The 72,089-nt window shown below is 35.8% G+C and overlaps 5 protein-coding genes across 5 annotated transcripts in view; 1 reads left to right on the top strand and 4 right to left on the bottom strand.

Moving 5' to 3' along the window:
- The window catches only part of LOC141721130 (tRNA (guanine(26)-N(2))-dimethyltransferase 2-like), a 7,807-nt gene extending 5,674 nt beyond the window's left edge, over positions 1-2,133 (bottom strand). Inside the window, exons 1-2 of the mRNA XM_074523890.1 lie at positions 1,863-2,133; positions 1-15 (exon numbers count right to left, since the gene is read on the bottom strand). The exon at positions 1-15 is cut by the window's left edge and continues 264 nt beyond it. Of these exons, the coding sequence (XP_074379991.1) occupies positions 1-15; positions 1,863-2,006 (159 nt within the window). The 5' untranslated portion in view covers positions 2,007-2,133. The remainder of the gene's footprint in view (positions 16-1,862) is intronic.
- A 3,397-nt stretch (positions 2,134-5,530) lies between these two features.
- On the bottom strand, positions 5,531-5,980 carry LOC141719774 (uncharacterized). Its single transcript, XM_074522146.1, has one exon. The coding sequence runs from the start codon at positions 5,978-5,980 to the stop codon at positions 5,531-5,533; it is 450 nt and encodes a 149-aa protein (XP_074378247.1).
- Positions 5,981-42,158: 36,178 nt separating this feature from the next.
- Positions 42,159-44,863, bottom strand: LOC141717196 (exocyst complex component EXO70I-like). The gene is made up of 2 exons (XM_074519295.1): positions 43,866-44,863; positions 42,159-43,501 (listed from the first exon to the last, which is right to left on the bottom strand). The coding sequence occupies exons 1-2, from the start codon at positions 44,664-44,666 to the stop codon at positions 42,167-42,169; spliced, it is 2,136 nt and encodes a 711-aa protein (XP_074375396.1). The 5' UTR covers positions 44,667-44,863; the 3' UTR covers positions 42,159-42,166.
- A 1,024-nt stretch (positions 44,864-45,887) lies between these two features.
- Positions 45,888-51,385, top strand: LOC141717195 (nucleobase-ascorbate transporter 6-like). Its single transcript, XM_074519294.1, has 17 exons — positions 45,888-46,125; positions 46,337-46,434; positions 46,536-46,712; positions 46,857-46,957; positions 47,064-47,139; positions 47,281-47,340; positions 47,461-47,645; positions 48,041-48,137; positions 48,286-48,372; positions 48,445-48,503; positions 48,733-48,824; positions 49,214-49,291; positions 49,428-49,588; positions 49,680-50,697; positions 50,779-50,859; positions 50,961-51,036; positions 51,121-51,385. The coding sequence occupies exons 1-14, from the start codon at positions 45,969-45,971 to the stop codon at positions 49,896-49,898; spliced, it is 1,647 nt and encodes a 548-aa protein (XP_074375395.1). The 5' UTR covers positions 45,888-45,968; the 3' UTR covers positions 49,899-50,697; positions 50,779-50,859; positions 50,961-51,036; positions 51,121-51,385.
- Positions 51,386-57,912: 6,527 nt separating this feature from the next.
- Positions 57,913-70,529, bottom strand: LOC141721129 (WD repeat-containing protein PCN-like). Its single transcript, XM_074523889.1, has 11 exons — positions 70,219-70,529; positions 69,979-70,116; positions 69,227-69,545; positions 69,072-69,135; positions 68,761-68,874; positions 68,508-68,670; positions 66,602-66,755; positions 65,896-66,491; positions 60,717-60,898; positions 59,897-60,157; positions 57,913-58,400 (listed from the first exon to the last, which is right to left on the bottom strand). The coding sequence occupies exons 1-11, from the start codon at positions 70,381-70,383 to the stop codon at positions 58,082-58,084; spliced, it is 2,475 nt and encodes an 824-aa protein (XP_074379990.1). The 5' UTR covers positions 70,384-70,529; the 3' UTR covers positions 57,913-58,081.
- Between the last annotated feature and the right edge of the window lie 1,560 nt (positions 70,530-72,089).

Below are 72,089 nucleotides of genomic sequence, written 5' to 3'. Positions count from 1 at the left end.
ATCTCTGTTGTTAACCTATTGTTCAAAAAGTTCAGATCAGAGTCATTTTCCAGTACTACACAAATACCAAAAAGAAAGAATAGAACTTGTATTGTTTGTTTACACATGGTGCTAGGAAATGCAAAAATACAATAACACCTCGAACGCGCCTGCAACACACACTTCATTTATTTTTAAACGGGTCTCTCAAAACACTCACATACAACAGAAAAGGTATGTCAAAACAGAAGACAGTACAATAGCCTTTATTTAAAAGGATGGTAAATTTCCGTATGTCATCTATAAAATCCCGCCTACATATATCAGACTTCCAAGAAAAATTGATAGACGAAGAAGAACCAAAATGATTACTTTAAAAATAATAATCACTATTATTTGACTTCTCCATAATGAAGTTACAGAAAGCTTCATTCCTTACTTTAGGCTATATTAAGTAATTCAAAGTTACATTATTCATTTTCTAAGCTTAGTTAGGAATCAAAATTTGAACCTCATATATTCTCTCAAGCAGAAGCAATAGAACATTGCGACAATTCACTAAGATTTTCCATTTAGTTCAATGGGTTGCTACACTGCAGTGCTCGGCTGCTTACCATACTTGACAACAACAATTCAACTTCGAATTCCTGCTTTACCAACTACTGGTTCGACCATGCACTTAAGACCAGATAAAAGTAGGAAGATTAGGTAACCCATTATCCAAAAACTTTACAAGAGAGGTGATTACATCTAATTCATTACACTTGAAGACTGGAGAACACCCTAAAACTCATTCAACTTGGTGGATGTAGCACATGATTTGTGCCAGAGGAGGACCATTGGTTCAGATTAAATCTGAGAACTGTTATGGTGCCCAGATTTCAAACTCAAGACTTCTTAGTAAAAAAATTCAATTACCAACCATATCAAAGTTACCAACTACTCCAAAAGGACTTGAGAAGTGTATCAAGTTATGTGCATTTAATCATTAATAAAGAGATAACTAGTAGATTATTAGCTGTCAGGAATACGGATGATTTGTTCCATGATTGTGAACTCTTATCCCAAGATGTGGTGCCGCGTAATGACCTTATAATACAAATCTCCATCTTAGGCTAAAGTACTATATAAACGTGTTGCATTATACTCTCTTTCAGAAAAAAAAACATTTGCATATTCAGGATTAAATTCATTAAAGTTTACTCATAACGATTTTAATCAAAAGATCTTAACCCAAATGATAGATTTCTTGGTAAAAAAATAACTGCGCCAAAATTATTAAACAAGTGTTGGATCTTCCTACCAAAACAATACACAACTGGTGGTTTTTTGGTTCAATGGTTATTTTTAACTCCTTCTCATGCCCTCAGAACAAAAATCCCATCTGATAGTAAAAAATATAACTTGCGCCAAAGTTATTAAACAAGTGTTGGATCTTTCCTACAAAACAAGTACACAACTGGTGGTTCTTACGCTTCAATGGTTATCCTCAGAACCTCTCTCTCTCTCCCCCTCTCCCTCCCTCCCTCCCTCAGAGCAACTAGAAAGAGGTTATCTCTCTCTCTCTCTGTCTCCCCCCTCCCTCTCCCTTCCCTCTCCCCTCCCTCTCTCTCTCTCTCTCACTTTCTCTCTCCCTCCCCTACCTCTCTCTCTCACTCTCTCTCTCTAAATATCCTAAAAATTAAAACTTTACACTGATTACAGAAAAACAGATACAAACAATGCCAATTACCTCCTTCCCATACACTAGTATATACATAACAAAACTAAAAAATTAATAAAAATCTCATCTTTATTCCCAATACACACCAACCAATAAAAATCCAATCTTTATCAAAAACCCATCATAAAAAAAACCCAAATCAATCAAACAAAATCAATACCTGGGCTTTATTATAAAACACAGCATTCTTGGTATGCATGAGAATCTCAGCTTCACCTTCTTTGATAATAGTGAAATCATCTATATCAAAAGTGTTGCCTTTGCTTGCTTTTTGCTCTTTTTGCTCTGCTTTTTCACCACCCATGACTGAAAATAAGGTACTTATTTGAAGCTTTTAAGGTAATAGTGGTGGTCTTTGCGGCGGCTGAAGAGAAAAGGGTTTATATTGTTTGCAAGATTTGATGTCAGAGTTTCTGAGAGATTAATTTTATGACATTATTAAGGTTTTGGTTTGTGTTTCGATTTTGTTTATATTATAATATTTAAATCAAATCCTATACAAATTATAATATTTCAATATATATATATATATATATTTCGCAATTGATGATGTTTGAGAAATTGTTAAAAATATTAATTATTCTAAGTTTTTTGTGATTTTATTATTTTGTGAATTTTTTTATAAAAATACGGAATCAACCAAAATTAACCAAAATCAAACAGATATTAAACTAGCTAGCTGAATGGAGTTTTTTTGGTTGAATTTGAGGTTGAGTGTAATTGCAGAAACTCGTCAAATGTTGCATGCAGTTGCATACAGTTAATTACGGTTGCCAAAAACCGTATTTTAACAAAAAAATTAAAAAATAGTATTTTTACAAATAAAAAAATATTTTTGTATTTTTTTAAAAATGACAGTATTTTTGTAAAAAAAAATTTTAACTTGGATATTTTTCAAAAATCCCATGATGTTTATAATTATGAAATTTTAATTTATGAACTTTACATGTAAGATAATATATATTATTATTACGGAAATTAGAAGTAACGCATTAATATTCAGAAATCTTTTTAGGACTCCAACTTCTTATAAGTACCGAATAAATATTGAAGGCAATATCACAAAAATAATGGATGTGTTAATATCGAATATTGTACATGAATTTACGATCAATTCTTTTAAAAAAATATTTAACATTTAATACAAGGGGAGCTGGCATATTAAACCCTTTAATAGCATGTAAATATTGCTTAATAGATTGATAGATACTTATTCGGTTTCAAAATATATGAACATTTTTAGAAAATTACGCATATTAAAAAAGGGAATTTTGATGATAAAATATCGTGTTAATTATTTTATGGATTGAAATTTCTAAATGTTATAATAGAAAATTTTTCTATTAGTGCAGTCTAAAATCATATTTATCGAATGTTTTTCCCCGATCCAACCGCGAGAACTACACAGATGTAAAAATTAAGTCAAAATATAATTGTAGAAAAAATTTCATGCAAATTCAAGTGGTATGGTATTAATTTTTATAATGAACTTATTTTCTTAAATAATGTCAACGGTAGAGAGTGAACAATTTTTTTTATTATAAAGTGATCGATTCAAATAATAAATACATTCGAAAATTTGTATACCTACTTATTTTTACATAATATTTACATTCGTGCGGTTGAAATTTTAATTAAATCTTTTAAATTTTGTGAATTTGAGGCGCACTAATAGAAAACTTCTTTATTGTGAACTTTAAATTCTATTTTTCCATGAATATAATATATGAAATATGGTTGATAAGAAATATAAATCAGTTAGATTTGAAATATAGTTCATTTTGGAAATACAAACTCACTATAACACTCGAGTCCCATATCGAATTGATTCGATACTTCTATTCAGTTTGCAAGGTAAAATACTGCTACTAAGTGCACCAATAAATCATTATCTTTTGGGGCTCATGGTGTTCTTGTTGTTTAGCCAAGCTGGTTGCATTTTGGCAAGCTTTAGCCTATTTTGAACTCGGAATTGTGATTTGACCCGATTTTTTTAAAGAATCTCTAGATTTGATTTGGGATGTCAAATATTGTAACTGACTAGTTGACACTCTAATGTTTGATCCGTCAAGTTGTCGGAGGAGGTGGGACACGAAGACATGTGGTATTATCGCACAATAGACAGATATCCGGATGTGGGAACACGAAACCCGCTGGTATTATCCCACAATGGCTAGAGCAACGATTAAGACATATGTCTATCCGTTCAGGCGTGACGAGTACGTCGGGAGTTTAAGTGTACGAGTTTGTAACACCACGGTCTCACATTGAGTAGATTTAAGACTTATATTCAGTTTATAAGGTCAATTACTACTACTAAGTGCACCAACAATTTATCATTTTTTAGGATTGTGGTGGGCTTATTGTTTACCCAATTTGGATGCATTTGGGCGAATAAGATTCGGCTTATTTCAGACCCGGAATCGGGACTTGACCTAATTTTCGAAAAGGTTCGAGATTTGACTTGGGTCGTCACACTTACATTGAAAGTTGAAGTAGACAATTAATTTGCGACAATTGTTTTTACTAAAGTGGACATTTATTGTGAAACTGATGAAGTATTTAATATTGGTTGTAAAATATAGATGATGTAATCAAAATTTTAAATTTTTTGTCATACGGATGAAATCATTATTTTTCAAAATCAACTCAAAGTAGTGCAGGAAAACAATTTCAATTGAATTTTTCAATATTTTCAATAGTTTAGTGTGATTTTGATTTTTTACAATTAAAAAATTAAAAAAATAGTATATTAGGCAAATTTCAATTTTAAATCAACTTGAAAAACTAAACAATTGTTATAATATAATATCCTGTAATAATTTCATTAATCAAATGATTTGAGTTTGGTTTATAATATGATAAATCTAAAGATTTGATTCAATATCAACATAAAAAATCGATTAAATCACTTCATACTTGACGTTATAACCAAATATCATACATATTGATTGAGAAAAGACATTCTTGTGAATTAAGAGTCAATTGCATTTTGTGTGGCTCAAGTCTTTGATATATGTGTTTTTTATGGCCCAACTGAGTTAATTAGCAGAAGATGGTCTGAAGTATCCAAAAACGTATAAAACGTGTGGTTGCCGTTAAAAAATGATCAACATTGTTAGTAAATTGTTTAAAAGACTAGTGACTAAATTATAATTTATAAATTATACATAATTTTTACAAATCGAAATTAATTATTAGACTTACTCTTACAAACCCTCTAATCGTGACCACACTCACTATTTCTCGTCAAACTTCGAACTAATCGCTCATGGGGAGTCCTTTCGGTAGGTTCTTCACAAAATCAAACATTTAATTATCAAAATCAAATTTGTCAACAACCAATATACAAGTCATGACACATATAATGGAGAATTCTCTTATACCTCTGCACTTATTTAACAGAAAATTGATGTTACCAGATTCTAATGATTAGAATGGAGGTAATATCTAGCTCAGATCAGGAGACAAGCCAGTGAGAAAGAAAGGCCATCTCGAAAAATGTAGTTATGTTTACGATTTACAGATTGTAAGAGATAAGGATAGAGAGATGGAGAGATAAAGAAAAAATATATTCATTAGTTGTCTTATCAATACATTCCCTCGGTTTTTATAACCAATCATTGTCCCATAATTCATAAATAGAAATTTCTAAAATGCTAACAAAAATACAGCATGTGTTGTTTGTGGTGGGTTACTCCTGGTCCCCTCCTTTTCTGACTTCTCCATTGTCATCTTCTGTTGTAAACTCGGCTTCACGTGTCTCATCATGATTAGAGATCTCCTTAATGATTGTATCAATGCTTCCCCTTGAAACGATCCTTGACCCTAAGGATCAAAAATAGGAAACTGCTGCATAATTCGATGAGTATCTACTGAAGAATTCTCCCATTGCACCAGCCATTGGATCACAACTTGATTCCTCTTCTTCATCATTCTTTTATCTAGTACTGCAACAGGTGTTTTTGGAACAATAACTTCATCAGCCCAATGAGGTGGTGTTGCCTTGTCATGTTGATCAGGAATAGGACCATGATGTGATTTTAACATCGAAACATGGAAGGTGGGATGAATTCTTGAAGATGCTGGGAGTCGAAGAGTGTAAGCAACTTTGCCAATTTTCTTGACAATCTGGTATGGCCCAAAGTATTTAGCCACCAGCTTGGGATGATTACGGGTTTTAACGGATTGATGTCGATATGGTTTAAGCTTTAAATACACCCAATCACTCATATTAAACTGCCTTTTCGATCTTTTCATGTTAGCCAATTGAACCATTCTATTATGGGCCTTGAAAAAATTCTACTTGAGTAACGCCATAGTCTTCTCGCGTTGCTGCAGACTCATGTCAACAATGTCAACCATACATGAACCAGGTAGGTAAGGTCTATAAGCAGGCGGTGCTTTCCCATACATAATCTCATAAGGGGTCATCTTAGCAACAATGTGATATGTTGTATCATACCAATACTTTACTAATGAAAGCCATTTAGCCTATTCTTGAGGAGACTCGTGACACATGTATCTAAGATATGACTTCAAACACCTGTTAAGGACCTCTGATTGGCCATCGGTCTGTGGATAGTACGAGGTTGAAAGGTTGTGTTTGACTCTTTATAACTAGATGAATTCAGTCCAGAATTGGCTGATAAACACTTTGTCTCTATCTGAAATTATTGAAGCAGGAAAATCGTGTAATTTGTAGATGTTGTCTAGAAAAGCTTGAACAACCTTTAATGCAGTATACGGATGAGATATAGCAATGAAGTGAGCGTATTTTCTTAGTCGATCAATGACAACCAAAATTACCTCCTTTCCTTATGAGCATGGCAACCCATCTATAAGGTCCATCACAGTGGCATCCTAAACCTTTTTGGGTACTGGAAGAGGCTGAAGAAGACCGATGTATGTTGCATTATCGTATTTGCATCTCTGGCACACCGAATAATGTTTGACATGATTTGTGACTGGTTTCTTAAGACCACACCAATATAATAAAGCTTTAATCTTTTGATAAGTTGCTTCAACCCTTGAGTGTCCTCCCTCATTTTAATTGCGCATCTAGTCCATAATTTTCTGCTTCATCATGTTATTATTCCCAACCACCAATTTCCCTTTTCTTCTCAAGTAGTTACCATCCCGGGAGTATTTAGGATGTGCTGCAGGGTCTGATTACAGTGTCACAAGTATTTGTTGGATGTTGGGATCATCTTTCCACGTGCTCACTATCTCTTCCAGTAAAGTGGAATGAACCTCATTGAAAATCATTGTTAGAATCTGAGAGTTGGGCATTCGTGATAACGCATCTGCCACTTTATTTTCAGTCCCATTGTTGTACTCAATCGTGTAGTTGAATCCAACAAGTTTTGAGAGCCATTTTTGTTGCATTGATGTCACTAATTTGTGATCCAATACGTATTTAAGACTTTGCTGGTCCATTTTAATTATGAAAAGCTGCATAACCAGGTAATGCTGCCATTTTTTCACCGCCAAAACCACAGCCATAAGTTCACGTTCATATGCTGACAACTACATTGTTTTTTTAGAAAAAACTTTACTTATAAATGCAATAGGATGCCCCCTTTGCATTAGCACCGCACCCATGCCTTGACCTGAAGCGTCAGTCTCAATCAAGAAAGGCTCGTTAAAATCTGGAAGTGCCAACACCGACGGGGTAGTCATGACCTGTTTAATTTCTCAAATGGTGCATTGGCTTCGTCATTCCATTCAAACGTATCTTTCCTCGATAATTGAGTCATGTGCCTGCAGATTTTACCATAATCTCTAATGAACCTGCGATAATATCCTTTAAGACTTACGAAACCCCTTAGGTGTTTCAGATTCACAGGTTGAGGCCACCTGATTATGTCTTGGACCTTTTTTGGTTCGGTTTCTCCCCCGTTTTCCTATATAATATGACCCAAATAGTGAATTTGGGTTGTTCCAAATGAGCATTTATTTAGATTGGCATGCAATAAATTGCTTTACATAATTTCCAACACTTCTTGCAAGTTTTCTAAGTGATCATCCCTACTAGGATTGTAAATCAAGATATCGTCAAAGAATACTAAGACACATTTACTCAGTAGTGGTTTAAAAATGGAGTTCATGAGAGACTGAAACGTTGATGATGTGTTTGTAAGACCAAACATGTAATATCTCATTTTTAAAAAATATTATTATTATTATTTGGGATTGTTTATGTGATTTTTATTTGAATTTTAGTGAATTATATGATAATTGAAATTGATGTTGGGATGTTTATATGTGATATTATTTGAATATTTTAATTATTATATGTTCAGAATAAAATATAGATAATTTTGACATTTTTCTGGTAATTTTTGGACTGTTATATGATTTTATAATAATTTATGGATTTATTAATTATTTTCTGAGTAATTATAAAAATATTTTATAAAACTGGGAATCGTCCAACTTCAACCGTTTTTGCATTTTTACAACGCGAAACTCTTCCGAAAACTCCTTTCTAACCTAATATAGTAATTCCAGACATTTTCCGTGTTTTAACTTTTTCGATCCGGAGTACGGTTTGACCCGTGCGCGTCCTGACTTTAAAATTTTCGATACGATAATCATTTCGGTAAATCAATAAAACCCGTATTCTTGAGAGACAGGATATTTACATTATTTTCTCAAAGGATGTTTTATAAGAAGCTCGGTTTTGATAATTATCCAAATGTGATATTAAATTGTATCATTTTTATAGTTGCTTAGTGGCTGAGTAATCTATTTTCAGATCTGATATGATCCAATGAGATACTTGTTACGTGTTTAAGATGCATTTATATGAATCGATCCGTAACTTGGACGTGTGTTTATTTGCGTTATTCGTTTTATCTCATTTTATGTGCAATTGATTGTATTTTATTAGTTTTCGGGGTTTTCTGTTAATTTAGGTATCATTTCTGTTTTTCAAAAATTAACGGACCGGGACCCCACCGGAACGTCAAAGCCCACAAAATTCACGTTTTTATTTTTAGAAAGTTATTCGTATTTCAAATACCTCGTATTTTCGTATTTTTGAATTATTCGCAATTTTTGAGAAATTTCGATACAAATTTTATATTTTATCGCTTTTAAAATTATTCCCCGTAATAATTATTTTTGGGCTTAATTATTTTATCTATGGGAATAAAAATACCCTAAATTAATTTTAGGGTATTAATTTTGCAGAAAATATAAATAGCAGTAGATTTACAGATTTTATTCATTTTTATATATAAAAAAAATCAGAAAAACAAGAAACATGTTCTTAGGGGTAAAATTCAATCAAGAACACAAAACCAGTGATTTTGAGAGTGATTCTGATGCGTTTTTGAAGCTTAAATAACCGATTTGAAGCTCTTGAAGAGCCCGTTCTTTTGATACAACAGTCATCAATAGAGGTGAATTGGTTATTAATTTCGATTTTTCAAAAAAAAATCTTTAAATTCATTTTTGGAGTTTGAATGATTGTTTGATTGTTTAACTGGTGGATTAACATTTCTGGGATTCTAAGAAATGATTTAGTATAATAATATGTTAGATTTGGTTTGGTTTTAAGGAAACCCGAAGTTTTGTTTTCTTGATTTTTGATTGCAAATTTCCGAGTTTATGATGATTGATTGATTGATATAAGGTTATGAACAAATTATAGGAATGATTTGCTTTGATTTGGTACCGAAAAATCGAGTTTTGGTTGCGATTTGGTTGAAGCGCCGTTTTTCGATTTGGTTCGTCGGAGAAGGGTCGATTTTGACCGAAATTAATGGTTGAATTGATATTGGAGGTTGTTATTGCTAGAACTGGGTTGCTGAAAGGATTTAGGATCGATTAGGATTAGAAATCGCAGCGTTTGGGGTGGTTTTGAGCTTAGCTGGAGCGGTTTCCGGTGACCGGAACCGGCAACCGGAAACTGGGTTTCCCAGAAACCGGCGCCGTGTTCTTGGTCTCCGCCGGCAAGCCACCCAACTCCGGCCGCCCTCTGATCCTCCCTGTTCCAGAATAAACTGATAAAAACTATTTCGGCTAGATTTTGTTCTATTTTTAATTCAAAAAAAATTCAATTTCAATTTTCAAAACTATTTCTTTTATTTTTTTTAAATCTTTTACTCATTGTTTTGAATTCTAAAAAAAATATTTATTTTCTTTTATTCTTTTCAAAAATCCATATTTATTTTAATTATTTATAATTTATTTTAATTGATTATTTATAGATTTAATTAGTTGATTAATTCATTTAATCAATTAATTTTATTTATAAATAGTTAAATAAAATACAATTATTTATAATTAATTCAAATAATTCCTAAAAATTGTTTTTAAGCTTTTAAAAAATTATATTTTGGTATTTAAAAATCAATTAATATTATTATTAATTGATTTATTTGATTTATTCCTAATTATTCGTATTTTATTCGTAGAAAATAAACCGTTCGTCTTTTAATACGAAACGAACGCGTATAGACTTAGAAAAATATTCCGCTTTCATTAAAACTACTTTCGAGACCCAAATCCTTTTGTTTCGAAAGGTCGCTTGTTTTACGAACCATTATGAGTCAATTATTGATCGATAAATCATATTTTGACCCGATTTCAGTTTTAAACATACCGAGTCGAATCTTTTGACGAACCGAGTCATATGTGATATGAACTATGTGATACGTGAGTTATATGTATACGTGCTATATGAATTACGTGCGTTCGTGAGTCAAGAGTCTTGTGTTTGACTGTCTTCTTTATGTGCGGGCTATCGTATGGGTAGATATTAGGGTTTTGACTCGCAGTTCGTTGAGTAATTGTTATTCCTAATGGACTAACAATGAGATTTACAGAAGGGGGGTTGAATGTAAATCTCAAAACTTTTTCAAGTTTTGAGCAGTTTTAAAGGCTTTGTGTTCAAGATAAACAAGTGTGTGAATTGCTTTAAGCTAATACAGACATATATATATTCAAGCACTAATGTAAAGAACACAACAGACCTTAAAAACTTTTCTGGTGGATTGTTGTTCCACCAGAGATGGTATTTCAGAACATCTGTGATTCAAGATGTTGATCACAGCTGCGTCCTAGTACAAACTAGATAATTTTTCTCTCAAGATTTTTCTAAACAGCACAGGAGAAATTCTTATCTAATTACTAGCTGCTACTTGGTTTATATATCACCAAGTGTACAAGTGAAGACAAAGATAAAAATACAATAATAATATAAGTTCTCCACTTGTTTCTTCTCCATATCACTCAAGTACTTTGTTGACTATTGCCTCTTTGTACTAGAGTAGAATGACTGCTTTTTCTGATGTTCCCGAAACTAGGCTTCCATATTTCAGTTATCTCTGTCAACCCATGTGCCTCTGTCTGCTGTTACAACTACCACTTATCAACTGCTATTTAACAGAACATCCGTTGAAGCCTTCATCCGTTGATGGCTTTATCCGTTGATGTGTTAGCAGTTGAAGCTCTATCCGTTGAAGCTTTAGAGACATCCGTTGAAGCTTTGTTTCTCATCCGTTGAAGGTTTTTAAGATATCCGTTGATACCACTTCATTTATACAAAATTACAAGGCATGAAATATTTACAATTGGCCTTCCTATTTGCATATCTTCTAGTAGTCAACATGACTTATATTTTCTATCAACTTCTAAGAATTATATCTTAAATACAGAGACTGAAATGTGCTACAACACTAGACTTATTTCTAAGTAAAGCTGCACCATCAAAGGATAGCCAAAGTGGTCTTATCCGTTGAGGCTACAAACACTAAACTTCTACTTAAGTGTTTTGTTAAACATATCATCAAACTAATGCACATATATTCCTAACAATCTCCCCCTATTTATGTCTATAAGAATTGTAGACATAAATTCAGGGTTAACTTGATGATAACAAAACACTTAACAAATATATGAATTGAAACTAAGTAGAAATTTAAAAGTGCTGCTAAAGTGTATGTACTAGGATGTAATTGAAGATTTACAGAATTTCCAAGGGTGCTCCTCTAGTCTGAGCAAATCATCTTTTTCTTCTTTGTTCCCTTGTTTTCTTTCCTAGCCCTTTGTCATTTTCCTCAATTTGGAGTTGGAGTTGTCTGTAGAATTCAGCTTCATCTTCATCACTGATATCCAACTTAGATTGCATTTCCTTGAGAGTTTCATTGCTGGCAATCTTGAGTTGGTCTTCAAGTCTGAAAAATCTTCTGACTCCTTTATCATTTCTAAATTCCATCAACCAATGAGGTGATTTGTGGATTGTAATTCCCCTTTCTTGAATGAGTAAAGTTCTGGGCAAAGCATTGGGCTCCCTCCAAGTTTTCCTTATGTTGGCAATCTTGTTGAGAATTTCAGTCTTGGCAGTCCTGGTAAAGCCAGAATCCTTTTGTATGGCTGAAAAGACTCTGATCAAGGTAGAGTAGCCTTCATTCAGAATCCTGTAGAGAGGCCATATTCTTTCCCCAGCTCCTTTGTATCTGAACACCAATCTCTCTGGTAGCTGTCTGTAGGCAGCTATTCCCCTTACATCCTCCAGCTCATCCAGATAGAGTTCAATGTCCGAAATTTCTTTTATGTCACAGATGTGAACATAATCATCTTTAGAAATGGGTGGCTTAGGCTTAGGTTTTTGTTTTTGAGTGAATTTCTTAGAGGTTAGGGGAGGTGTAGATTTGGATTTTCTTTTCTGTTTCTTTGGTAGTGGAAGAGTGGTTAAAAAGGTAGGTAATTTGATGGTATCCCAATCAATAGGTTCCTCTTTTGGGATGATTAGTTCACCATGGATGTTTATAGTGGGATCAGCAACACAAGGTTCAGGTATGGAAGGTAGTGGTTTAGATATTGATTTGGTTTCTTCAGTGTTATCTTCACTCCTTCTATGTGCCTTGGCCTTTCTTCTGTTTCCCTTCTGTCATTCCTCTCTTTCCTCCATACTCTCACCAAATATACTCCCAAAAACCTCATCTAGGTTTGCAATCTTGTCTTCACCCCTGACTTCAATTCCTTTCTCTCCTTCAACTTGACTTGACTTTAGCTGTTGTTCAAGCTTTGCTTGTGCTCTTTTGTCAGCCTTGAGTTTTTCAGCTTCTTTCTTCAATCTTTTGGTTTCTTCCCTCTTGGCCTTTGGAAATTTGGGATGTCCTTGCATCACACAGATACTCTTTCCCTCTCTAAAGATATGGCCATGTTCATTCTTTCAACTATGTCCTTGGTCTCCTTGTGCTTTATGATATTAGCACCCAAAACTTTGTCTTCATCAGGCTTTGGAAGAGGAAAGTCCACTTCTTTCATCTGAGCAAAGTCTAGGGGGTTCTTTGTGGAGTCCTTGCTGGATCTAGTGTTGGGCTTGAGAACTATAGGTTTTAGATTCTTGAAAGAAGTCTCTCCAATCTTATTCCTCCTTTCTGGCTTGTGCTCCATAATGATTGGTTCAACCTTTGTGCTATGTTTCACATATATTGATTTATCTTGTGTTGAGCCAAACACTTGTTGCACCTTTTCATCAATTCTCCTCCTTTGCTCTTTCATTTGAATTTCAGCTGCTGCTAGCTGGATTAGATCAATTTCATCAGGCTTTCCTTTGATTTGCATAATTGGAGAAGTAGTGATGGCAGGAACTAGCACTTTAGATATCTGGATTTTTGTAGATGGATCTCCTTCCCCTTCCCTTTTTCTCTCCCCCTTTTTGTTATCATCAAGGAGAGGGGTCAAGCCTTGTGCCTTTGCCAGCTGCATAAGTAGACTTGTTTGAGATTGTTGGTTGTGAAGAATGCTGGCCACTGAATTTTCAATAACTTGGACTCTGTCTTCTAACTTAGCCAGCCTCTTTTCAGTATTTGAATCCTTTTTCAATCTCAACAATAATTCCTTCATTGTACCATAGGGCATGACTGAATCCAATTTTTCAGAATTGTAGGATTTCAAGTCAGCAATATCCTTCTTGAGTTCATCCACACTCAGATTCTGTCTTACTTGCTGCAACTTCATGAGATGCAGTGAGTCCAGGTGAGCTATAAGGATTGCCTTGGTACCAGCATGTGAAGTTTTCTGAATGGCCTGTTGGATAGTACTGATTTGTTTGACTAAGGAGACATTGAATTGCCCTGGTGTAGACTCCTTTGTCAAGGCCCATTCAGGTAAATTTGGAATAGAACTAGGGCTTTCATCTCCCCCTAAGTTCACGCTTCCATCAAAAGAAACAGAGTCATCATCATCAGAATTTACTCCAAATTCCTCAGATGACTCACCAGCTGTAGAAGGCATCTTGTTAATAGCAGCTTTATCCCTTTGAAGAGATTCTGTTGTATGTATTAGATGTAGTGTCTTTTCTGCCTCCTCATTGCCCTGAGCAGCCAACAACTGATAGGCTGACACAGGATGAGTAAAAGTGTCAGCATCCAAGGAAATGTTATCAATTACAGCTTTGTAATGTTGCTGAAATTGTCTTTCCTTTTCAGCATCATCCACAATCATTGACTCACTAGCAATGGCTGGATCCACCCTTATATCTGTTGTACCTGCCTTTCTCTCTTTTTCTCTATATTCTTGCATCAGGGGCTCCCCCTGGCTCACACTCCTCACTTCCTCACCTTCACCTACTAAGGTGGTACTCCTCTCACTTACTTTTGCCATGCTGGAAGAAATAACATGCATATTTGAGCTCGCAATCTCTCCTTTTGCCTGGGTACAACCCAGCCTCTCACTCAAATTGTCACTCCCTTCCCTCAGTCCTAAAAGTGATTGTACAGTAGTCATGTCTTCTACACTTGGAATTGTTTCAGTTGTGTGTGTAGAGACCATCAACGGATATGGAATAGCCGTTGAAGGTGACACTGATGGTATCAATGGATAACTGTTGTTAAGCTTATCCGTTGAAGAACAACCACTTGTCAACGGATGAGTGATATCCGTTGAAGAAGGAAAAGAAGTAGAAATTGAAAGTGATATAACTGTTGAATCTGTGTGGATTGATTTGAGTTTTGGTGACACAGATCCTTCAATTACATCTGAAAGAATTTGCGAGTGATCCAACAAATCATCTAAAAGATGATGATCACCTGTATTTGAGTGGGGCTCCTCCCTGAGTTGTAAAGAGGGAGAATCAGGAATTGATGGGAATAACATATCCACATCCAGAGATGGTGATGAAGTGTGTGGTGATTGATGTGTGTTAATTGTGAGAGAATGAGGCTGTGACTCCACATTTGTTGGAGCCACATCAAACTGAGTTTGAGAAGGCATAGATACAGATGGATGTATCTGTACAGTGTGTGCACCCTGTGTAGAAGATTGGGTTCTAGCCCTCTTTCTTCTAATAAAAGCTTTTGTTGGTGAGTGTTTGGCTTCTGTGTCCCTCCCTCGTTTGTTCTGTGTTCCTGGTTGGGAACTATTTTCAATAGTTACATCATTTTGGGAGAATGCAGCTAGGGATGTGCTAGTAACCTTTTCAACCACCACAGCTTTTTGAGAAACTGTGGCTTGGCTAGTGTTAGGAATATATGTGCATTAGTTTGATGATATGTTTAACAAAACACTTAAGTAGAAATTTAGTGTCAGTAGCCTCAACGGATAAGACCACTTTGGCTATCCGTTGATGGTGTAGCTTTACTTAGAAATAAGTCTAGTATTGTAGCATATTTCAGTCTCTGTATTTAAAATGTAATTCTTAGAAGTTGAGAGAAACTATAAGTCATGTTGACTACTAGATGATATGCAGATAGGAAGGCCAATTGTAAATATTTCATGCCTTGTAATTTTGTATAAATGAAGTGGTATCAACGGATGACTTAAAGACCTTCAACGGATGAGAAGCTAAGCTTCAACGGATGTCTCTAAAGCTTCAACGGATAACATCCTTCAACGGATGAGAGCATCAACGGATGAAAGCTTCAACGGATAACATCCTTCAACGGATGAAGTCATCAACGGATGAAAGCTTCAACGGATGTTCTGCTAATTAGCCGTTGATAAGTGGTAGTTGTACCTACAAACAGAGGCACATGGGTTGACAGAGAAAAGTGAGATGTGGTAGCCGAATTTCAGGATCAACAGAAAAAGCAGCCGTTCTTCTTTAGTACAAAGATGCAATAGTCAACAAAGTACTTGAGTGAACAGGAAAAGAAGCAAGTGAAGAACTTATTTTACTATTGTAATTTTATATTGTTTTTCACTTGTACACTTGGTAATATATAAACCAAGAAGAAGCTAGTAATTAGTGTGAGATTTTCCAGAGCTGTTAAGAAATATCTTGAGAGAAAATTCATCTAGTTTGTACTAGGATGCAGCTGTGATCAACATTGTTGAACACAGATTTTCTAATATACCATCTCTGGTGGAACAACAAATCCACCAGAAAAGTTTTTAAAGTTTGTTGTGTTCTTTACATTTTGTGTTTGAATATATATCTGTCTGCATTAGCTCAAAGCAATTCATACACTTGTTCATCTAGAACACACTGCTTTAATAAACTTCTCAAAACCTGAAAAAGTTTTGAGATTTACATTCAACCCCCCTTCTGTAAATCTCATTGTTAGTCCTCTAGGAATAACAATTGGTATCAGAGCAGGCTCTTGACACACAAAGAGTTTAAAGATCTTGGAATCTAACAAAGATGAGTAAGAAGGATATTGGAGTAAAGATCCCAGTTCTTGACAAAGACAGTTATCACCACTGGAAGGTGAAAATGCACCTTCATCTACTCTCCCAAGATGAAGGTTATGTAAACTGCATTGAGAATGGTCCTCACATTCCCCACAAAGTAGCCACAGTTGCTACGGCCACAATTGCTGTTGGTCAATCCATTCCAAAACCTAGAGCAGAATGGACAATGGAAGACACAGAAGAAGTCCACAAGGATAAGAAGGCTATGAACATTTTGTTTAATGGTCTTGACAAGGATATGTTTGATAATGTGATAAATTGTTCAACTGCCAAAGAGGTTTGGGACACAGTTCAGTTGCTGTGTGAAGGTACAGAACAAGTAAAAGAGAACAAAATGCAGCTTCTCATTCAACATTATGAGTACTTTCATTTTGAAGAGAATGAATCTTTAAATGACACATTTAATAGATTCCAAAAGCTGTTGAATGGACTGAAGCTGTATGGTAGAGTGTACCAGGTGAAGGATTCAAATCTTAAATTTTTGAGATCCTTACCAAAGGAATGGAAACCCATGACTGTTTCCTTAAGAAACTCTCAGGATTATAAGGACTTTACTCTTGAAAGATTATATGGAATCTTGAAGACTTATGAATTAGAGTTGGAACAGGATGAGGTATTGGAGAGGGGGAGAAAGAAAGGAGGTTCAGTTGCATTGGTAGCTGAAAATGAGAAAGAATGCAGAAAAGAAACTGTGAGATCTACATCAAGCTCCAAAGATGGTGTAAGAAATCCAGAATCAGACAAGGGTAAAGAGCAAGTTGCTGAAAATGAAGACAACTCCAGTCAAGATGACTCTGATGGTATTGATGAGCATCTTGCATTTCTGTCCAGGAGATTTGCAAAGATGAAGTTCAGGAAAAACACTAGAGCCACTAAACCCTATAAGAACATGGTGGACAAATCCAAGTTCAAGTGTTTTAATTGTGGTATAAGTGGACACTTTGCAAGTGAGTGCAGAAAGCCAACCTCTGAAAAGAAGAAATTTGAACAAGTAGATTACAAAAAGAAATATTTTGATCTACTCAAACAGAAGGAAAGGGCTTTCATCACTCAAGAAAAGGACTGGGCAGCTGATGGAGATGAAGAGGATGAAGATGTGGATTATGTCAACCTTGCTCTCATGGCTGATTCTGAAGAAAACGAAGTTAGTTCATCAAGCAATCAGGTAATCACTACTGATTTAACACAGCTTACTAAAGAAGAGTGCAATGATGCTTTCAATGACATGTCTACTGAATTGTATCATTTGCGTGTGTCTGTTAAATCTCTTGCTAAAGAAAATAGTAGGATCAAAGAGAACAATCTGTTTTTAAGTAATAGAAATACTGTGTTAGAAAATAAGTTGATTGACCTAGAGAAAACCAAATTGCATTGTATATCTGTTGAAAATGAACTAGCTGAATCTGTTAAGAAAGTAGAAATACTTTCCAATCAATTAGAGAAAGAGCAAGAGGTGATTAAAGCCTGGAAAACATCTAGGGATGTAAGTGCTCAAATTGCCAAAGTCCAAGGAATTGAATCATTCTGTGAAACTGCCTGGGATAAAAATAAAAAGAAACTGGAATTAATTGATGGACTGTCAACGGATGTGGAATCAACGGATGATGAAAGTTATCCGTTGAAGGAAGAAAAGGAACATCCGTTGAAGGTTCCTCAATTAAAACAGGCAGATGTTTCTAAAAGAGAAAATCTAAAGAAACTCAACAAAAAGTTTGGTTCAACTTCAAAGAACTTTGTCAAAGAAGGAGCAAGCACATCCAAAGATGTCAGAAAGGTGAATGTAGGGCACATGACCTTAGAACAGTTAAACAATAGGCTCAAGATGGTTGAGGATAAAAAGGAATCCAAAAGGAAATCCAACAGAAATGGGAAGGTAGGAGTTAACAAACATAACAATTACACACCTGACAAGTATGCTCCTAGAAAAAGCTGTGTGCATTGTAGTAGTGTTAATCATCTATCTGCTAACTGTAAATCTATTAAGAAATCTCCCATAACTGTACCCTCTTCCATGCCTAACATGTCTGTATCACCTCTACATGCTATGCCTGTTATGTCTCAAGGGATGGTCTGTGTGATGCTTGTCAGAAAGGCAAACAAAGGAAAGCATCATTTCAGAAGAAGCTTGAAACAACAATTGATGAACCATTACAGCTGCTACATATGGATTTGTTTGGACCAGTCAATGTATTGTCAATAGCAAGAAAAAGATATTGCTTAGTGATTGTAGATGATTTCTCTAAGTTCTCATGGGTCTGTTTTCTTGGATCAAAGGATGAAGCAAGTGAAATCATTATCAATCACATCAGGCAAGTCAACAATCATCCTGACTTGAAGGTTAGAAATATCAGGAGTGACAATGGAACTGAGTTCAAGAATTTGACATTAAGGCTGTTCTGTGAAGAAAATGGAATCATGCATGAGTTCTCAGCTCCAAGAACACCTCAGCAAAATGGGGTTGTTGAAAGAAAGAACAGATCTTTAATTGAAGCTGCCAGAACAATGCTTGAAGAATCAAAGTTACCAACATATTTCTGGGCTGAAGCTGTTAATTGTGCCTGCTTCACTCAGAATATTTCTTTGATCAATCAAGCTAAAGGCATGACTCCTTATCAGTTGTTCAAGAGAAGAAAACCAACTCTAAACTTTCTTCATGTCTTTGGATGTAAATGCTTTATACTGAGGAATCAATCTGACCATAAAGGGAAGTTTGATGCAAAGGCTGATGAAGGAATATTTGTTGGTTATTCAGCTGGAAAATCTTATAGGGTCTACAATCTAAGAACCAACATTGTTATGGAATCTGTGCATGTTGTGTTGATGATAAAAAGATTGATGGACTAACAGATGAGGGACATAATGAGAGACTCAAATTTGACAATATTGAGATATATTGTGATGATAGTGAAGAGGAGACTGATGGAGATGACACTTCAAAAGGGATTCAAAACATGCCCCTGGATAATGCACAAAATACTGCATCCATTGATAGAAGCAATGCAGTATCCGTTGAAAGACATAGTGCACCATCCGTTGAAGTACAAAATGAAGCATCCGTTGATCATAGTTCATCAACGGATAATCGATTTACATCATCAGTTGATAGAACTCCAAGTTCCCTGCAAAGGACCAACAACTCAGGGGGAGTTTCAACTAGTCAACACTCTGTCTCACATCATGACAATACTGAGGCCACCTCATCTAGAGCACATCTTCCACCACAAAGGAAATGGACCAAGAATCATCCCTTTGAACTGATCATTGGTGATGCATCATCTAAAGTGCAAACAAGAAGAGCTACTCAAGATGAATGTCTGTACAGTAGTTTTCTATCTCAGGAGGAACCTAAGAAAGTGGAAGAAGCTCTATTGGATCCAGATTGGATATTAGCTATGCAGGAAGAGCTAAACCAATTTGAGAGAAACCAAGTTTGGAAGCTGGTACCCAAACCAAAGAACAAGAGTCCTATTGACACAAAGTGGGTATTCAGAAACAAGATGGATGAAAATGGCATTATCATAAAGAATAAAGCCAGACTGGTTGCTAAAGGCTATTCTCAGCAAGAGGGAATAGATTTTGATGAAACATATGCTCCTGTTGCAAGACTTGAAGCCATCAGAATATTTCTAGCCCATGCAGCCCATGCCAATTTCAAAGTCTATCAAATGGATGTCAAGAGTGCATTTCTAAATGGGAAATTAGAGGAAGAAGTCTATGTAAGTCAACCTCCAGGATTTGAAGATCCAAATTTTCCAGACTATGTGTATTATCTGTTGAAAGCACTCTATGGACTGAAGCAAGCACCTAGAGCCTGGTATGAAACCTTATCAAAATTTCTTTTGGAGAATCACTTCACTAGAGGTACTGTTGATAAAACTCTCTTCTTTAGGGATGTTAATGGCTCTAGTATACTTGTTCAAATTTATGTAGATGACATAATATTTGGCTCTATAGATGATAAACTTTGCAAAAAGTTTGCTAAGCTAATGCAAAGTAAATATGAAATGAGCCTAATGGGAGAACTAACCTATTTTCTTGGTTTACAAGTTAAACAAGTTAGTGATGGAATTTTCATTAGTCAAACTAAATATATTTATGATCTTTTAAAGAAGTTTGACTTAATGGAATGCTCATCTGCAAAAACTCCCATGGCCACTGCCACCAAACTTGAATTAAATAAGACTGAAAGGTCTGTGGACATTACAAGTTATAGAGGCATGGTTGGTTCACTTTTATATTTAACTGCTAGCAGACCAGATATAATGTTTGCTACATGTCTGTGTGCTAGATTTCAAGCTGATCCTAGGGAGTCTCACTTAATTGCTATCAAGAGAATTTTCAGATATCTCAAGGGTACACCAAATTTAGGAATTTGGTATCCTAGAGAATCTGGCTTTGATCTAATTGGTTATTCAGATGCAGACTATGCAGGTTGCAAAATAGACAGGAAAAGTACAACAGGCTCCTGCCAATTCCTGGGAAACAAGCTTGTATCATGGTTTAGCAAAAAGCAAAATTCAGTCTCTACTTCTACAGCTGAGGCTGAATACATTGCTGCTGGAAGTTGTTGTTCTCAAATGTTATGGATGAGGAATCAACTCCTTGATTATGGACTTCATGTTGATAGAATACCTATCTTTTGTGACAACACAAGTGCCATAGCCATAACAGAGAATCCTGTACAGCACTCAAGGACCAAGCACATTGATATCAAGTACCACTTCATTAGGGAGCATGTCATGAATGGTACAGTGGAACTACATTTTGTTCCAAGTGAACAACAAATTGCTGACATATTTACCAAGCCACTTGATGAATCAACATTCACAAGATTGGTAAGTGAGCTAGGTATGCTTAATTACTCTTAAAATTAATGTCTTCTTTGCAATTTGATGAGAAGCCTGAAATATATTAGTTGCTAGAACAAATTTGACTTTTAAAAAAGGTTTATTCCATCAACGGATGTTCCCTATCCGTTGAAAGTCAAAATTGCTCTATCAACGGATATTCATTATCCGTTGAAAGACAAGTATATCTCTGGAACTTTTATCCGTCAACGGATAAAGCTGAAGTACCTTTCAACGGATGACAATTTACATTATCCGTTGAAATGTCACATCAGACGTTTGAGGTGTTTCACAGCCGTTGATTCTATTTTCTTAACCGTTGATACCATACATACATCTGTATGTATTGGTTTTAAAGGTAGTTATTAGAATACTTACAGTTTATTCTTAAACGGCTGAAATTCACTAACACCTACTTATTGATTAATCCTTTATTTATTTCTTTTTCTTTGAAAGCATATAAGCCCTTCTGATTGTTCATTATTACTTTACGCTTTCTTAGAATTTCAAGCATTTACCATTTTCTCTCTGCAAAACCTTCAAGTTATTCTCTGCAATTTCTACTCACAACAATGGCACCAGTCGTGAAGATTATGTCTCAATCTGGGTTCATCTACGAGAAGAACAATTTCATAGCTCTGGTAGAAAAGAATGAAGCCCACTCAGATTATCACAAAATGATGGACTTCATCAAAAACTGTAAACTTAGCTATGCAATGCTGGAAGCCCCAACGATTTTCTGTGAAGTAGTTGAGGAGATTTGGACAACTGCTGAGTTCAACTCCATGGATATGACTATCTCCTTCACTCTCAAAGGTAAAAATCACTGTATTAACTGTGATGACTTACAAGCATGTTTTAAATTACCTGAGAACAATGCCATGACACCACACACTGATAGTGATGTATCCAGCATGTTAGATTCCATAGGTTACTCTCTTAACTCTGCTAATTTAGGGGGTATTAGACGAAAAGGCCTTAGGAAAGAATGGAGTTTTCTTGGGGATGCCTTCATAAAGGTGTTCTCTGGGAAAATTAGTAATTTTGATGCCATAACTTCATCTCTTGTTAATATGTTCTATATGCTTGTTTCTGATAGGTACTTTAACTTTAGCAACTATGTGATGCTAGAATTAGGTACTAGATTAGGTAACAAAGCTAATAGACCTAATAACATCTATTATGCTAGATTCTTTATGTTATTGGCTAACCATGTTGATGAAGGTTTAGTCATAATCAATGAGAATAATAAACTCAAGTGCTGGGCACAAGAGAAAAGAGTTCTTGCAGACTTGAAGAGAATGGATCTAAACAGCAGTGTGCAATTGGTATATTTACCAATCATGAATGCACCCCAGGTAGGTGAGGTAATTGCTTCTACAACTCCTACTTCTTCCAACCCCTCTATTTCTTTATCTTCTAGTGTGGCCATGAAATCTGTGTCAATGTCCCAACAGATTTCTACCAAGGTCACCAAATCTAAACTTTCAAAATCCAAGACAAAGAAAGCCACCTCTGTTGTCTCTCAAAAGACAACAGTTGTAACAACAACCATTAACCCTGAGGGAAGTGAACAGGGTGTGAGTGGTGAGGGGAGGGGTGAACATCAAAGAAACCCCCAGGATAAGGAAGGAGAGTTGAGTGCTTCCCAAGCTAGCCAAGCCCCAGTTTCTCAAAAAGCTGTGGTGGTTGAAAAGGTTTCTAGCACATCCCTAGTAGCATCCTCCCAAAAGGATGTTACTATTGAAAAGAGTTCCCAACCAGGAACACAGAACAAAAGAGGGAGGGACACTAAAGCCAAACACTCACCTACAAAAGCTTTTATTAGAAGGAAGAAGGCTAGAACCCAATCTTCTACACAGGGTGCACACACTGCACAGATACATCCATCTGTCTCTGTGCCTTCTCAAACTCAGTTTGATGTGACTCCAATAAATGTGGAGTCACAGCCCCATTCTCTCACAATAACTACACATCAATCACCAAATACTTCTTCACCATCTCTGGATGTGGATATGTTATTCCCATCAATTCCTGATTCTCCCTCTTTACAACTCAGGGAGGAGCCCCACTCAAATACAGGTGATCATCATCTTTTAGATGATTTGTTGGATCACCCGCAAATTCTTTCAGATATAATTGAAGGATCTGTATCAACACATATCAAATCAATCTATACAGATTCAACAATTATATCACTTTCAATTTCATCTTCTTTTCCTTCTTCAACGGATATCACTCATCCGTTGACAAGTGGTTGCTCTTCAACGGATAAGCTTAACAGCAGTTATCCGTTGATAACAACAGTTTCAACTTCAACGGATATTCCACATCCGTTGATAGTCTCTACACAAATAACTGAAATGATTCCAAGTGTAGAAGACATGAATACTGTGCAATCACTTTTAGGATTGAGGGCAGGGAGTGAAAATTTGAGTGAGAGGCTGGGTTGCTCCCAGGCAAAAGGAGAGATTGAGAGCACAAAAATGCATGCTATTTCTTCCAGCATGGCAAAAGTCAGTGAGTGGAGTACCACCTTAGAAGGTGAAGGTGAGGGAGTGAGATGTGTGAGCCAGGGGGAGCCCCTGATGCTAAGAACATAGAGAAAAAGAGAGAAAAGCAGGTACAGTTGATACAAGGGTGGAACCAGCCATTGCTCATGAGTCAATGATTGTGGATGATGCTGAAAAGGAAAGACAATTTCAGCAACATTACAAAGCTGTAATTGATAACATTTCCTTGGATGCTGACACTTTTACTCATCCTGTGACAGCCTATCAACTGTTGGCTGCTCAGGGCAATGAGGAGGCAGAGAGGACACTACATCTAGTGCACTCAACAGAATCTCTTCAAAGGGATAAAGCTGCTATTAACAGGATGCCTTCTACAGCTGGTGAGCCATCTGAGGAATTTGGAGTAAATTCTGATGATGATGACTCTATTTCTTCTGATGGAAGCATGAACATAGGGGGAGATGAAGACCCTAATTCCATTCCTAATCTACCTGAATGGGCCTTGACTAAGGAGCATAGAACAGGTGAATTCAATGTCCACTTGGTCAAACAAATCATCACTATTCAACAGGCCATTCAGAACACTTCAAATGCAAATATCAAGGTTATCCTCCAAGCTCACCTGGACTCACTGCATCTCATGAAGTTGCAGAAAGTAAAGCAAGATATGAGTCTAGATGATCTCAGGAAAGATATTGCTGACTTGAAATCCTTCACTTCAGAAAAATTGGATTCAGTCATGCCCTATGGTACTTTGCAGGACTTGGTTTCGAGATTGAAAAAGGAATCAGTTACTGAACAAAGGCTGGCCAAGTTGGAAGACAGAGTTCAAGGAATTGAAGATTCTGTGGCCACCCTTCTTCTCAACCAACAATCTCAAACCAATCTCCTAATGCAGCTGGCAAAAGCACAAGGCTTGACCCCTCTCCTTGATGATAACAAAAAGGGGGAGAATAAAAGGGAAGGGGAAGGAGAGCCCTCTACAAAGATTCAGATATCTAAAGTGCTAGTTCCTGCCATCACTACCTCTCCAATCATTCAAATCAAGGGAAAACCTGATGGAATTGATTTGATTCAGCTAGCAGCAGCTGAAATACAAATGAAAGAACAATGGAGGAGAATTGATGAAAGGTTGCAATTGGTGTTTGGTTCTACACAAAATAAATCAACATCTGTGAAATTTAGCACAAAGATTGAACCAATCAACATGGAGCTCAAGCCAGTAGGGAGAAATAAGGTTGGAGAGACTTCTTTCAAGAATTTAAAACCTATGGTTCTAAAGCCTAACACTAGATCCAGTATGGACTCCACAAAGAATCCCCTAGACTTTGCTCAGATGCAGGAAGTAGACTTTCCTCTTCCAAAACCTGATGGAGACAAAGTTCTAAGTGCAAGCATCATAAAGAAGAAGGAGACCAAGGACAAGGGTGAGAGAATGGACATGGCCTTATCTATAGAGAGGGAAAGAGTATCTGTGTGATGCAAGGACATCCCAAATTTCTAAAGGCCAAAAGGGAAGAAACCAGAAGGTTGAAGAAAGAAGCTGTAAAACTCAAGGCTGACAAAAGAGCACAAGCAAAGCTTGAAAAACAGCTAAAGTCAAGCCAAGTTGAAGAAATGAAAGGAATTGAAGTCAGGGGTGAAGAAAAGATTGCTAACTTAGATGAGGTTCTTGGGAGCATATTTGGTGAAAATATGGAAGAAAGAGAGGAATGGCAGAAGGGAAACAGAAGAAAGGCCAAGGCACACAGAAGGAGTGAAGATAACCCTGAAGATACCAAATCTATATCTAAACCACTACCTTCCATACCTAAACCTTTTGTTGCTGATCCCTCTATAAATATCCATGGTGAACCAATCATTCCAAAAGAGGAACCTATTGATTGGGACAACATCACATTGCCTACCTTTTTAACCACTCTACCACTACCAAAGAAACAGAAAAGAAAATCTAAATCTACACCTCCCCTAACCTCTAAGAAATTCACTCAAAAACAAAAACCTAACCCTAAGCCACCCATTTCTAAAGATGATTATGTTCACATCTGTGACATAAAAGAAGCTTCAGACATTAATCTCTATCTGGATGAGCTGGAGGAAGTAAGGGGAATAGCTGCCTACAGACAGCTACCAGAGAGATTGGTTTTCAGATATAAGGGAGCTGGGGAAAGAACATGGCCTCTCTACAGGATTCTAAATGAAGGCTACTCTACCTTGATCAGAGTCTTTTCAGCCATCAAAAAGGATTCTGGCTTTACCAGAACAGCCAAGACTGAAATTCTCAACAAGATTGCCAACATAAGGAAGACTTGGAGGGAACCAAATGCTTTGCCCAGAACCTTACTCATACAAGAAAGGGGAACTAAAATTCACAAATCACCTCATTGGTTGATGGAATTTAGAGATGACAAAGGAGTCAGAAGATTTTTCAGACTTGAAGACCAACTCAAGATTGCCAGCAATGAAACTCTCAAAGAAATGCAATCTAAGTTGGATATCAGTGATGAAGATGAAGCTGAATTCTTCAGACAACTCCAACTCCAATTTGAGGAAAATGACAAAGGGCTAGGAAAGAAAACCAGGGAACAAAGAAGAAAATAATGATTTGCTCAGGCTAGAGGAGCACCCTTGGAAATACTGTAAATCTTCAATTACCTCCTAGTACATACACTTTTGCAGCACTTTTATATTTCTACTTAGTTTCAATTCAAATATTTGTTAAGTGTTTTGTTATCATCAAGTTAACCCTGAATTTATGCCTACAATTCTTATAGACATAAATAGGGGGAGATTGTTAGGAATATATGTGCATTAGTTTGATGATATGTTTAACAAAATACTTAAGTAGAAATTTAGTGTCAGTAGCCTCAACGGATAAGACCACTTTGGCTATCCGTTGATGGTGTAGCTTTACTTAGAAATAAGTCTAGTATTGTAGCATATTTCAGTCTCTGTATTTAAAATGTAATTCTTAGAAGTTGAGAGAAACTATAAGTCATGTTGACTACTAGATGATATGCAGATAGGAAGGCCAATTGTAAATATTTCATGCCTTGTAATTTTGTATAAATGAAGTGGTATCAACGGATGACTTAAAGACCTTCAACGGATGAGAAGCTAAGCTTCAACGGATGTCTCTAAAGCTTCAACGGATAACATCCTTCAACGGATGAGAGCATCAACGGATAAATGCATCAACGGATGAAAGCTTCAACGGATAACATCCTTCAACGGATGAAGTCATTAGCGGATGAAAGCTTCAACGGATGTTCTGCTAATTAGCCGTTGATAAGTGGTAGTTGTACCTACAGACAGAGGCACATGGGTTGACAGAGAAAACTGAGATGTGGCAGCCGAATTTCAGGATCAACAGAAAAAGCAGCCGTTCTTCTTTAGTACAAAGATGCAATAGTCAACAAAGTACTGGAGTGAACAGGAAAAGAAGCAAGTGAAGAACTTATTTTACTATTGTAATTTTATATTGTTTTTCACTTGTACACTTGGTAATATATAAACCAAGAAGAAGCTAGTAATTAGAGAGAGATTTTCCAGAGCTGTTAAGAAATATCTTGAGAGAAAATTCATCTAGTTTGTACTAGGATGCAGCTGTGATCAACATTGTTGAACACAGATTTTCTAATATACCATCTCTGGTGGAACAACAAATCCACCAGAAAAGTTTTTAAAGTTTGTTGTGTTCTTTACATTTTGTGTTTGAATATATATCTGTCTGCATTAGCTCAAAGCAATTCATACACTTGTTCATCTAGAACACACTGCTTTAATAAACTTCTCAAAACCTGAAAAAGTTTTGAGATTTACATTCAACCCCCCTTCTGTAAATCTCATTGTTAGTCCTCTAGGAATAACAATGAAGCAAGCATAGTATGTACCGATCTTTGCGGATTACTAATTACCAGTTAGTAATCCTACGACCAGGAAATATTTAAGTTCAGAGTTATCATCTTTTAGATCTCATTATTATGATCTCATCATAATCCATAAAAAACTTTACTCTAAACTATGGTATATCTTATTTAAACACTTAAATAGATAAAGCCCGCAATAAGACCAAAACAAGTCTTTTATTAATATAAATGAAATCAAAATAGATCACATAAAAGTTATTCCTAAATCATCATACATGATTGGACTTAGGACACATCTCTTTCAATCTCCCACTTGAACTAAAGCCAATCACTCTGGTATCTAATACCCATATTGTCTTTATGATGATCAAAGTGACTTTGAGAAAGTGGCTTTGTTAAAGGGTATGCTATGTTGTTATCTGTGTCAACTCTCTTGACGTTGACATCTCCTCTTTCAACAATCTCCCTAATTAGATGAAAGTACCGCAGGACATGCTTGGAATTCTTATGAGATCTTGGTTCCTTAGCTTGTGCTATTGTTGCGTTGTTATCACAATACAACACAATAGGCTCCTCAATGCTAGGAACAACTCCCAACTCAGAAACAAATTTCCTCATCCAAATGGCTTCTTTTGCAGCCTCACTTGCAGCTATATATTCTGCTTCCGTTGTGGAGTCAGCCGTTGTAGACTATTTGGAACTCTTCCAACTAATCGCACCACCATTCAGAGTAAACACGTACCCTGACATGGATTTGTTATCATCACTTTCTGATTGAAAACTAGAGTCAGTATAACCCTCTATTTTCAACTCAAATTCACCACCAAAAACAAGAAAAATATCCTTAGTCCTTCGCAAGTACTTAAGGATGTTCTTCACTGCTTTCCAGTGGTCTTCACCTGGATCGGACTGATATCTGCTCGTCACACTTATTGAATAGGCAACATCAGGCCTAGTACATAACATCGCGTACATGATAGATCCTATTGCTGAAGCATAAGGAATCTTACTCATACGCTCTCTTTCCTCAGGTGTCTTAGGAGACATCTTTTCAGAAAGGGACACTCCATGGCTCATCGATATGAGACCTCTTTTAGAGTTTTCCATGCTAAACCTTTTAAGCACTTTCTGGATGTATGTACCCTGGGTAAGACCTATCATTCTTCTAGATCTATCTCTATAGATCTTCATACCGAGAATATAGGATGTTTCTCCCAAGTCCTTCATAGTGAAGTTCTTCGATAGCCACACTTTAACTGATTGCAGCATCGGTATATCATTTCCTATGAGAAGTATGTCATCCACATACAATACAAGAAATATCACCGCGCTCCCACTAACCTTCTTGTAGACACATGGTTCATCTATGTTTTTGATAAAACCAAACTCTTTGGTTATCTCATCAAAACGGATGTTCCATCTACGAGAAGCTTGCTTTAAACCATATATGGTTCGCAACAGCTTACACACTAGGTGTTCATTTCCCTTGGAAAGAAAACCCTCTGGCTGTGTCATATACACTTCCTCTTCAAGTTTCCCATTGAGGAAGGCCATTTTCACGTCCATTTGCCAGATCTCATTGTCGTAGTAAGCAGCAATCGCAAGCAAAATCCGAATTGATTTTAACAGGGCTACAGGTGAAAAAGTTTCATCAAAGTCAATCCCTTGCCTTTGTTTGAACCCTTTTGCACGAGCCTGGCCTTATAGGTCTCTACCTGGCCATCTGCTCCAATCTTTCTTTTGTATACCCATTTGCACTCAATAGGATTCACACCCTCAGGTGCTTCAACCAAAGTCCATACTTGGTTGGTATACATAGATTCCATTTCGGATTTCATGGCACTTTGCCATTTCTCTGAGTCAACACTACTCATAGCCTCATTATAGGTCATAGGGTCGTCATCATCAATGATTGAAAACTCATTGTCATTCTCAATGAAAAGGCCATAATACCTCTCATGTTGGCGAGACACTCTCTATGTCCTATGAATGGGCTGTTCCACAGAAGTTTGTTCAGTCTGAATAGGTGTTTCCACTTAAACCGTAGTAGTTTGTGCTTCTTGAACTTCATCAAGTTCAATCTTGCTCCCACTGTTTCCTTTAAGGATAAACTGCTTTTCCAAGAAGGTAGCATGTCTGGAGACAAACACCCTATGATCGGTGTAAAAGTAATACCCTAAAGTCTCTTTTAGGATATCCCACAAAATTACATTTTACGGATCGAGATTCCAGCTTATCTGGAAAACTTTCTTGACATAAGCTGGACATCCCCAAATCTTAACGTGTTTAAGACTCGGTTTCCTTTCTTTCCATATCTCATATGGAGTTTGAGGAACAGATTTGGAAGACACCTTATTCAGTAAATATGTTGAGCTTTCCAATGCATAACCCCACAGTAATACTGGAAGATTCGCATAGCTCATCATGGACCGAACCATGTCTAACAAAGTTCGATTTCTCCTTTCAGATACCCCATTCAACTGTGGAGTATATGGAGGAGTCCACTGGGAGACTATACCATTTTCTTTGAGATAAGCTAGAAACTCTCCATTCAAGTATTCACCACCTCGATCTGATCGAAGATTTATAATACTATGTTAGGTTTGTTTCTCCACTTCATACTTATATTTTTTGAACTTTTCAAAGGCTTCAGACTTGTGTTTCATCAAATACACATATTTGAATCTAGATCGATCATCTATGAAAGTAATGAAGTATAAATCAGCCCATGGCTTGCGCAGACTTTGGTCCACATACATCTATGTGTACCAATCCTAGCAAATCTGCAGCCCTCTCTCCATGTCCACTAAATGGAGATTTGGTCATTTTACCCAATAGACAAGACTCACATGTAGGATATGATTCAAAATCAAAAGGGTCAAGTAACCCTTCCTTATGCAATGTCCGCAGTCTTTTTTCACTAATATGACCAAGTCTGCAGTGCCACAAGAAAGTGAGATTTTCATCATCCCTTTTTCTTTTATTAGTATGTTAAATTTGTAGTAAATTATGCTCTACGTCACATACATATAGACCATTATTTAAAATACCACTTCCATAAAGAACGTTATCTCTAAGAATTGAACATTTATTATTCTGAATAACAAATGAAAAACCAGCCAAGTCTAACATGGGAATAGAAATAATATTCCTCACAATTGAGGGAACAAAATAACAATTATTTAAAACAATAGTCTTGCCCATAGGCATATGTAAATGAAATGATCCTACAGCTTCAGCAACAACTCTTGCTCCATTTCCCATCCGTAGAATCACCTCCTCTTCTTCAAGAGTCCTACTTCTCCTTAGTCCGTGCAACGAATTTTAAATATGAGAACCACAGGCGGTATCCAATACCCAAGTAGAAATTTGATTTAATGACATATTCAATTCAATCATGAACATACCTGAAACAGAAGCGGTAGTCTCACTACCCTTCTTCTTCTTCAATTCTGCAAGGTAAACCTTGCAGTTCCTCTTCCAGTGCCCCACTTTGTTACAGTGAAAGCAAACGGTCTTTAGCTTTTGGTGGAACCGGCTTTTTCTCACCAACTTTCTTCTTCTTGGTAGGGTTCTTCTTCCTTTTCTTAGGATTGGAACTTTCACCAATTAGAAGAACAGAACTCTTCTTAGGGGGAAATTCGATTGCGCGGTCTTCAACATGTTGTGGAGTTCAGGTAGGCTGACATCCAGCTTATTCATGTGAAAGTTCACAACAAACTGCGAGAACGAACCCGGAAGTGATTGCAAGACCAAGTCTTGGCTCAGCTCCCCATCCATGGAAAAACCAAGTTATCCAAGATGTTTAATCAAATTGATCATCTTAAGTATATGGTCATTCACAGATGATCCCTCAGACATCCTACAACCGAACAACTCCTTCGATATCTCATATCGAACTGTCCTCCCTGCCACATCATACAACTCTTGTAGATGCATAAGGATAGTGTGAGCATCCATATGCTCATGCTGCTTCTGTAGCTCAATGTTCATGGAAGCTAGCATGATGCATTGAGCAATATTTGCATCATCTATCCACTTACGACATACAACATGTTCATCATTATGTGCATTGTTAGCAGGTTCAGTAGGCTTAGGTGAGTCAAGCACATATTCCAGCTTCTCAACCCTGAGAACAATTCTCAAGTTTCGAAGCCAGTCAGGAAATTTAGGACCAGTCAACTTGTGAGCATCTAGTATACTCCAGAGTGATAGTGCAGAAGACATAACGTACATAGTAAATTTGTAAATGATGAACACATAACAATACTTAGCAAATATTCAATTTCATTTCAAAACACTATATGAATCGGGTCTTTATTCATAAGTGGCTCCCACTAGTTTATCTAAATTATATAACCCCCTTAAGTGAAAAATTAAGCATTCATAATGCTAGTGGGAATAGGGATCCTACATTCCATCACACAACCTCGGCTGTAGCATAAAACGTCATGTGATGTTCAATAGGCAGACAACTCTTGTCAGGTACATCTTATGTTATTCCCTATTAAAACTTTAGCCTCTTGAATAGTTGAGTCACGGCTGTAGCACGATAGACTCAATATTCTATGTCAAGTCTAACCCAACATTTCATACAATTAAATCAGTCTCCAACGGCCCACGGCTGCAGCACGTAACGACCTTTAGATTCTAATTCAATGTACACATATCTATGTAATAGACAAGTATTTCTTGTTTCGAAATCAAAGCCCTCGGCTGTAGCATGAAACGATAATGATTTAAAAATAAGAACTACTTTCTACCATGTTGGAAGGCTTTGACCGACACAAACCCGTTGTGTCATTGGCCAATTACTATCTGATAATATTTAATTTTAGAGGGATTATATTATGTTACAATCATAATCATATTATAAAGAGATTTTTCCTTTTAAATTAAATAATTCAAATCAATAATCGATAATCAGATGATTCCCAGATCGGGGGGAGCATTATCAAGAGGCGCCACTTAATACTCCTTTCTTACAGATAAAAATCTGCTTTTGACAGAATCATCCTTTCTCTCAATATTGAAAATTCATATTTAATTACGTGTTTCATAAACACAAGAATCTCATGATTGTATTCATAATATTATTGTTAAGCCAAGAAACAATTCCTATTCTAGATTTTCTAGAGCACGCCTTATATTGATTTAAGTTCACCTAAATCTATCATCGCATGGTAAACATAGGCATATATCTCATATATAAAAATAAATAAACAAGTAAGCATGCAAGCAATATCATGTCACACATTGATATAATGATGTATGAATTTATTATAGCATTTAAAAGCAATTAAAATAATTAAAACATGCTTTAAAACACTTTCGGGAATATAAACAGTTCAAATCCATATTAACGCATAAAAAGATGATAACTCTGAAATTAAATATTTCCTGGTCGTAGGATTACTAACTGGTAATTAGTAATCCGCAAAGATCGGTACATACTATGCTTGCTTCATTATGAAGGATGTCTGTTCTCATAGACATTTGTGTGGTGACACTATAGCTAGTATGTAGGTGCTTATTATAGAATAAGTTCACTGAACATGACTCACACAGCTGAACAACTGATGGAGTTCACTCACATGTCAGCAGATGTTCACATAGTGATAGTTGTACAAGTATCCTTAGACTTGAGGTCATCATAGTCATCTTGTGTACACTGAACTATACTTTGGTTTAGTTCTTAGTCTCCGGGGACAATAATAAGGGCTCTACTGGGTGTAGGAATTTGTACACGAAGATAGTGTATGATCAATAAAGGATCTACCCCTTCCAGTGAAAGGAAGAGAATGTTCAATGTTGATCCACTTATGCTAGTTCAGGAATCTCTGGCCAGAGTGAATGAAATTAGAAAGGAGTTTCTAATTCATATTAGAACTAAGCATAGTAAATGGGAAAGCATATGATTAAATAAGATAGGCTTGACACGAGTTCCATGCATTGTATTTAAATCATGACAATGCAGGGTAGAAGGAATTAATTGTACGGTAACTATTCACTGAATAGGTTCTTGGTATTCTAAGCAGTGAATTCGTATTATCCGGATAGTCGCGATATGCTGAGAAGTATCCCTCACGATGTAGAATAAACATGATTAATTTATTAATTAATCATATTTAATAAATTAGAGAATTTATATAAATAATGATAAAATAGTTTTATTATTTATTTCTACTACCGGCTTAATATTGAACATACAGGGTTACACCATAAAAGAGAATAATTTAATGGTGGAGGAATTAATTAATAATGGCTGGTACTTATTTATTTGTGAAATAAATAATTAATTAGCAAATTTCATAATTGATTAAATGAGATTTAATTAATTATAAATTAATTAAGAAAAATTCTTAATATTATTAATTAAGAATTTAATTTTGGAAATTAAATCAAGTGAGAGAATTATTTTTCTAAAGTGTTTAGAAAAGGGGTTAATGATTAAAAGGTATTTTAATTATTAGTTAATTGGTTAATAAGAATAATCAATTAAAGGGTTAATAATAATAATATTTTATTGGAAAATTTTCAGCTGAAAATTTTGCCTATAAATATACTATTATAAACCCTATTTGCCAAAAAAAACCCAAATAATAAACCCTAATTCTAAAGTAGAAAAAAAAGGAGGCAACTAATTCTCTCAACCTCTTCCTCCCTCCATTATTTTGATCTCTTGGTGGATACCGGTGGAGTGCTTCACAATTGAGGAGCAGCTGATAGGGATCTCCATTCATCGTTCTTGGATCGCTATTAAGGTTAGTAATCGATCCCTCGATTTATTCGCGATTTTTATGCGTTAATATGGATTTGAACTGTTTATATTCCTGAAAGTGTTTTAAAGCATGTTTTAATTATTTTAATTGCTTTTAAATGCTATAATAAATTCATAAATCATTATATCAATGTGTGACATGATATTGCTTGCATGCTTACTTGTTTATTTATTTTTATATATGAGATATATTCTTATGTTTACCATGCAATGATAGATTTAGGTGAACTTAAATCAATATAAGGCGTGCTCTAGAAAATCTGAAATAGGAATCGTTTCTTGCCTTAACAATAATATTATGAATACAATCATGAGATTCTTGTGTTTATGAAACACGTAATTAAATATGAATTTTCAATATTGAGAGAAAGGATGATTCTGTCAAAAGCAGATTTCTATCTGTAAGAAAGGGGTTAAGTGACGTCTCTTGATAATGCTCCCCCCGATCTGGGAATCATCTGATTATCGATTATTGATTTGAAATATTTAATTTAAAAGGAATAATCTCTTTATAATATGATTATGATTGTAACATAATATAATCCCTCTAAAATTAAATAATATCAAGTAGTAATTGGCCAATGACACAACGGGCTTGTGTCGGTCAAAGCCTTCCAACATGGTAGAAAATAGTTCTTATTTTTAAATCATTGTCGTTTCGTGCTACAGCCGAGGGCTTTGATTTCGAAACAAGAAATACTTGTCTATTACATAGAGATGTGTACATTGAATTAGAATCTAAAGGTCGTTACGTGCTGCAGTCGTGGGCCGTTGGAGACTGATTCAATTGTACGAAATGTTGGGTTAGACTTGACTTAGAATATTGAGTCTGTCGTGCTACAGCCGTGACTCAATTATTTAAGAGGCTAAAGTTTTATTAGGGAATAACATTAGATGTAATTGACAAGAGTTGTTTACCTATTGAACATCACATGACGTTTCGTGCTACAGCCGAGGTTGTGTGATGGAATGTAGGATCCCTATTCCCACTAGAATTATGAATGCTTAATTTTTCACTTAAAGAGGTTATATAATTTAGATAAACTAGTGGGAGCCACTTATGAATAAAGACCCGATTCATATAGTGTTTTGAAATAAAATTGAATATTTGCTAAGTGTTGTTATGTGTTCATCATTTACAAATTTACTATATTCGTTATATCTTCTGCACTATCACTCTGGAGTATACTAGATGCTCACAAGTTGACTGGTCCTAATTTTGCTGACTGGCTTCGAAACTTGAGAATTGTTCTCAGGGTTGAGAAGCTGGAATATGTGCTTTACTCACCTAAGCCTACTGAACCTGCTAGCGATGCACATAATGATGAACATGTTGTGTATCGTAAGTGGATAGATGATGCAAATGTTGCTCAATGCATCATGCTACCTTCCATGAACATTCAGCTACAGAAGCAGCATGAGCATATGGATGCTCACACTATCCTTATGCATCTACAAGAGTTGTATGATATGGCAAGGAGGACAGCTCGATATGAGATATCGAAGGAGCTGTTCGGTTGTAGGATGTCTGAGGGATCATCTGTGAATGACCATGTACTTAAGATGATCAATTTAATTGAACGTCTTGGACAACTTGGTTTTGCCATGGATGGGGAGCTGAGCCAAGACTTGGTCTTGCAATCACTTCTGAGTTCGTTCTCGCAGTTTGTTGTGAACTTTCACATGAATAAGCTGGATGTCAGCCTGCCTGAACTCCACAACATGTCGAATTTTTCCTCTAAGAAGAATTCTGTTCTTCTAATTGGTGAAGGTTCCAATCCTAAGAAAAGGAAGAAGAACCCTTCCAAGAAGAAGAAAGTAGGTGAGAAAAAGCCGGTTCCACCAAAAGCTGAAGACCCCAAGAGCAAAGCTGTTTGCTTTCACTGTAACAAAGTGGGGCACTGGAAGAGGAATTGCAAGGTTTACCTTGCAGAATTGAAGAAGAAGAAGGGTAGTGAGACTACCGCTTCTGTTTCAGGTATGTTCATGATTGAATTGAATATGTCATTAAATCAAATTTCTACTTGGGTATTAGATACCGCCTGTGATTCTCATATTTGCAATTCGTTGCAGGGACTAAGGAGAAGTAGGACTCTTGAAGAAGAGGAGGTGATTCTACGGATGGGAAATGGAGCAAGAGTTGCTGCTGAAGTTGTAGGATCATTTCATTTACATATGCCTACGGGCAAGACTATTGTTTTAAATAATTGTTATTTTGTTCCCTCGATTGTGAGAAATATTATTTCTATTCCCATATTAGACTTGGCTGGATTTTCGTTTGTTATTCAGAATAATAAATGTTCAATTCTTAGAGATAACGTTATTTATGGAAGTGGTATTTTAAACAATGGTTTGTATGTATGTGACGTAGAGCATAATTTACTACAAATTGAACATACTAATAAAAGAAAAAGGGATGATGAAAATCTCACTTTCTTGTGGCACTGTAGACTTGGTCATATTCGTGAAAATAGACTGCAGACATTGCATAAGGAAGGGTTACTTGACCCCTTTGATTTTGAATTATATCTTACATGCGAGTCTTGTCTATTGGGTAAAATGACCAAATCTCCATTTAGTGGACATGGAGAGAGGGCTGCAGATTTGCTAGGATAGGTACACACAGATGTATGAGGACAAATGTCTACGCAATCCATGGGTGGATTTTCATACTTCATTACTTTCATAGATGATCGATCTAGATTCGGATATGTGTATTTGATGAAACACAAGTCTGAAGCCTTTGAAAAGTTCAAAGAATATAAGTGTGAAGTGGAGAAACAAACCAAACATAGTATTATAACTCTTCAATCAGATCGAGGTGGTGAATACTTGCATGGAGAGTTTCTAGCTTATCTCAAAGAAAATGGTATAGTCTCACAGTGGACTCCTCCATAAACTCCACAGTTGAATGGGGTATCTGAAAGGAGAAATCAAACTTTGCTAGATATGGTTCGGTCCATGATGAGCTATGCGAATCTTCCAGTATTCCTGTGGGGTTATGCATTGGAAACCTCAGCATATATACTGAATAAGGTGCCTTCCAAATCTGTTCCTCAAACTCCATATGAGATATGGAAAGAAAGGAAACCGAGTCTTAAACACGTTAAGCTTTGGGGATGTCCAGCTTATGTCAAGAAAGTTGACCCAGATAAGCTGGAATCTCGATCCGTAAAATGTGATTTTGTGGGATATCCTAAAGAGACTTTAGGGTATTACTTTTACACCGATCATAGGTTGTTTGTCTCCAAACATGCTACCTTCTTGGAAAAGCAGTTTATCCTTGAAGGAAACAGTGGGAGCAAGATTGAACTTGATGAAGTTCAAGAAGCACAAACTACTACGGTTCAAGTGGAAACACCTATTCAGACTGAACAATCTTCTGTGGAACAGCCCATTCGTAGGACAGGGAGAGTGTCTCGCCAACCTGAGAGGTATTATGGCCTTGTCATTGAGAATGACAATGAGTTGTCAATCATTGATGATGACGACCCTATGACCTATAATGAGGCTATGAGTAGTGTTGACTCAGAGAAATGGCAAAGTGCCATGAAATCCGAAATGGAATCTATGTATACCAACCAAGTATGGACTTTGGTTGAAGCACCTGAGGGTGTGAAGCCTATTGAGTGCAAATGGGTATACAAAAGAAAGATTGGAGCAGATGGCCAGGTGGAGACCTATAAGGCCAGGCTCGTGGTAAAAGGATTCAAACAAAGGCAAGGGATTTACTTTGATGAAACTTTTTCACCTGTAGCCCTGTTAAAATCAATTCGGATTTTGCTTGCGATTGCTGCTTACTACGACTATGAGATCTGGCAAATGGACGTGAAAACGGCCTTCCTCAATGGGAAACTTGAAGAGGAAGTGTATATGACACAACCAGAGGGTTTTCTTTCTAAGGGAAATCAACACCTAGTGTGTAAGCTGCTGCGAACCATATATGGTTTAAAGCAAGCTTCTCGTAGATGGAACATCCGTTTTGATGAAACAATCAAAGAGTTTGGTTTTATCAAAAACATAGATGAACCATGTGTCTATAAGAAGGTTAGTGGGAGCGCGGTAACATTTCTTGTATTGTATGTGGATGACATACTTCTTATAGGAAATGATATACCGATGCTGCAATCAGTCAAAGTGTGGCTATCGAAGAACTTCACTATGAAGGACTTGGGAGAAGCATCCTACATTCTCGGTATGAAGATCTGTAGAGATAGATCTAGAACAATGATAGGTCTTACCCAGGGTACATACATCCAGAAAGTGCTTAAAAGGTTTAGCATGGAAAACTCCAAAAGAGGTCTCATACCGATGAGCCATGGAGTGTCCCTTTCTGAAAAGATGTCTCCTAAGACACCTGAGGAAAGAGAGCGTATGAGTAAGATTCCTTATGCTTCCGCAATAGGATCTATCATGTACGCGATGTTATGTATTAGGCCTGATGTTGCTTATTCAATAAGTGTGACGAGCATATATCAGTCCGATCCAGGTGAAGACCACTGGAAAGCAGTGAAGAACATCCTTAAGTACTTGCGAAGGACTAAGGATATTTTTCTTATTTTTGGTGGTGAATCTGAGTTGAAAATAGAGGGTTATACTGACTCTAGTTTTTAATCAGAAAGTGATGATAGCAAATCCATGTCAGGGTACGTGTTTACTCTGAATGGTGGTGCGATTAGTTGGAAGAGTTCCAAATAGTCTACAACGGCTGACTCCACAGCGGAAGCAGAATATATAGCTGCAAGTGAGACTGCAAAAGAAGCCGTTTTGGATGAGGAAATTTGTTTCTGAGTTGGGAGTTGTTCCTAGCATTGAGGAGCCTATTGTGTTGTATTGTGATAACAACGCAGCAATAGCACAAGCTAAGGAACCAAGATCTCATAAGAATTCCAAGCATGTCATGCGGCGCTTTCATCTGATTAGGGAGATTTTTGAAAGAGGAGATGTCAACGTCAAGAGAGTTGACACACATAACAACATAGCAGACCCTTTAACAAAGCCACTTTCTCAAAGTCACTTTGATCGTCATAAAGACAAGATGGGTATTAGATACTAGAGTGATTGGCTTTAGTACAAGTGGGAGATTGAAAGAGATGTGTCATAAGTCCAATCATGTATGATGATTTAGGAATAACTTTTATGTAATCTGTTTTGATTTCATTGATATTAATAAAAGACTTGTTTTGGTTTTATTGCGGGCTTTATCTATTTAAGTGTTTAAATAAGATATACCATAGTTTAGAGTAAAGCTTTTTATGGATTATGATGAGATCATAATAATGAGACCTAAAGGATGATAACTCTGAACTTAAATAATTTCTAGTCGTAGGATCACTAACTGGTAATTAGTAATCCGCAAAGATCGGTACATACTATGCTTGCTTCATTATGAAGGATGTTTGTTCTCATAGACATTTGTGTGGTGACACTATAGCTAGTATGTAGGTGCTTATTATAGAATAAGTTTACTGAACATGACTCACACAGCTGAACAACTGATGGAGTTCACTCACGTGTCAGCAGATGTTCACATAGTGATAGTTGTACAAGTATCCTTAGACTTGAGGTCATCATAGTCATCTTGTGTACACTGAACTATACTTTGGTTTAGTTCTTAGTCTCCAGGGACAATAATAAGGGCTCTACTGGATGTAGAAATTTGTACACAAAGATAGTGTATGATCAATAGATTCTTGGTATTCTAAGCAGTGAATTCGTATTATCCGGATAGTCGCGATATGCTGAGAAGTATCCCTCACGATATAGAATAAACATGATTAATTTATTAATTAATCATATTTAATAAATTAGAGAATTTATATAAATAATGATAAAATAGTTTTATTATTATTTATTTCTACTACCGGCTTAATATTGAGCCTACAGGGTCACACCATAAAAGAGAATGATTTAATGGTGGAGGAATTAATTAATAATGGCTGGTAATTATTTATTTGTGAAATAAATAATTAATTAGTAAATTTAATAATTGATTAAATGAGATTTAATTAATTATAAATTAATTAAGAAAATTTTTAATATTATTAATTAAGAATTTAATTTTGGAAATTAAATCAAGTGAGAGAATTATTTTTGTAAAGTGTTTAGAAAAGGGATTAATGATTAAAAGGTGTTTTAATTATTAGTTAATTGGTTAATAAGAATAATCAATTAAAGGGTTAATAATAATAATATTTTATGGGAAAATTTTCAGCTGAAAATTTTGCCTATAAATATACTATTATAAACCCTATTTGTCTTAACCCAAATAAAAAACCCTAATTCTAAAGTAGAAAAGAGAGGGAGGCAACTAATTCTCTCAACCTCTTCCTCCCTCCATTATTTTGATCTGTTGGTGGATACCGGTGGAGTGCTTCACACTTGAGGAGCAGCTGCTAGGGATCTCCGTTCATCGTTCTTGGATCGCTATTAAAGGTTAGTAATTGATCCCTCGATTTATTCACGATTTGTATGCGTTTATATGGATTTTATATCAAGAAAATGTTTTACCATGCTTCTGTGATGTATAAAATCCTACAGCTTACGACGACTATTGACGATGAGAAGTTATGACGACGATTGGTGAAGTTGTGTATGAAAGTTTACGATGACTATTACGACGGAAGATTACGATGACCATAGTGGAGGAAGTGCGCGACGATCACTACGATGACGATACCATGATGGTCGATATAGTAGAAGACGATGACGAATAACAAGTATTGATGAAGCGTCTATAAAGGATGATTTTAATCCAAGGAAGAAAAAATGAAACGATCAAGAAACGAAGAACGACCCGGGCTCTGGGAAAATTCCCCGGACTCTCATAGGAGGCGCCCCGTGCTATATGGCCGCACGGGGTGGCCGCTCCACAATAAAATTGAGATGAGAAGGAAGAATTAACGAGGAGGTTTCTCCCACAACTAAACTTGGAAGTGAACAAAGCACAAGAATCACACAAGATAGGAAGAAGAGCCCCCGAGGACCTCTTCATGTTTAGGGCGCGCCCTAGGCATTGGAGAGGACTCTGGAGGACTCCAATCCTTCACAGGGCTACCCGTCAAGAAAAAGTGTCCTCCAGGAGCCCGTCGTCCCAGAAAACATGTCGAAGACGTCGTTCGGTAGTTTTGCAGGTTATACTTGTAGGGGAACGGTCGTAAACATATACAGTGTGCTTTGGGAGCCCTGTCTCCGTATTCGGCGGGTTATCCTCGACGGGAGACACTAAGGTTATCTCGCACTTTGCACTTCTACGCTTGGGATCACTTGTCCTGTAGTCTGGTGGGTTATCCTCATCGGGGGTAAGGATGCGCTTTGACATTTGCGGTAAGTCATGGTTATACCCGCGGTTACGATCGACAAAAGTAGAGGTAGCGGATGGGGATATCCATCGGCCGAGGAGTTTCCTTTTCCGTGAAGTCCTGAAGTCGTAATCGAGTTTTGGGCCTTTGTGACTAGGCCACATCGTCGGGCACTCCTAAAGCAAATCAATGTTCGAGTTATAATAGAAAGTTGGTTCAACAACTTCTATAGGGCCACGGAATGAGAAGCCAAGTCCATGGGCGACAGATCTTGATTGTTGAACCTCAAATCTTCGTTAACCAAATTACTCTTGTTAAAAATTTGTACAAGGGTGAAAGTTCTCACGGCAAGTAGACACAAGCTTTTGAATATATAAATTTTTGCAATTAAACAAAAAAACTAGATTTTATATTATCCCAAATTAAGGAACATACAAGTACCTATGACTGCAACCTGCTCAACTGTTTATTGTACATTGATCTCATTAGCAGTCATAATTTTCATGCTTCACTTGCACTTGATTTTGTTCTCCTGAAGTTCGTTTTCTCTGCATTCCGATCACTCGATATGGACACCGAGCTCCTTCCCTGCATCACTCTATCTCGCCTTCGGTTGCTTCCAGCTGGTTTTCCACCACCAAAAATCTTAAGCAAGAGACCTTGCATTGATTCTGGAGACAAATAAGACTCAACTTGTAGAACTGATGAATAAGTATTCAAGAACTCGGTATATGCTGGCACAACAAGCTTAATTGTAGCCTCTTTCATTTGTTCTCTCAAATCTTCGTCTGGTATATTATAAGTACTTCTATGCCTTAGTGTAATTTCATCGAAGCTCTTTAAGAATGCATCCATTTTTCCTCTTACTAAAGGCCCTATTCCTTCTTTGTTGAGTCTACCGATCTCTTCTTTGTCAAGCAATCTTACTAAACTTCCCCAAGCTTGCTTTTGATACAAGTAAGCAGATTCTTCTGCAACCATTTTGTACCTCTTTTTCATGTACTGTTCACCTAGTAGATTACCTAGTTCTGTATTTCTAGTCCTCATGTAGATGTACCAATACGTGTTCATTGCGAAGATATGAGGCAAAATTTTATCCTTGTAACGTCCTCTTTTGGCCTCAATGTTGCGTTGTAGAGCTTCGACAATGTTGTAGATGGCATTTTTGAGTAAACTTTCATCTGTTTCAGGTTTTGACAGGACCCCAGCTTTCCAAATTTGTTCAGTTCTCAGAGCTTGTGCCATAGGTGAACTATAAGCATCAGTAGCTAGATATTTGAGGTAATTGATGGCGTAACGAACAATTTTTGAGACTGTACCATCTTGTGGAGGAGGCAAGCCATCTTGATTGCTTTCAATTTGAAGTCCAAATTCCCAGAAAACTTTGGTTGATGCATGAACAATGAGCTTCTCAAGCTCTCTAAATCTCGAAAAAATATCAGCTCCAGCTTCACCTTCAAAGATCTCAGAAAATTCGGGTTTTAGTTTCTCTAGTGAATCAAACATGTCTAAAAGCTTAAAGAGCTTTTGAGGCTCTTTGTTGCTTCTTGCAACACCTTCACCAAACCTGAAGAATACCGCCATGATTTTATCAGCAATTTTTACAAAGCATTCAGGCCAAATTAGTCCATCCATGATGTTGACTAAAACTTGGTTGCACAGCTTCTTTTCGGATACAAAAACAGTTTTAACCGCAAGCTCAAAGTGTTGGATCCAAAGAGAAATTGAAGTTTCTAAACTTCCCCATTCCATGACATCAATTTCTTCTGGATCATAAGTTCTGAGGTAATCAGGGTTCAGTCTCATTAAAGCTTTTGCTGCTCTTCTATACCTCACCTGTTAATTGTTTATAAACATCAGCTCTATAGTGCAAAGTTCAAAGTAACAATCTTTATGAAATAAATCTAATTGCTTTTCATATGAATACAGGTCATACTTGTGACAGGCACAAGCTACTATGTACTCTGAAGTCGAAATCCTAACATTGTTTAAACACACAAATGTCCTATTTGGTTACCTAAAGACATTAATATTGCTCTGGTGTTTAAAGTATGTTCTGTATCGCCTTGTTCCCATACTAGAAGATCAATTAAAAGATTTATTTTAACTGGTTTCAGAAGGTTCTTTCTGCATAAATTTAAATAGACATGATCATTTTCACAGCTTACCAATTATATAAATGAAGATGATGAAGAAGTACCTTCACAAAGATATCGATACATATGTCCAGGCAATCATTTGCAGCAAGAGTCTCCGATATTCTTCTAAGAACTTCAATCTCCTCTTCAGTACCCAAATCCAAAGGCGCCCCCACCTCAACCACTGAATCATCATCACTACCACCATTTGCCACCTCCCCGATATTCGGATGCTTCAACAGCTGCAAACTGTACTCGTACTCATCTTGCAAACTCAATAATGCCTCATCAAGCAATCCATCAAACTTCATAGCATCCACTTCAGTCTCATACAGAACTTTGAGAGTAATCAAAGTCTCTTTAAGCCTATGAGTACGATATTGATCAGTTGCTTTAGTCCTACTCAAAAACTCTACCACTTCTTGCAACCTCTGAATTGCTGGCTCCCCTTCTTGACTAATCATATTAATAGCCACATTAAGATCATCAACACACTCAACAAACTGAAGAAGCAACTTGACACGCTTTTCAGGAATTTTATTCTCAGCTAACTTGGAAGAAAGCTCAATCAGCTTGCTCTGCAGTGACTCAAAGACTTTAAAACTTTCAAGCAAAGCCAGAGCAGGAGAGACAGCACGATTAATCCGCGAATCAAGTGCCTTGGTAGCAATAGACAATGTTTGCAAAGGAGCAACTCTTCTTGATGCAACTGTCAATGTTTCTTTAATTGTACAGAACTTTTCATCTATTTTCGTGAGGCTTGTTTCCATGTTAGACGAAGCATGGAGAAGATTTTTAAGATCAGAACATGCAGACTCGAGTTTCGCAAGAGTTGGATCATCTTCATTGGAGTTGATGGACATTTTTCTTGATTACAAAACAAGTGTTATTGCTTTTGAAGAATGCAAGTATTGGTAGAGTTTCCTAAATTTGCATAGAGATTAGTTAATATAATGGTAAAAAGGCAGCAAGAAGAGAATAAAACAGAAGGGTATATGACAAATGTAAAAGGTTCGATTGAAACAATGACAAAACGGCAACTACAAGTGGAAACAAAGAGATGAACTCAAACGGAGATTTCTAGTAATCCTGGCTCTGTTTTACTTAAAATTTTTAATTGATAACAATGCTGTCTATATTGTTGAACAAGTCCAAATGTATGTAAAACAATATTACATTGTAAATTATAATTGATTGTATAGTCAAAACAGCATAACTTAAAAGGCATAAACAAGTTATCATTTTGCTAACATGTGCCGAATAATTTGGTGTCTGGGGGTAGATGATGCCTTTGAGGTTGAATATGAGAAACTGGCTGGCTAGATATACCTTTCGAGATCGAATGTGAGAACTTGCGGCAACATTTGTCGACAACATACAACATATTGACCAATAACAAAATATGCCCGCCTTGATATAGTAATAATAATAATGAATTAGACAGTTTAGTTTGAATCTTCAAAGCTTTTCAACTCATCACAATGATAACATGCTGTTTATCACCTTTATTTTTAATAGTTAAATACATTTGCATATATATCTTTTTTTAACAAAAGTTCGAAATTGCAATATCCGTGAAACGAGTGAGGAAGATTCTGCTCGATCAAAGAGATTATTGGTAATTTTTTTAGAGAATCATGTGTTCGAGAATGATCTCAGGATACCATGTTTGAACATTCAGGATGAGTTTTTGATATTTACAAATATGTCATTAAATTTGTATAGAAGGAGGTCTGGAGAGTATGAGACCCATTTTTCTCTTTTCGTTTTATTAACCTCAATTACACTATTTGTAACATACCAAAATATATTAACATAAAATAAATTTTCAAATGTTTCATACAATTTCTCGTTCAAGAAATAAAAATTCAAAGCTATCACCCTCTTCATTATTTTTTGTTTCATTTTTTTGGTTTAATAGGAGAAAGAAAAGATTTTCATGTAAACGTACCATGGCAATTAGTACTGTAACGGTCACATTGAAGTTGGTATCTCCAAATATGATATGACTATACTTAATTTTCCAATAAATACAATTAATACCATTAATTCATGATCTTTTACAAGTTACAAATGATCAAAATGTACCTTTCTCAGTTTCTAAACAATTCTATCATACTAAATCACTTGTGTTCAAGTCTTTCATTTTTTTACTGCCTGCAAAAATGTCTAGTGGTGGTGATGGAGGAGCAAAGAAAGCTGAACCACCAGGTGGTGGTGGTGGTGCGGGCGGCGGAGTAAAAAAAGTTGAATTAAAGCCACATCCGGCCATGGAGACACTTGATGAAGTTCAATACTGTGTACAGAGTCCTCCTCCGTGGTGTTAGTTTTTTATGCTCCTCCTCTCATCTGTATATTTTGTGTCGTGTTTTCGTACATGTTCTGCAATTTACGTATACATTATTCTGCAAATTTGGAGGATATTTTGTTTATATATCAGATGATGCATGCATAAATTTTGCTCCATCAACTGTCTGTGTAAAAAAAATCCATGTCTCAAACCAGAATTATTAACAACTCATATGTGTTGCAGTTGAATCAGTGTTATTGGGGTTCCAGCATTACCTTTTGGTTCTTGGTATGACAGTTTTGATTCCAAGTATAATAGTTCCACAAATGGGAGGTGACAATGTAAGAATTAATCTCTTTTCTAAACGATTACTACTTATATATGATAAATTTTACATGATATTCAGTACTTGCTATGTTAATGCGATTTGTGCATTTTGCAGATTCACAAGGCTAAGGTAATACAAACACAACTCTTCATTTCAGGACTGAGTACACTAATGCAGACCTTATTCGGCACCCGGCTTCCATCAGTAGTTGGTGGTTCATATGCTTTTATGATTCCCATAACTTCGATCATCCAAGCACGAAGATATCAAAGAATAAAAGATCCTCACGAGGTTTTGCAATGCGATATCTTCAATATTGGCTTTTATTTTACTCAAATTAAACAAGTTACATCGGTTTTGGTAATATTTGTGGCTTGCTTCGTTTTCTCTTTAGTCTTTCTGATTTTTGTGTTGGGATTTTGGATGATTTTTCAGCGGTTTACACAGACAATGGCAGGGATACAGGGTGCCCTTATTGTTACCTCAGCTTTCCAGATGATTATGGGGTTTTTTGGCTTGTGGAGAAATGTTGCAAGGTACTCTTACTCATCTACTCATAACTGATTATACCCTTTTAATTGACCACTGTTAGCAATCTTTTGGTTACACTGCATATAAATCGGAAATGTCTTTTTGGTGTAGGGTTCTTAGCCCTCTTTCAGCTGTTCCTCTTGTCACATTCACCGGTCTCGGACTCTATTATCTTGCATTTCCCATGGTAAGGCTTTATAAGTCCTTCAAAGGTTCACAAGCAGCTTTTAGTTTTTGCATAGAATTTGTACATATCTTAGCTTTTGTGTTCATTCACAAAGCTTTCACTTTGGTACATAATGTTTTTTGATTAACATTCTATTTTTAGCTGGCAAAATGTATCGCAATTGGGCTACCGGAGTTGGTAATAATGATTATAATCTCACAGGCAAGCACTTCTTTTTCATAATTTATAGATACTTGCATAAAACCCTATTGTATCAGTATTGATGAACTTTTTCTAATTACTAGTGCACTTGTGATGTTGGATAATTTTTTCATTTTGCAGTATCTCCCTCCCTATATAAAATCGAAAAGACCTATATGTGATCGGTTTGCAGTACTAGCCTCTGTTGCAATTGTATGGGTTTTTGCAGGGATTCTTACTTGGAGTGATGGTCCAGATAAGAAATCTACTGATGCTTTGACTGGTTGTCGCACTGATCGCGCTGGACTTGTCAAAGCAGCACCCTGGTTAGTGAGTTATGACTTTAGCTAATTCATAACAACTTACTGAAAAATTAAGCTATTCATATGTAAAGAGCGAGCTATTAAAATTTGTTCAGTCTTGTTTAGAAAACATAATGCATAAGAAATTTGCAATGAACCCCCGGAAATATAAATACATTATTAGTTGCAGAACCAGCAATATAGATAATTAAATAAGAAAACTGTCTGCATTACAACTTAATTTGTGGTAGAGAGGCCAAAATATTCAGCTTCTTTGAAAATATGACACAGTTACATATAGTAATCTCTTTCAGTTTGTGTGGTCTTGGTTGTGGAATCTTGATGATCTACCTTGATAAACTGCCTGTGTTGTAATATTGAAATGTGATTCAGCAAGATTTTGTTTTGACGACATGCAGGTTTTATGTTCCATATCCTTTCCAGTGGGGGGCTCCAACATTCACAACTGGAGAAGCTTTTGCTATGATAATCTCCTCTTTTGTAGCTTCTATTGAGGTTTACTTCACATGGCTTAGCTATATGCGTAAAAACCTTATAATCTGTTACACTAATTTTAAATATACATGTTTGCTTCTTTTTATCTTTATGCCTAAAGAACTTACAAGACACTTGTTTAAATCTCTAGCTAATATGTGATGTGCAGTCTACTGGTACATATATTGCAACAGCGAGATATGGAAGTGCCACGCCTGTGCCACCATCTATCATGAGCCGTGGTATAGGTTGGCTGGTATGTACAGTTCAGTCCTCGTCCAAAACTCTGTTTTCATTGATTCCCATATTGACACCTTTAAATCTCCAGGGGATTGGAACTCTACTCAATGGATTTTGCGGTAGTGTGACAGGATCTACAGCATCAGTGTAACAAACCTAACTCTTTAAGTATTATGCTTTAATCACATATCTGCTACTTGTTATGACTCGGGATTAATCTTTAATCACATTTCTGCCATATCTGGTTAAAATTAATGCTATTGGACATTGATATCAGCTGTACTCATTAGCATAATAAAGTGTGTAAAAACTAATAAACTGCGCCAACCAGGCATTGATTTGGTGCACATTTCTCCACTTGTTTTTTTTTCCTCAGAGAAAATGCCGGCCTGCTGGCACTAACAAGAGTTGCAAGTCGAAGAGTTGCTCAGATTTCAGCTGGCTTCATGATTTTATTCTCAGTAGTAGGTGATATTCTCATTCCCGTCATCTTGATCTCTCCAAATTTTAATCCAACTGCAGTGTTCATTCAATCCTTTTTCTTGAAAGTTTTACAAATAAAACTATTCAAGTAGAACCTACCAACTCTGGTTCTTGAATATATTTTACTAAAAACTTAAATGTTCAAACGCAAGGGCAGACTCTGATTTATGTTTCCGTAAACAATAAGCCATATCCTCTTACTCTCAGTTCAACTTTGCCGTTTAATTCTAAATTTCTTTGCAGAGGAGTATAATAAAAGAATGTGTCCATGTTTGTAGGGAAAAGATCAAATCCAAACGTTTTATGCACATATGATTATATACTTTGCTCTTAAATCGTCGTCGTTCATATTTTTCAATTTGATGTTGTTTCAGGAAAATTTGGAGCAATTTTTGCATCAATTCCAATGCCAATTGTAGCAGCTTTGTACTGCATACTCTTCGGATACGTTTGTAAGTATTTTGTGAATGCAATTATTCCCGAGTTTTTGGTACTTTCTAGAGCAGGCTTGCGTAAACTTACAACTGAGAGCTCTACATTGTTCTATGAAAAGACCTTAAACGAGTTCTGATGACCTTGCATGTACAGCTTCTGCAGGACTAGGTAACCTTCAGTTCTGCAACCTCAACAGCTTCAGAACGAAATTGATATTAGGCCTTTCCTTCTCCCTTGGCTTTACCATTCCTCAGTACTTCAGAGAACATCAAGTCATTCATCAATACGGTCCCATACATACACATGCACAATGGGTAACACACATAAACTTTGTGATTTCAACAGTTTCACATTTATTTTCTTTTCATTTTAACTCGTAGTTTTCAATCTTTTTTCCCCATGCAGTTCAATGACATGGTATCTGTTTTCTTCGGATCCCACGTGACAGTGGCTGCTGCAGTGGCCGTGTTTCTTGATCAAACTCTTCCTCGTGGGAGCGATGAACAACAAAAAGATAGCGGATTGCATTGGTGGGAGAAATTTAGATCATACAAGTCAGATCTCAGAAGTGATGAGTTTTACAGGCTGCCAGGCAACCTTAACAAGCTTTTCCCTCCTTTATAATCGTCTACTCTATAAAATAAACCTATACACTAAATAGATAAGGAGGCGTAACGTGTGGCACTGAGCTGGCCTGTCTCTTGCACCAATGTGGCATGTGCTTTTCTAATTTCCCTTTCTCGCCTTTGTTACCCTTTTCTGTTTACGCCATTTTTCAATAATTTGTTTCATTTCTCTTTCCTTGACCCCTCAGAACACAATAAAAATAAACCAACTGGAACACCAATGTTCTTTCGTACGTGAGGTCTCCAAATATTTGACGTGACACTAAATTTTATATATAATTATTAGTTGTGTAAAAAATGAATAACTATTCTTGTGGTCGAACATTTTAAATAATTTGTTCATTAATTCGTCGTAAGTGAAAAATACAGGAGGTATTGTTTGCAATTTAGAGGTATCACATGTAAAAATACAGTTATGTCTATAAATTATCTTGTGAGAAGCACATAAAAGAAACATGAAAAATATGTCAACCTCTGAGGGTGGTAGTGATTGTGAATCTGGGTGGACTAGTTATTTAGATCATACACCAACTGCAACTGCTTATCAATATGATAAGAGCCATTGGAGAAGCATAGGCTTGAATGCGGATCATCAGAACCAAGGTACTGAGGATCTGTCGATGCTCTCTGATGCATCATCAGGGCCTAGATGTATGTATGATCGAGATAACTCTTCTGCATACTTCTCGGCTTCAGCTTCGGGTTTAGAGAAAGGAAAAAAGAAGCAGAAAACCAAAATGAAAGATAAGAAACTGCCAGATACTTATCTTGATGATACCGCTACCTCCCCTGCTAAGGTATTTCTCCCTGTTTTGTAACAGAGCTCTCAGTCCTTTTATGTTCTTTATTATTCATTTGTAATGCATGGATTTTTTCAGAACAAGTTTGGACCATTTGGTCATTCCCACAGCCAAGCTTCAATGATGCAAAACCAGAGCTACTCTCCAACTCAGCATAAGGTATAAAAAAATAGCATATACTACTACCACTTTGACCTTGCTTCCGAGCATGATATACTGGGTATGTTTAAGTGTGAGTTTCGGGTGAAAATATTTTTCAGGGGAAATCTGGATTGAGGAAACGTTTTGGTTTTATAAATTCATCTGTTTCAGGAAAAGCAGCTTCTCATAAATCAGGTAGGTAGCTGCTCTAGTATACACACACATTTACTAACAATAATGATACACTATGATTTCTATGATAGCTGATTTCGGACACAGATGGTTTGTAGGGAAGGAGGTGGTAATAAGTAACGGCGGACACGTGCATCTTTTGTCAGTCACTCTGCCGCCGCTGCTGAGAGGGGAAAAAATGCATTAGATTTTAAAGATCCTGCTCTATTTTACCCTCTTTTCTTTATTTTTGCTATCTTTATCAATATGTTCATATATGTTATTGTTCTTGTGTGTGCTAACGGAAACAACCTGGGCACATTAAGATTGAAAACCCTTCAACATAAATGAGCAGCACCGAAATTTACGATCATTTCTTCAGTTCTTTCTCAATTCTCATTGCCTGTAAACACTTTAGTTGCCATGCAGAAACCATTTTTACGTTTCGAGTCATATACTACATTTACTGTGAATCTGTGACTTAATCTTCGCAAATAATTGTAAGTAAATATGCTTCGAACTTTCAAGCAATAGTTGCTGTTGAGTAAAAAGTACAGACAAAAACACCAAGTGAACAACCAAAAACTGTGAAGCATAGTAAATAACAAAAAAAACAGGCCGATAAATGGCTAAAATGTCATTAAACTATGAACTCACTTGCAATAGGTCATCCAACTCAGAAATCTTGCAAATAAGTAACTGAGCTAAGAAAGTCTTGCAAACTAATCACTAAACTTACTATACTTATCCATTATTGTAAAAAGCGCATTAAGCGGATGCTTAAACGGCCGATTAAGCGGAAGCGGGATGTAAACGCCTCGATTAAAGTAAAATCGGGTTTTTAAATGTTTAGTGCAGTTTAAGCGGGTCAAAATCGGAGTAAGCGGGTAAATTAAAATTAAATAAATAAAACAAACAAAAAAGCTCCAATTTTACAAATGATGATTGTGAAATTAATTTTCTAAACTGTTACTAAAAAATCAAGATTCGAGTATCGTCATCAACATATTTTATTAATTTTATTATATTTTTCTTATTATGAAAAGTATGTACTAATTATGAATAATATGATAAAAATATAAATAAATTATATATAATCCATTTAATGGTCAGCTTTTAAAATCGATTAAGCGGTCACTTTATCGCTTAAGCGCTAGAAGGTCAACTCCCTGCATAGATCTGATTTGCGCTTTTTAGTGTACTTATCACATTCATTATCTTTTTGAATTTGGACGATAATAGTTTGTATATGATAAGTTAATCACTAAGTATATTTTTACGAAGATGAGATTTACTGGTCAATTGATGAAGAGGAACTTGTACAAAAAATCTTGCAAATGAGTAATTGAATTAAGAATGTTAGTTTTAATTCGAAACGAACCAAACCAAATATATGAATAATAAGTTTAATTCAAACATAAATAATACATTATTAGTATACTGTTCATTTTGCGTTGAAAGTGTATAAACATATATATTTTATTTGATTGAATATCATTTTCTCATAAATTTATCGATTCAACTGTTGTAACTCAGTATTTGAATGTATCTGCTGTTCCCATCTCCATCTCAAATCCTTGAAGTCTTTGATTCAAAATTTTGCATCTCAAATACTTGAAGACATTGATTCAAAAATTTAAAACAGAGGCGTGTACAAAGTGCTCCATCCCTATTCTACTGGAAGAAATGGCAGGGCTCAAAGCAAAGCAAAATACATTAGTTGAATACATAATGTAAAAATATGCTTAATTTACGACTAAAAACAAGACAATATTTGTGATGGAACTTTGATTAAAATGGTCTCCTTTTGTGGAAAAGGGACCGAAAGCACCATCCCCCACCATCCAATGACAGCTACACAATAAATACTATATATGAATGATCCATGTAATAACAACACCAACTCATTCAATTATTCAATTTTGTTTGCATGGCCATCTCTTCTAAGTTCTAAATCTTTAATCCTTCCCTCAGTCCTTGCAACATTTTTCTTGGGAAATGCCACTCATTTTAGGATAATGACAACCCCTTCCCACCTATCCTCCATACATGTGGTCACAAAATACCAACAAATGTATCGAAAAATTTATCCAGGGATAACGTCTTATTTTCTCTAAGATCTCTAAGAGAAGTTAAGATTTCTAAGAGAGCTGAGTGATTTGACTTCTGGTGTGTGTGTACAAAAAAAACTACATATGGAATACATAATGCAGAAATCAAATATGATAATCCAAGTTTCTGCACAATTATACTACACAAGTGCGTGTTTATACAAGGATTTACCGAAGCAATCTATCTACCTGGAAAGAACAGAAAATGTGTGCATTTTATTTTTCTCAAACTCTACTTCCATTCTAGTGATACATACCAAATAAGTCTAGTTTAGTTTAAGTGTTGGTGTAGGCAAGTGGTACAATTGCTAATTGTCTCCCAGCTACTCCATACATGTGGACAGAGACTACATATGGTATACATGATGCAGAAAGCATATATGATAATCCAGGTTTCTGTACAATTATCCTACACAAGTGTGTGTTTATGCAAGGTTTTACGGAAATAATCTATCTACTTGGGAAAAACAAAAAATATGTGCATCTTATGTTTCTTTTACTCTACTTCCAATCGAGTGATATATACCAGATACGTTTGGTTTATTTTAAGTGTCTATATAGATAAATAGTACACTTACTTTCGATCAAGTGATACATACCCGATTTATTTGGTTTAGTTTAAGTGCGCGGACAAATGGTACAATTATTAATTGTCTCCTAAGACGGTGAATGGATAAATTAACATGTTGTATGCGGATTATATGTGCAGGTTAGCATTGATTCATGTTCTATTGGATCATAAGTCAAATCTCTTGTCTGATCATGTAGATTTGTCCACACACCATTAAGTAAATTTGTCCACACACCATTAAGTACTACTATTACCGTATACAAACAATGTTTTTAAACTTTTAATTACTCTTTGTCTGCCTAATTAATTTATAAAATTTTCTATTCAAGTGCACGCGTGCATAAACAGATCAACAAATTTTTTATACATCATGAAGAATATTAACTTGTACATCCAGACAGACAAACATGTTCACACATATATAGAGTTAAAACTATAACTAACAGAAACACGACATGTGAACGAAACAATAAAATTAGATTTAAACCTGGAATTGCTCCCAAGTTTTTTTTATGAAAAGAAATGAGAGAGATCTTGTAAATAAAACGGAATGAGATGAGTTTCACTCGTCCTTGATTTCAACTACCATTTCCAAACTCAAACCAACCCGGCGCCTTCACTCATCCTTATTATTTCTATTTCAACCCGTATTTCTAAACTCCAACCAACCCGTAATTATTGCCACCACTTCGAAAAAATATCAAAATTGTTTTGAAAAATATATTTGTTCTAAAACGATTTAAGAGAATGCCGAAAACACTAGAAGATAAAAAGCGTACATAAAAAAAACCTTGATTGATTACCAAAATCACATAGGTTTATATAGGTCTTCTTATGAGACAAGGTAGATATATAGCATTCATACCAATCATCTCTCCATATAAATGATAGTACAAGGTAGTAATGAACTAGTCATTTATATACAGACACAGACAATACTATTTTAGACACAACTACATAACATAACCAAACAAAAGTGTGAGGGAGGATGAAGTGGACTTGCTCTTCTCTAATACTTTCAAAACACTCCCTAACAGCCGTTAAGAATTAACAGGATATAATGTTGTGCATTACCTACTGCAGTTGAATCGCTCAACTCCTTAGGAATGCAAGTTTTTTTTTGCTAATTAATTACACACGTACATACCAGGAATCGAAATCGAAATCGAAATCTTGATCTCATGCAAGGGGGACAAGAGCTCAACCACTACACCAACCCTTTGTTGGCATGAACGAAAGTTTACATGCTCAAATAAAGCAAACAGAACTCCTGTTAGAGATGAAAACTTATTTCTGTAAAAGTAATCAAGGTTAGATGCTGATCTGAGACAGAAACATGACATGAAAATAAAATCAGTTTGACAACTGATGTCCCTAATTACATAGTGATTTACAGTACATGATGTGGTTGCTCTCACTAAGGGCCAATTTACATACAAAATCTTCAGGCCCTCGCAACCTTGCATTCCACAAATAAGTATACTGGAAAGCAAAAGCAGCTAAAACCTTTAACAGGACAAATTTTCTAATGAGGAAGATCCCTTGAGCATCGATATTTCTAGAACGTGGCCAAAAGAAGTGGCCCGCCACCAGCTTGGCAGCTGCAGGTCAGGGAATGATTGATTCATTACAAATATCTAATTATTGAACTTGTAATATTTGATGACTAAAGGCCCTAGTTCAATATATAATTTTGTCCTCAAGAAAACAGAATCTTTGTAGTAGAGATGCTGAGTGTTTGCATTTTAACCTCCCTACTGCCAAATGGATAATAGTGAGAAAACCCGTGTATGTTTGGTCTAATTTGTTTGACTTCAATATATAAGGATGTTTGAAAAGCTCAAAAATGTGCATCAAGAAGAAGAAATGTAGAACCTCCAATTCTTGCTTCGCTTCTAAAAACATTCAAGGAAAAGAAGAAATGCAGCAGAAGATTTCTATAATACATAAAGAGATCGAGATTGAACTTGGAAGCTGCATAGGCAGTGACTTTCTTTAAAGGACTTTTCATGGACCATTCATTAGCCATCCATGTTCATTCTTTACCATTCCTCAGCAAATCAAAGTATAGAGTAATAGTCATTGCTAATACTGATATAGATGAAACAAATAAATAAGAATCAAGGAAATCCGTACCCTACTAGAGGCTCCTGAATTCTGCAGGCAAAAACCCTACAACACAAGTATACAGACAAGGCCAGAAAAAAGTTACGCAGGGTGAAGACACTGGACCTCTCTATGACGGTAAGAATCTAAGTCAATCAAATGCATACTAACTTCTAAATTAACACACAGTTCTTAACGTCAGAATTATAAATTCTGTAAATTTAGCAATCAAAATAGGGAAGCAACCTAAAATAATACTACTAGGTGATTTCAATAGGTGCAAAATTTGAAGAAGCATTCAAGAACTCGGCGTGCGCAATTCTCACTCCATAGACCTTCGCAGACGGCACCTATGATCAAGGTTGTCTCATAATCCCACTTGACTGATGGAGCCCCTCTGTGACTACCTCAGCTGCATCTGCGTCTGTTTCAAAAAATCCAAAGCCCAAAATCTGATCTGATTTGATCGGGAAAAAACCCAAAAAAATAGATCCGAAAAACCGCAAGTCTTAAATGAGCCTCATTTTTTATCGAAAATCCGGCATGGCTAAACCCGAAAAGTCCGGACCCCGGATAAAAGCATATATCTAAAAAACCCCGGTTCGGCCCGGATAAAAACCCGGATTTTTTGAAAAATCCGGTTAAAAAACCAAATTTTTATATAAAATTTGAAAATATACAATACCTTTTATGATTTTTAAAATATTATATTATAATATTAGAAGCAATTAAGATATATATCATTATTTATATATTATATTAAAAATAATTATTTACTTCGGTGTCTAAACTACTTTATCACTTTATCTAATATATCAAGATATTATTTTATCCGGTATTTAAACTACTCATAATTCGAGATATAAAATATTAAAATATTTTTTTAATATATAAATAAAAAGTTTGGATAAAGCCCGGTTCGGCCCGATCCGGCCCGAGCCGCGGACATAAAACGGGCCTTATTTTTTCAGGAAGTCCGGGCCGGCCCGATTTTTAAAAAAATCCAGCCCAATTCCTTTTTAAAAAATCGGGATTTTTAAAATCCGGATTTTCCGGCTCAATGCGCTTTTGTGCATCTCAAGTCTGTCACCTACCAATCAATTTTAATTGAGGATTTCCCTGATAAAAATTATTTTTCATTATTTTTTTAAGTTTATAATTCACCCACTTTTCCCTTGTTAAGTAACTGAACCATTACCATAGCTATCATAGTGTATCACATGGTCGTAAATCGTAATAGTGATCTTAACTTTATACCTGAACCCGAATTTTTAGTCCACCTTATGGTCAGATGTAGCCAGTTCTACACACGGACTAAAGAATATGCTTCTGCGGAAAATGTCACTAAATTAGCGCAGAACTAAGAGAAGAACTCTAGAATTGAATTTCTGATAACATATCCTCCAGGCTCCAAGGCTTGATGCTTATATTCCTAAAATTTTCTTTTAAAAACAAGTTCTGATATAATTTTCTACATATTAGTTCCACTACTTTCCAGATTCATTTTCACCGAAATAGCCTCTGGGTAGACATCGGGTGGGTTCCTGCTTCTCAGGGTTTATAGATGTTGCATTCATTGACGTATGGCATAAATATCAAATAAATGGTAAAAAAAATCTAGATTTAATTTCAATATTACTGAAACATAACAAGTGAACAAAAAAGCAACTGTACAAAACAGAGGATTACATTCTACAACTCAAAACTGAAAGCTCTGCAAATATTTCTAAACCGTGTTGCAGCCTTCAAAAATAAATAGATAAATACTTCTTTATTCCAGTGCAGGGAGAAACAAAGGAGATATCTAATAGCAAAGCAGCTAAGTTTTTAGATAAATATTACTTCCAAATCATCAGCAATAACCTGCTAAATTATATACAGCATTCAACAGGTCAGAGTGACAACCAGAAACATGTTCCGGCTCGTAAAGATATTGTAAAAACAAAAAAATTAGCAAGGATTTATAGCTGTGTATTTTCTAGATGAATTTGTCAGACAACACATAATTCCAATGATGATAAAATAGGTCAGTTTGACATTTTATGTTCAGTAATTAAGATAATTTTATCTTCAGCATGGGAGAACGCACCACACAAGTAGGGCAATACAAGGTTAGGTTTTAAGAAAGGCACTAAACTTTACTTGGCATGTTAATCAAGTATAAAATACATTACAAAAAATGCTTTAAAACCCTCATGGCGACAACATGAAATGGAGGATCAATTGCTATATTTGAGCTCTCCCACCTATTGCTATCAGAAATATCCCTATAGATATGGACTTATGTACCATAAATATATCTATGCAAAGGCGGAGCATCAAGTGTTTTAACCACTTCCATCCATTGTTTATCTATAATCAAGAGAGAACCTTTCGAAATATGGCCAACAAACAAAACAGGATCTCTAAAACCACAAATTTCAATGTTTTTTCTACCAGCGTGTTTACTTTCAATATCACGTCCTTTTAGCTTGCGTTTCAATCTTCCATTAGCTGAAGAACTTTGTGACTTACTCAATGGTGGTGGAGCATGACAGTTAACCAATTCAAGGTCATCGTCACGAACAACTGGTAATCCAAAATCAATCAAGCACATAGCCCTGAAGCATAAAACATGGATCATTACAGCCACAAGCCAAATATGACAAATTGACAAAAACAACACGGCATATTTTTTATGTTGCAAAAATTGTAAAATTCAAAAGAGATAGTCATATAAAATTTACTTTTGTTCTCACTTTTCTTTTTTCTTTGTTGGAAAAGAATTATGTATCTCATCTCCTATATTTTATTCCAAGATGGATCCGTGTTGTGATTTGAACACATTGGTAATAGACCAGTTCAGGCCTAAAATCCAGTTTTTATATCTGTTCATCTAGTTCTTTACTTTCTTTGTTTCCATAATTACCTAAATTTCTTCTTTATATAGCAATAAAAACAAAAATGCATGCACAAGTCTTGAAGAGAACAGATGTTCAAAGTTAAATAATCGACCTGAAACTGAGATTTATGCAACAGTCTGTTAGAAAGAGATAGTGATCACTTGTACACTTGTAACTATCAGTATAGCTAGCAAATCATACACGTTACAAGGACAAAATAAAATGAGACTTGCTTTTTTACTGTCCGCAAAAGTTCTCTGCTTTTCCACAATTATACCAAAAGATTATTTTATAAGTTAGTAAATTATACTTCAATGAATCTCATTTGCCAATCCTAATCACATCAAACATAAAAATACCACACCTTCGGTTCTTCATTATAATGTCAATACAATGCCACTAAACTGATTTTGCTATGTCAGTTTGCTGCTCAAATTTAATTTCTAAGCTCTGTATGAACAAAGTTGATCATTTCACTATTTCAGTACTGCACTGTTTAAAGTTCGCAAGTGCTAGTCCAAGCTTAAGTGGTAGTCAAGATTGAAGCATTCCTTTTGATTGCATTCTGACTTCTGAATAATTAATCTCAATTCCAACTCGATTAGCCTATATTGAAGTTTACTTGCCACAGCTTAAAATGGAGAAGTCTTAATTTCGAAGCATAAGTCAAATTATCTATATTATCTAGTTCCAAAAGCAGGTGGATACAAGGATATAAAGGCCCCTTATTTGTGGTTTAAAAATGGGAGGGGGAAAGGAGGGGTGATGGTCACTATCCTTTATTGTTGTAGTACCAAGCATCTACAAATTTAATGCCGAAGCTTGTGTTGGTAGGTTTGGGTAAGCACTTTGGTATCTAATGCTTAGACGAGTTCAATTATTGTGTACAACAGCACATTCTAGTTTTCTGCATTCTAGACAAAAGCACATATACAAAGACTAGTAATTCATCACAAACACAAATTCCCTTTTAAGAAGTTCTGGTATAGGAGCTACAGCCTATAAGTCACCACCCTCAACCACAATTTCACGCATTTGACCCACTAAAATTACATATGCATTTACAATATTCACAAACGAGTCACAGAGGAAAGGATCCGCAATTAAGTTGGAACTTGGAAGTTTCCCAAGTCACTACCCTTAACATGCAAAGAGGTTTTTATGTAAGCCACTGAGATACACACTGATGTGAATATAATTACAGAACCACATACCTCGCACTGTAGATGATAACAGATGACGAATTCAGGGATGGTGGAAAAGAAAGCCCAATGACTTCTCCGGGAAATTCTTGGTATCTCTGAGGCATAAGAAACGTGTGTCGCATAGACCATTCTCCCAACTGTTTGGCATCCACATCAAATGCATACACTTGGTTTGAAGAGGTGGCTATTATAAGGATGTTGCTGTTTTGAGGAGTAAAGCCGCTAGCTGTAACAGATGCGCCGTCTAACCTTGATATGAACCAGTGCTGCCTGTACAAGTTCAAGTATATAGGTTAATCTAATTGGATTGCAATAAGCATATTAAGTAAATTTAAATTAATACTTAAATATAATATAATTTACACTATATGTAACAAAATGGAACTTTTCATAGAATGGTACGTTCTTTGTAGTTAAAAAAATTCGAAGTTAGGTACTAGAATACGAATAATATTAACGAAATTTTAACCATATTTGATGCAGGAAAAATGCAGAACAAGGATTAATGTATGAGTGGGAAGATAACTTTGGCCTTGAAGCTTCAAAATAGAGCAGTTTATACTTTTAAATATCCAATTCAAACTGAACTACATGACCACATCTTATAAGAGAGTAGGATCTTTATTTTTAGCAAAACAAGGTGGCGCACATAATATAAAACTGCATTTCAAAGCATGAGTTCATGCAACTCAATAACAGATGTACACACAATGCAACTCCTTTATAACTGAAGCTTTTGTTATTATTCTTTTCATAAGTGATTATCTAAAATTAATCTTAGCAACATAAAAATATGAGGGTCCATTCATAGTTACGCATCAGCTCTTACCTTTGAATTTCCAGATTAAATAAATAAACATCTCCAAAGCAATTGATAGCTGCTAACCACTGACCATCGGAGCTAGTACACATCCTTGTAATGGGTGGCTCTCTGGGAGGCAATTCTTTATCAATCTCTTTGCGATAAGGAGTAAATGTATGCATCAGTGTCAAGCTTTCCACATTTACAACCTGCATATTAGAAGACTGGCTTACTTGGATGAATCAACTAAAATCAACATATTTTGGGAAACTGGCGTACTCTACTAATAGAAAGGTCGACTCTTTGGTCCAAAATGTGAGTAGGCATAGCAAAAATTACATGCAACAGAAGAGAAACGTAACAGAAAATCTTGATTACGTTAGACATAAATATACTTTCTTTATTTGCCTAAATCTACGAGAAATGATTTGGGTGTTAAGTTTTAAATCTCTATTAGGCCATGTCAACTAGTTGAACATTATACAAAGGAACACAAGTGAATAGAGATAGCATCAAGGAAACTGGGGGGGATATTAACTGAAGATAAATTTAAAAAAAGATAAAGACAACTGAATTGGTTATCACCATCACATACTGCATTAGATACCGATCAGCACATTGGTACTCTTCTTGCTGAAACCAGAATTTCACATAGAAATTCTGTACTTCCTTTTAGTATAGCTTATAACACAATAAGTGGTATCCTTTTTAGATAAATCTTGGGGTGAGTGAGAATTGAATCTAGGACCTCGGATGCCAAGGACAAGACGATAGAGGATTAGCCCTTATAACTAGGCTTGAAATAAACTTTTTAGAACAAAAACTCCACAAGTCAAGGTTTCAATTTTAGCAATATTCAGCAACTCAATCCACTTTATCTGATCTGTATGGTATCAAGGTCCAAAGCAACTTTGTGTTCCTTGTAAGCAGTATAATTAGTGGTAATGGGTGGCGTTCAGCAATAATCATTTTCTAAATCATTTTCATGCTTTAAAACAATGTTGTCAAAAGTGCGCCTTAGAGCAAGGCACAAAAAAGCGCATTCCAAGCGCCTTTAATCTCACGAGCTTTCATAAGATTATATAAGTTTCGATCACAATAGATGCTCAAATAACTATCTTCAAAGGGCAACTAAGAGCAAGGTGATTCTAATTTTAAAGCAAAGAGACGCACACACTCCATGGTGGAGTACAGATATAAATAAACAAATATATATACATGTGTATATATATAATATACCCATATATTTGAGATACAAACAATTGTTTTAGACAAAAAAAATGGCATCACATTGTGTTTACTCGTCAAGCATCTTCATCTTGTAGATTTCATCTTTCTCCAAAAACAATACCTACCAATTTTTTATAAATCAAGAGTCATGACGAATTATTACAAAGCAAGCAACATCAGGTCATCCTTTCTTGTTCAAGAGCGCATGCATTTTTCACATACTAGCTCTTGAGAATCACCTTTTGAAAGTGGTGGTCATTTTCAAAGAAAAGCGTAGAACCACCATTGTTTTCGCCTTTTGGACTTGAACAAGCAAAAGGACAGTTGTAACAACTATGGGCATAGTCCTAAGTAATGAAAAGCACTTAAATTTCAAAAAAACTTAAAGGGCTTATCCTATAAATAATGAAAAAAAGTGTTGGGGTAGAAATTTTGTAAGGGTTGAAGTGCAATTTTTTGAATCTTCAGACTGTTTTGAAATTTTTGGAAACTTCAAAGACGGTTTTGCCAATGGTATGATGAAATAATTGCAAAATTGGATACTGAATATGAAATGATGTCACTGATGGGGCCAGAAAGAATGAAAGCACCATGCAAGATTTGATTCCTCCAAACAAGAAAAAGTCTACTCATTATTAACGAGCAGGTCCTGCAAAAGATCGAGATAATGGAGACAACAAATTTGTTTCTGCAAAAGATTGAAATGACTCTATAGTATATGAGGACTTTGCTAACTTTATAAGTGTAGATGATTCTATTCATGTGGAAGATAATAAGCCCGAACATAAAATAACACTGATCCGGAAAATCCCTCGAAGTTAGGTGCAACAGTATGATTTCATTATTCCAGAATGGTTTTACGAAGTCAAAATTCCTAATTTATTATCTTGATGGTGTTCAACAATTTATGTCCAACTCATGTGGAGTCCTGTTTGGCGGTTGAGGGTTGCTATTTTTCTGTATTTTAAAATTCGTGGTGGGGTGTTTCTCAAAGGAGAGGATAGAGATGAGCCTGAAATAATTAAATTACTTGCTAATTATTTTATTTTGTTATTTAATTATAAATATGTTTGTAATCAATAATTATATTATCTAGTTAGGAACATTCTAGATTACAGTAGTCGACAAATTAAGGATTATATATGTTTGCAATTAGTTATGGCAGTACATATAGATAAGTATAGAGTTGACGAAATTACTTGGCTTCCAAATAATAGTTATCTATATAATCTCTTGTAATCTTTTATAAATCTGCAGATTTTGTGCGCTTTTTGCCAATTCCACGCAGAAATTAATATATCTAATATACCAAATAAGATAGATACTAGCATTACAGGGCCTGCGTGAAGCACATGCATATATATATTAAGTATTGACACAGTATATAGAATTTGTAATTATTAATTGATATATACAGGATTAGGTGGAAAATTTTAAATTGAATTGAATAAATTTATTTATGTAATGTTATGGTATGGTATGATTAACCTTATATGAGCCAATCCCGATGTTGTGCGGAGCTGAGCATCTTCCCCCGGTGTCATAGGTTACCCTTCTATCTTCTTCCCCCGTGACGCTCCCAAACCAATCGCTACCCTTTTCTTGCTTTCTTGTTGTCTTGACTTGTTATAGAACTGCTTCACAGGCGAGGTCTCTAGTTCAAGTCCAGGATTGCCCAGCTGCGCCAGGGAACGTTCATTTTCAAAATTATAGTGGCAAAAAGAATCGCTTAGCCCCGTTCATCTTCATCACAAGAGCGCTCTGTCTCATGACGTTCTGAACCCAGCTCACGTACCGCTTTAATGGGCAATATTATAAGTATTCTAGATAAGAAATGACATTATCAAAATTGTAATAGGATGTAAAGCATATTTGCAATATAAATTGACATAAATACAATATTACGTAATTCAGCCCATAAATATAATGATATATATATTATTTCAATCCGGCCCAATTACCGACTGACCAACCAAAACTTTTAATGTTTTGGCTCTAATTATAGAGTATAGGTAGTTTAGATAAGAGTGGAATCGAGGTTTCTCTTTTAGCTCATACACAACAGTGACGGCTCATGCTAAACCTATTGACAAGGGCCAGTGGTGGCTGAAGGCAGCAGTTTTCGACGAGTTGACCATTAATCCAGGTAACTTTTTTCGGACTCCATGTTCTTTCCCGCCCCTCTTTTAGCTCATACACAACAGTGACGGCTCATGCTAAACCTGTTGACAAGGACCAGTGGTGGCTGACGGCAGCAGTTTTCGACGAGTTGACCATTAATCCAGGTAACTTCTTTCGGAGTCCATGCTCTTTCCCGCCCTTTTTACCTATCATTCAGATCCGGTTCTTCCTTCTTTTACTGACTTTGGGAACCTGCTCAGAATTAACGGAGGCTTCCAATTTTGAGTTGTCGGAGTTAATGGTATTGCAATGTTTGTGTACAATCTGAATAAAACAAGTTGTATGGATTTAAATTAACTTTCAAAAGGTCATTTTGAGGATAGGGCATGAAATGCAACCAATATATAGACTATTATGGTGACAATTTTACGATTTTGCAAGTCCTTCAGCACTGTTTATAGCTGCAGCCTGCAAGGGTTGGACAGAAATTTGAGACTGATACACAGAAGAACATTGGAAGGGACATGGTGGTATATTAGGGCTCTTATTACAACTTGAGGTGGGACAAAAGTATAAAAAAAGAAACAAAGGACTGCAGACAATCGTTAAATTACTCAAATTCTCTAACCCACAGATTTTCTCAAAATATTCATCAACTCTGTAATTTAACTCTCATATACTGAAGATCACAACTGCTAAAATTAATATATTTAAAAACCAAGAGAAGAGATATATTTGAGATAAGAAAACAATTATCTCTAATATATACTCTTCCCGCCTGTCATTAGCGTCTCCTTACCATAACGTGGGTACCACTTAATGACTTGTTCCGTTATCAGTCTTGATAAAGGCTCTCTGTCCGTCGCACTGGAAAAAGGAAAGACTGTGTCGCGAAAAAAGAGTTTTATTCTTTACCTCATTCTTTAACGAGTTGTATTGTCATGGCTTCTTCAAACGCCATACTGACCCCATGCACCTGCCGAGACAACCAAGGCGTTGCCAGGACTCTTGGGCACGTGAATTACTCAACTGGGCAAGGTGAGCCTGTCCAGAAGCTTGGCAGGTTGTCCTGGCATAAAGCCACAGAGACAACTATTGATAAGACAATTCGACCAGCATATCAGGCTAAAATAAAGCATCCAGTTTGCTCGAGAGCAGGAGAGGGACACTCCTCTGGAGGCAGTTAATCAATATTTAACACTAATACATGCATTGTTCATTGCTTGGAAGGATTGCAACAGCACGCATTGTATCAAAAGAGCTTATGTCTTTTCCGAACTCTTTTAGTTACTGGATTGATCAAAGAGTAATCAAACTGAGCTTTAGAAAATTGTAGCATCCATATAACTGTGTAATTTGAACTAAAAGTGAGTCCAACGATACACAGGATAACTATCTACAATCCATTTTAGCTCGGCTGAGACTGTTTCAGGTTCTTACTCCAGGATAAGACGCATTTTAGTATCACTTTATTGGTTAAAATTTATAAATATAGCAATTAGAGTGAACATAAAAGCAAAATAAAAGATGAAGGTTTGGAATATGAAGATGCCAGATTTGAGATGGCGGACAACTGGAGAAAAAAATAGACCTACTAATTATGTTTTGTATAAATAATATTGATGCATAATATGTTTTGTGCATACAGAACATATATTTTGCATTTGAATTTTAAATTGCAGCAAAATATGTGACTCTTGGCATAAGTAGCGATACTCAAAACATAACAATTTAGCATTCTAGATATTGGTTAGGTTGTAATCGATGCAGAACTATCTCCTAGAAAGACTTCATATACCATAGTTACAGTTAGCAGAGGAAAATATAGACAAGTTGAAAATGAAAGAAAGCTTACATATATCATTCTATCATGTCCAGCTATCATCAGTCGAGAGAAATCAAAACTGAAAGCCATTGAATGGGCAAATGGTAATTTCGGTAGTTTTAATTTTCCAAGAACCCACTGACCTTTTCCAGCCTCGCTTTTTGATAGTTTGAATAGGCTGGGCTTCTCATGATCAGAATATGCAAAAAGATCTCCTGAGCAGGCAATGGCACTACAAATGATTTTACGAGAAGCCTTACTTTTTACTCTAACAACCAAAGTTGTATTTGCGATTCCGACAGAAGATCCAGAACTTCCATCAGGGTTACTTCCAGATTTTGTACGCACACATAAGATATCTAGCCAGTAAGAAGCCTGGACCAGAAGCAAAGTAGTCTTGTTGAAAACTGTATTCAGCACTAGTTGCATGGGTGGATTTTGTGGTGCCGGGCATATATCATGCGGGGAGAACTGAGTAAAGTCATTGGCAGAATATGCAAAAAGCTTTGTGTCGTCACCAGCTGAGATAAGCATGGGAACGCCCAAGTGAGCCAACTTGTGGTAACTAAACTCAAGGGGTTTAGGCCTACCACGAACTCGCTTCATGTTATCTTCTTGGACCATATCTGTGTTTAAGTGGTAAATTTTATGAGCCATGGGAGAATAATAACTTGTGATGAGTAAAAGCCAACTCTACTATAATCATCATAAGTACATTCAAAAACACAGTGCAAACCTTCTCGACTGATAGGTACTGCAACTGTCAAGGCCCTTACATCATGGGTATGAGCTCTTACATAACCAATGTAGACCCATTTTCTTGTTGGTCTATCATGAGATTCACTACCAATAGATTGAACGGCATCTCTTGATAACTTATAAAGTATAACCTATAAAGACGAGCAACCTATCAATAAGGACGAGTATAACACCTCACCATGTAAGGATTTGACTAAATATAAACAAATAAGGAAGATGCAAAATGAGCAAAGATTAGCAAAATTGATTTTCAATGTGCTACGCACAGATTACAATTTTCTGATTTGGAGACTTAAGGAGCACTAACATAGCCATTCCATCGTTTAATTTTCTGACAGAGTGATTAACCATGGTACCATCAATACTACACCAAGATCAATCATGCATGAACAAAAATTTTAACGACATTAAGCATTAGACAGAGATGTTTTAAAGAACAATCCATAATGACGTGCAGCAAAGTAACAAATGGGTACCTAAATCAACAACGTAAATATAAAACACCTCAAAATAACTGAACTAGTGACTTATTATTGAGCCACTGATTTTTTGTATATATACCCCCTTTTTAATAAAGTCAATACAAGGAATCAAAATATAATAATTATTAATTATCTTAATTAACTGCCTTCTACCCAAAAATATGTAACACGGAGCAAAAATCCACAGAAAAACTCCAATTCATTTTTATTAATCAATCTGCAAACCACTAAATCACATATCCAATCAAGCTATGCAACTTTTATGCTACCAAATACTCTAGAATCATGCAAATTAATGATTGTTAACAATAATAAACTATTATTAATCTTATTGAACTACTAAATGAAGTAGACCTAATTTATCTTATCCATCAACATATAATATAAATATCACTTCTAGTTTCTTTACTCTGCCCATTTGTATTGATGGAAATAAATATTTTCTTCAATTAATGATATCCTAAGTTGGTTTTTGTCTTACTTCGATAACTTCTTGTTCACAATTTTAGAACACAACAGAACATAATTTAAAGGTCATATTATTCATTCTCAAGAAAAAACCATTCTATACATCTTACTTGCCTTCCTAATGAAATCAAACAACTATTGGTAGTGAAATTGATTACCATTCAATGTCTAAAGATTAGTATGGTTATACCAAGTTTCTAAATAGCTCAAAAACACTTTTTATTTATACAAGCCAAACTAGATTGATAAAATACTTCGAAATCTAGTCTGCCGCAAAAAAAATTAATAAGAGTCCAAGATTGATATCTTAGACTTCCGATATGTTCACCTTTCCGCATGTGATTTCCGGATCAAGTTTAGGGATTCAAATAAAGCACCTTTGTTACCCAGATCTCTTTCATTTCTTACGACAGATAAGAAAGCTTTTTAAAACTGTAAGGCACTCCAATAAGAAAAATGTTATTTTAAAATATTTTTTGATAGCTTGAATATTAATTCTGAACTATATATAATCGATTCTCCTAATCTCTGATATTTCCTCTGTTAAGTCTGTTCACTTCCGTTCTTCTATATAAAGCTGGAGTTTTCTCATGTGAAACAATTTATGACTGCGCTTGTATCTCATGTCTGGATATTTAACATTTAACGTACATGAATTTTAATGCAAGACAATCTTTTGTAGTCATGATATTTTTTTGAATCTACCCGAAAAACTCTGTTTGACAAAAGAAGTATAACTACAGTATGTACTGATAAGGCAGAACAGATAGAATAAGAGAATAGAGATCTATTCGATGCAAGTGTATTAATTTACTACAGTCGTTCCTATAAAATAACTTTCTGGTGACCAAATATTAAAGACAAAAGAGAGAAAGGAACTTCATTACAATAAACAATTTTATTTAAAAGTTAGAAAAGAAACCCTATCCACACCTGACCATCTGAACCAGCAGAAAACACTCTGTTATGGCTGGGAGCTGCAGCTAGAACATTTACATCGCCTTTGTGACGAGAATGCGCCTGCAAAAGGGTACCAAATTGACTGTCCCAGAATTGAACAGAACCACTACTATCTGCACTAACAAGAGAACCACACCTGAATTCAAAAGGTTGCAGCTGTTAGCACATCTACAACCTAAAGGCGGAGCTTGTAATAATTTACTTGCAGGAAGAATTCATATTGAACCTTAGAGCAAGCAATGACCATATGCAGAGTTCAGGTCCACTACCCAACCCTCCAAGTCCAACTGTTATCCTGTATATCTCCTGAGAAGTTTTTGCTTCCCAGCATCTTATAAACCTGAGAATTAATATTTGACGAGCGAAAAAAAGTGTATTAAAGATAGCTGAAAAAATCCAGAAACATACATCAATATTTTATCATATTTCAATTTTATTTTTTTAAAACCATATGTAAAAGATGTATCTAGAAAATAAGTAAAGGTTATAATGCATCATGCAATATGCATATCTCAGCATATACTAAAACAAACATACCCGTCACTGCTCCCTGAATATATTTTATTTCCATCAGGGCTCCAAGTCACACTCAAGACTCGCCCTGCATATAAAATAACAAGTTGAATAAGTAAATTTATCCAAAAAAACAGCTGGTAAAAATCACACTTTCAACCAGGAAAAGGTTATCTCACCACTGACCCTGGGCAACGATCTGTTGTACACTAACTCGTTTGAGTCGGAAATGGTATAAATCCGAACACAACCATCATCACAAGCAATAGCTACACTAGTTTTATCAATAACAGATCCCTCACATAGCTCAACTTGATCATCATCTTCACTTTCGCTGCCTGATTTTTCATCATCATCACTACTACTCCCACTAATCCTATTTTTTACATCTCCATTTTCGAGAAATTCCGTATCTTCTTTTTTATCTTCACTCTGTAAATGATTACAAGGTCTGGCAGCCATTTGCCAAATCGAGACACCTATGGAATCTACCACAATCTGCATACACAACACAGTACCTAATTAAACATATAACTCCTTTCAACACGTAAACCTCCTCCTATGCCTACAATACTACATTTCACAATAGGCAATACAGTCAATTCAGTCGACTTCAAAATTCATTACTAACTAAGCCAATTATATATAATGAAAAGTCAACATTACCTTAATTAAAAACAGAAATGCTCAAAGTTGGACATTCGAATACACATTAGTACATTACCTAATTAAGTACTCTTCAACACATTAACCTCCGCCTACTCCTACAATACTAACTTTACACAATACAGTCAATTGAGTTGATTTCAATAGACACACGGTTACTGAATTCATTCCTAACTAACCACCTAAGCCAATTATATATTCCGAAAAGTCAACATTACTCTAAATTAAAACAGAATTGCTAAAAAATCGACACTCCAATACAAACCTTCTGTGTCAAATGAAAAAGGTCCCACTCGGAAACGGAACCATCAATACTAGCAGAAAACAAGCGGCCAGTTCCATCGACTCCACTACCGCACCAAACTAACGACGAAATCCTCGAATTAGGATCTCCGTGTATCGTCTATACATAAAATCAACACAAATTGAATAAAACCTCATAAATTAAATTAAAAAAAAAAGCTTAATTATAATAATAATAAAAGGAGAATATGGATAAGGATACCAGCTGACGATACCAGCCGACGGAGCCGGGAGAGACGAGCCAAATCTCGAGCGAGCCGTCCTCGCGAGCGGCAGCGACTTGAGATTGGTCGGGACTAGTGGCTAGAGCCACAACTGGAGTCGGCTTGTATTCCAAGGAGCTGCTTCGATATATATCAATCATCATTGTGAATTGAGATAGGGATAGATTTGTGTTATAGCACTTAACGGCCAGAGAGACGGAGGTTGAGCATTGCAGGTGATAATACTATACATACAGCTCGGTTTTGTATCTAATAATAAGCCCCTTTGGATTTTACCAAAACCCTAATTCTCGTTTCGCGCTTATTTGTTTATTAATTACTTTTATTTTATCTCCCCTTTTTATCTATCTTTTATTCAAAATTATATTAAATTAAATTAAGGACCGACAAATACCCAATTTTCAATTTTCAGGGTCCCGTCTAACTCATTTCTTTTATAAAATATTGGTTATAGTAACAATAAAATAGCACAATAAAAGAACTACTAAAATAACTACTATATTTTTATCGGAGAGAGCTGAGTAGGAGAAATAGCAGAGAAGATGATCGGGATGATCTCTTGCTTCTTCCTTCTTCCTGAATGTGGCTATTTATAGCCAAGGAGGGAACAAGTACATTAAATGAATTGCAAATTTTCTACTCCTACATGTAACTTTACTATTTAACCTTTGAATATAACAATCAATTCATAACACTCCCCTTTGATTGTTATTATATGGTGGATCATAGACTGCCTCGTTAAAACCTTGCCAAAAAAAAAACCCAGTGGGATAAAAATTTGACAAAGGAAAAAGAGTATAATCTCCCCTTGGAAAAACTAATCATTCTCTGAAGTTTTGTTGTAACAAATCCTTAAGTCGCCGCATTCCAATGTTATGTCGTAACTTCCCAAATGTTGAATTCGGTAATGATTTCGTGAATAAATCAGCAAGGTTGTCACATGACCGAATTTGTTGTACATCAATTTCACCATTCTTTTGAAGCTCATGAGTGTAGAAGAATTTTGGTGAAATGTGCTTCATCATGTCCCCTTTGATATATCCTTCCTTGAGTTGATCAATGCATGCAGTGTTGTCCTCAAACATGACAGTAAGACTTCTTGTGATGTCTGGCAATCCACATGATTCTTGAATATTCTTGATGATAGACCGCAACCAAATACATTCTCTACTGGCTTCATGAATTGCAATGAGTTCTGAGTGATTTGTTGAGGTTGCCACTGTAGTTTGCTTCGTGGATTTTTAGGAAATGGTTGCACCGCAATATGTAAATACATATCCAGATTGTGATTTGCCAAAATGAGGATCTGACAAGTATCCAGCGTCTGCATATCCGATCAACTGAGATGTTGAGTTTTTCGGGAAGAATAATCCAAAGTCTGTTGTTCCCCGAAGATAACGGAATATATGTTTAATCCCATTCCAATGTCTGTCCATCGGAGCAGAGCTAAATCTAGCCAATAAATTCACAGCAAATGCAATATATGGCCTTGTATTATTTGCAAGATACATAAGTGCACCAATTGCACCTAGATTTGGGATTTCAGGACCAAGAACCTCTTCATCATCTTCTTGTGGTCGAAATGGATCTTTATCAGGCTCTAAAGATCTAACCACCATTGGAGTAGTCAATGGATGAGATTTATCCATGTAAAATCTGTTCAAAACCTTTTCTGTATATGTAGATTGGTGGAGGAAAATTCCCGATGACAAGTGCTCGACTTGTATACCAAGACAATATTTTGTCCTTCCAAGATCTTTCATTTCAAACTTTGTCTTTAGGTATATGACAGCTTCATCAACCTCTGTAGTTGTTCCTACAAGGTTTAAATCATCCACATATACAACAA

This window comes from Apium graveolens, chromosome 4, assembly GCF_009905375.1.
Source record: "Apium graveolens cultivar Ventura chromosome 4, ASM990537v1, whole genome shotgun sequence".
NCBI lineage: Eukaryota > Viridiplantae > Streptophyta > Magnoliopsida > Apiales > Apiaceae > Apium > Apium graveolens.
The sequence above is the reverse complement of the archived record's forward strand: the minus strand, read 5'-3'. Positions and strand labels throughout refer to the sequence as shown.

Coding starts and splice junctions, on each gene's coding strand:
- LOC141717195 (XM_074519294.1), top strand. CDS start 45,969: ATGTCTAGTGGTGGTGATGGAGGAGCAAAGAAAGCTGAACCACCAGGT. Junction 46,435..46,535: donor CACAAATGGGAGGTGACAAT/GTAAGAATTAAT, acceptor TGCATTTTGCAG/ATTCACAAGGCTAAGGTAAT. Junction 47,140..47,280: donor ATTATCTTGCATTTCCCATG/GTAAGGCTTTAT, acceptor TTCTATTTTTAG/CTGGCAAAATGTATCGCAAT.
- LOC141717196 (XM_074519295.1), bottom strand. CDS start 44,666: ATGTCCATCAACTCCAATGAAGATGATCCAACTCTTGCGAAACTCGAG. Junction 43,502..43,865: donor GTATCGATATCTTTGTGAAG/GTACTTCTTCAT, acceptor AACAATTAACAG/GTGAGGTATAGAAGAGCAGC.
- LOC141721129 (XM_074523889.1), bottom strand. CDS start 70,383: ATGATGATTGATATATATCGAAGCAGCTCCTTGGAATACAAGCCGACT. Junction 69,546..69,978: donor TTTTTCATTTGACACAGAAG/GTTTGTATTGGA, acceptor TTGTGTATGCAG/ATTGTGGTAGATTCCATAGG. Junction 58,401..59,896: donor GTTATCATCTACAGTGCGAG/GTATGTGGTTCT, acceptor TTTATGCTTCAG/GGCTATGTGCTTGATTGATT.
- LOC141719774 (XM_074522146.1), bottom strand. CDS start 5,980: ATGGTTCAATTGGCTAACATGAAAAGATCGAAAAGGCAGTTTAATATG.